This window comes from Saccoglossus kowalevskii, chromosome 11 (assembly GCF_978046115.1).
Source record: "Saccoglossus kowalevskii chromosome 11, keSacKowa6.1, whole genome shotgun sequence".
Classification (NCBI taxonomy): domain Eukaryota; kingdom Metazoa; phylum Hemichordata; class Enteropneusta; family Harrimaniidae; genus Saccoglossus; species Saccoglossus kowalevskii.
The window spans coordinates 24864586-24936674 of NC_140651.1; the positions used below are offsets into that span (position 1 = coordinate 24864586).

Consider the following 72089-nt stretch of genomic DNA (forward strand, 5'->3'; position numbering starts at 1 on the left):
CACCCAGAAACGCTATTGTGTTTATCAACATATGTTGTAGATATATAACATACAAGAGAACTGGTGATGGTTGTAGAACCATAACTGCCTCAGCTGAAAGATTGTTATGTAATACAGGGGAATGTGAAGGGAAATGTATTATAATGTTACCTCTGTGTAATTTACAATATATCTGCATTAACATTCACTGTGAAGGACAATATGGGAGTTGACTTAAATGACTGGTAGAAGCAAGGCTGGTCAAATTTTGCGAAATAGTAGTTAGAATTTCCAGATACGCAATCGACACATTGTGGGATATCAAAATATGGATGATAAACAGCAAGTGATATTTCCAGAGATTTCGTTGGTTGGAATTGAAGCAAAGGAGTGGCCTATTAATCCATGAAACATACTCACACATATCCGTACATATCATCCTGTCTTATTGTGTGTGGGCAAAGCTGCCATGCACACAATCGGAAAAATATGTTATTACTGTAAATAATTATAAACAATAAAAACTAAAATTTTGAAAAACTATGAACAATTAATAAGGAAAATATGTGATTTGCTGTACAGTTTCCAGAAAATTATTACAATTCCCAGAAGTACATACGAATCGTCAAAACGTACAGTTTGGTGACAGTTGGGAATGATACCAAGATTTAAGAATTCCATGAGAATATCGCAACGTTCTTTTAACACATGAAACAGATGTGCATTAGTCGAATTTTGTATAGTTTCAATAGACATACAAGCACCTGTATATATTTTGACAATAAACCCCACATTCACATTGTGCAAATACAAACAATACATTAAACCTTCGTGATAATAACAAGTAAGTGTTTTATAAACCCGAATGAAAAGTCCGGAGTCACGGCGAATACTTCTAGCGAGTCACCCCTCTAAAAACGTCATTACTGTGCCAGTGACATTGAAATTTGCTCTTCCATAAAGCAGCAGTTTCCATCTTTTTAAAATAATCAAAATCACCTTGTTACCCTGTCGAAGCATATCCATTGTTTAACAACGATTGTCCCAAGGGATTTTTCGTCTTCTCAATTTCCCAAGATAAACGTCCCAAGGTTGTTTAGTTTACTAGAAGGACATGTCTTTTGCAGCATTTCTTGTATTAATTTCCATTGCACAAAAAAGTAGCAAATACTGTTACTGAAGCACAGAATTTGCATGATTTTTTCTCCCCGGCCATTCATTCAAACTGCAAACGAAGTAGTTTACCTCATCCATAGTTGTTGACACTTTGCAAACGCCGTGATGGATGTACATGTATTGTGACGTATTTTGACCCCGGATTCTGACCTTGCATTCTGGCTACATTTACTGCCCTTTCATACCTCTTCAGTTTCCTTTCATTATTTCATCCAGATTCCACCATATTTAATATTTAAAACCAACCTTCATTTCACAGTCACTCTAGTTTTTACTTTTCTAAAATTATTTTACTGATCTAAAGACTTTCCACTCCCATCATGCAATCCCCCATAGTAGTTCCGGAAACACAGAGGCGATCGCCAGCATATCTACAAATAACCTTGCTCTCAGGAGCTGAGGAATGACATGCCACCGAGGAACGCTATCGTGTTTATCAACATATGTTGTAGATATATAATATACAAGAGAACTGGTGATGGTTGTAGAACCATAACTGCCTCAGCTGAAAGATTGTTATGTAATACAGGGGAATGTGAAATAAAATGTATTATAATGTTACCTCTGTGTAATTTACAATATATCTGCATTAACATTCACTGTGAAGGACAATATGGGAGTTGACTTAAATGACTGGTAGAAGCAAGGCTGGTCAAATTTTGCGAAATAGTAGTTAGAATTTCCAGATACGCAATCGACACATTGTGGGATATCAAAATATGGATGATAAACAGCAAGTGATATTTCCAGAGGTTTAGTTGGAATTGAAGCAAAGGAGTGGCCTATTAATCCATGAAACATACTCAAACATATCCGTACATATCATCCTGTCTTATTGTGTGTGGGCAAAGCTGCCATGCACACAATCGGAAAAATATGTTATTACTGTAAATAATTATAAACAATAAAACTGAAATTTTGAAAAACTATGAACAATTAATAAGGAAAATATGTGATTTGCTGTACAGTTTCCAGAAAATTATTACAATTCCCAGAAGTACATACGAGTCGTCAAAACGTACAGTTTGGTGACAGTTGGGAATGATACCAAGATTTAAGAATTCCATAAGAATATCGCAACGTTCTTTTAACACATGAAACAGATGTGCATTGGTCGAATTTTGTATAGTTTCAATAGACATACAAGCACCTGTATATATTTTGACAATAAACCCCACATTCACATTGTACAAATACAAACAATACATTAAACCTTCGTGATAATAACAAGTAAGTGTTTTATAAACCCGAATGAAAAGTCCGGAGTCACGGCGAATACTTCTAGCGAGTCACCCCTCTAAAAACGTCATTACTGTGCCAGTGACATTGAAATTTGCTCTTCCATAAAGTAGCAGTTTCCATCTTTTTAACATAATCAAAATCACCTTGTTACCCTGGCGAAGCATATCCATTGTTTAACAACGATTGTCCCAAGGGATTTTTCGTCTTCTCAATTTCCCAAGATAAACGTCCCAAGGTTGTTTAGTTTACTAGAAGGACATGTCTTTTGGCAGCATTTCTTGTATTAATTTCCATTGCACAAAAAAGTAGCAAATACTGTTACTGAAGCACAGAATTTGCATGAATTTTTCTCCCCGGCCATTCACTCAAACTGCAAACGAAGTAGTTTACCTCATCCACAGTTGTTGACACTTTGCAACCGCCTTGATGGATGTATTGTGACGTATTTTGACCCCGGATTATGACCTTATATTCTGGCTAAATTTACTGCCCTTTCATAACCAGTTCAATTTCCTTTCATTATTACATTCACATTTCATGATATTTAATATTTAAAACTTTAGTTTTCACTTTTCTAAAATTATTTTACAGATCAAAAGACTTTTCACTCCCATCATGCAATCTCCCATGGTACTTCCGCAGACACAGTGACGATCGACAACATAACTACAAATAACCTCGCTCTCAGGAGCTGATGAATTACAATAACAGCCTCTAAGGCATGTCAACAAGAACAATCCATTGTCGATAACTTATTGCGCGACATGCCGATATCTGCCGTCGAGTGTAAACTGTACACTCCATAAATACCACTGTTATCCTATTGTGACTCAGTCGCAGGTATATCATTCATTCACTGTGCTATCAGAAACACAAAGAGATGGGATCATGTAACTTGTATTACTGTTGTTTGATTACGTGTTTTTTTGAATACTGTAAAATACTTTATTTTCGCTTGGAATTTATTTTCGCTGAAGGAATGATTCAGTGAAAATAAAATCCAGCGAATATACCTTTGTTTCCTATATTTTTCATTCAACACAGTCAAAAATCAGTGAAAATAAATTCCATACAAAACACCCAAAAATCTTTTTCAGCGAAAATTAATTCAAGCTAAAATTAAGTATTTTACAGTATATTGCATTATAATTTATCATAAACAGAATAGGCTCGCAGCTGAATATTCGTTAGATGATGTTGTCTAAATAAATACGCATGTGTGTATACTGTTTTGATAAGTGGAATAACAATCGCTGCGCATGCGTTAATGTTATATGCAGAACGGATGCTACTACTACCCGGTAGGTAAATGCGTACCAAAGTAATATGATTTCTCATTGGCTTCGTTTACATTGAACTGAATAATTTTAGTGGAGTTTGTACGTGCTACAATAATACAGACCGAGGTCAAATTCAGTTGCCTGGGCATTTGTTTATTGTGGCTGTGGCTACGCTAGTGAGTTCCAGCAATCACGTACACAGCGTAATAACAAAAAGAAACAAAAAAAACTCCTAGTTAAAGTGGGGGAGTCGTCACCTGCGCATGCGTCAGATGGCCGTAGCGTGTCATTGTTTACAAACAAGCGTCTACCCATGAGCCTTTGCGATTTAGCATGTATTGTTATCATCGCTTGGGACTCAATTCCCGCGCGTGCGCAGATGACGACCCTCCCGCTTTAAATAAGAAACTGACAACAGTAATTCCCATTGCGTTTATTTCACAATACCTTTCGTGGAAAATGTAATATTCCTGCATATTAGGCCGCGTTTATTTTTATTGATGTGTTTTTCCCGATTGGTTGTTTGTTCATTTCGGAGACGGAACATATGGAACTTCGCGTATACCCCGTGGCAAAAGCCAGAACAGGAAACAGGGACAGTACACCACAATAAGTATATACCCACGTACGACGCAGATTTTCGTCTCCATGAAAGCCAAAACCACCGAAATAAATGGCAACGTTTTGGTGCTTTTTGATATGTTTGTATACTGATTTACAGCATTAATTAACCTTCAAAGTGAATAAATTACATAATAATCAATCACTATTGATGTAAATTATGGCACATAATTTACATTAATATTTAATTGAATTGGCGTCACACATAGAGTTATGAAGGTTATATTATTGTAATGGCTTCACTTTGAAGGTTAAATTATTGTAATGGCTTCACTTTGAAGGTTAAATTATTGTAATGGCTTCACTTTGACACGAACACACATATGTGTCCACCTCAAGGACTTTACAAAACCATCTGCTAGTCAGCGGTCAGCAGTAAATCCTAGTCATTGGTATTGTCATCTATGGGATTCTAGTGATCTGAGACAGCGATACACGGCTAGATACGCACATAAATGTTTCAGCTAAGGGCGCTACAGCAGAAACAAAAATAATGAGTCAAACATTTTAAATCATATTTTTTTACGGTACATGTATCTTGTATTTTGCTGCAATTCCCCCCCCCCCATCGTGTTTTGCTTGCGTGTTTGTAATATCATTTAGCTTTATTTAGCATTCTGTGTAGTTAATTAACTTTACTGTATTTTAGTGTTAAAGTGTAAATTGCAAGTGCCTGTATACAAATAAAATTTACAGAAAAAATATACATTATAAGCAGAGACGTTTTTTCCTTAAGTTTATATGACATTCGGAAAGAAATTACCTTCGAGATATTGCCGAAAACCGGCTCTTTGTGAGTATTTTCCGAAGAATTCCGAACGCGTTTCAAGACTAGGTCATCGAACTTTCAACGCGTCGTGACGTCACAAGGAGAAGTTCTCTAGTTGAAACATGGCGGAACATTCAGATGTAAGCAGCGCTGCTGCCGACATTTCAGATAATTCGTTAACTTTGTTTGATACGTCTACGATCATTAGGCCGTACATGTATGAGCCGCTGGCAGAAGTCAACGTTCGGGACGATCGTAGTGCCCAACACGTCGAAGAAACCTCGAGTACTCGACTCGATAATTTAGATTGGTACGTAACGAAACCGGTGAATTCCACCGCATGCTTTGATTTCTAGATTAATCAAAATTGATTATCAAGTTTTTATCGCAGATATGGCTTGGTGCCTTTTTTCTTAGATCGCCACAACTAGCTGACCACATAACGTTTTCATTTACGAAAATTAAACTGAACGTTGAGATGCCTTGTAGTGAAACCAAATGCTACGATCTCAGAGCTATGCTATTTTAGTATTTATCGCTTCTAAAACATTGTTCACTATTCATGTGCCTCGAAATCATGAATTTTATTTGAAATTGAATCGTTCATTTTGTCAACTGTTAAAAATCAACAAACGAACGAACTGTAATAAACATTGAATTAAGACAAAATGTGTTTTTATTTAGGTGTAAATGTGGTGGACGATGCCAAATATTGCCTACAGTAAGAGAATGTGTATGCTGTAGGGAGGTAACTGTTGTTGATGCCAAGTGTTTAGAAGCAGTGTTTGAATTCGGTTTAGAAGAAAGATTGCAATGCATCACGCAACATTCAGGCTTCCAATGTGTTAGTTTGAACAAATTTGTGCTACAAACTGCCTGGTTTCAATACAGGCAGCAATATGACACCCCATTTTATGGTCCTGACCATGAGAGATATCGACATACTGCCTATCGTCAGCTTGCAAGATGGTGTTGGGGTTTTTTAGGAAAAAGTGTCCGTGTAGTTCTTCCTGCTTGTGCTGTTAGTTGCATTCGTGCTCATTTTCCACCACCAGGTCCTGAAGAAAATGCAGTCTACATGGGTCATCAATATTAATCAAATTATAATAATGCATAATATATAATTGAATTAAAATTTAGATGATTTCTTGCAGTATTTGTTTTCTGTAGTCAATTATTCAATGAAAAGGTAACGAGCAAGTAGTAAACATTTGCAAGCAAAAGCCAGATCCAGATTAGAAATGATCTAGAACTAGTCTTAATCCTTCTATTAACTGAAATCGGCAAATACATCATTTTGCGATATTACAAAGAATTAGACAAACACAGAAATAAAACACATTACAACTAAAGACGCCATAAAGCTATAAGTATAGGATAAAATCAACTTCACTTGTCGACTACGGCGACGGACACAAAAATAGATACGGTCTAGATTATTATCAGCGGGCATACAACAACCGTCACGGTCGAAGTGCCGGCATCACGGCATATCGTCACCACTCCCAGTGCCTGAGGCAGTGCTGTGCTACGTACGAGGCTCAGATTAGCATAGAAATACACAAATGCATAAATGAGAAAATAATAAAATAAACTCACCCACTTGAAAACCCTAACGAAGTTTTCAAAGAGCTGTCCCGAAAACAATCCGTGGTAAAATGTTTGGCGCAAACCACCGCCGACTCGCCAGGGTCTACGCGGTCCCAGTCTGCTCTTTTTGTTCTCACAAATTTCACCCATTGCCGACGAAATCTTCCAAATTTTGGGAAATTATGAAGCGACACGCCATCCTTATGGGTGGCATTGCAGCCATATACGACGCACCTTTTTACCATAGTCTACCAATATTTTTGAAGGCTAGTTCTATGAAATTAAACCTAGCAGACAACATGCAACATTGAACACCGGGGAGTTCTCCTTATGACGTCATAATTCCGAAGTTTCCCGAAGCCATGTTTACAAATACGTGTTGACAAATTATGTCTTTATGAGACACATATTTGCGTAATGTAGGACCGTATATAAGGTGGAAAATAAAAATAAAATCATGGAATAATGTCTGGAGCCGATTTATTGTCAAATTAAAACATGCACATGTACTTGCAATTTACACTTTAAGTAGTTTATTTTATCTTATTCTATTTTATTTTATGTTACCTTTATTTTATTGTTATATGACAATAGAACAACTCACTGTAGTTTGTTTTAGTGTTGAATAAATAAATAAATAATCTTTTTTTCAACAAACTTCCGGCCACCATCAGTATTTCAATTGGTCGACCCCTAATATTATTTACGGGGCCCCAATTCCAGGGGCAGTTGAGAATTGACACTGAGCAAAGTTCGTGTAGTACCTGAAGGCCGATGCGGTGAGGCCCACTTTTTCCGTGACACGACAGCTGAAACAAGCCTGATGCCTACGCCGAAGGTAAGAACAATTTTTTTTTGGCCTGTGTATACATTCAAGATATGGAGCAGCATGACACAAATCAAGTTAAGCAGGCTTTACGTCCGCTGCTTAAAACTCGTTGGTATGCCCCTAATAGAGCTGATGGCCTGATCATTTAGTGACAACTACGCGATAGTGTTATGGTAGCGATGTGCCCACGTTCCGTCAGTTCCATAGCTAACTTCCACATTTAATGTCATACGTTATCTGTGTGAGTGTATAAAATTCTGTTACTAGTATACGTTTTTATTAGCGTATATGCTACATATGGTGATGTTTTTTTTAATTGCGGGTAAATCATCCAAACAATGGTTAGGTGAACATGTGTTATTTACATTCCATTATATGACTGTGTAAGGTCAGAGTTCAGGGTAGCTCACAATAATAAAGTTGATTACATTACATATTATGTTTGGTCACGAAGCATGTTGAGTGCGACACATTGGTCAGATTGCGTAATAAGACTGAACGATGTTACTGGTACAAATAATTCTACCGCCAATCAGTTGATCAGCATTTAGGATTAATGTTTCTTGGAAAAAACTGGCCACCAGTCAGTCAATTAAAACCCTGGAACTACATGGTTAAAATACAGTCCCTCAACACAGTTACACATCCCCCCACCAAGGAAACGTTATTGTTAAAAGACATGCAGTGAACGACTCGAAGGTTAGACTCAGTCTGCTGGCTGTCACCGGTGCCAACGTTCTGTTTCTTCTGATTACCCAGGACGTTCAGGGTAGTTTTGTATTTGTTGCAAATCGTGTTGTTGCTATGTACGAAAATTAAATGCGTTTTGGGGAAATTATTTTCAGCTCATACTGCTAGATTTGCATTTTTTGTCCAATTTTGATATAAAATTACCAGGTTTTCTCGATGATAGTCAAGTGGTCGTACTTTTATACTGTATTTACAAAACATCGCAATTTTATTGACGGTTTTCAACAAAACTAGTTTATCCTCAGCAATACGAGTTTTTTTTTTTCACTTTTGTACTAATGCTTGTCATACCATGCCAAGAAAACGTATTCAAATGCTTCGGGGAGTAGTTTTCAGACTGGTGGTTTACGGCAAGACGTCAAGAAAAAGGCAATAATGAAAACGTCATAAATACACACTAAATATTATTATGATGTTTAAAAGTATCGTCGCATAAGAAATGAAGAAACACATTGTTCTGATTCTTAAATTTCAGTTATTTCGACATTTACAGGCTGTTTACTGCTAATCTAGGGTAACTGTCTGGATTTTTGTTTTGCGAAAAATAGGTAGTTTTTTAGAAAACATTGTTAGCATGCATTTTCGAAATCGGCGCTTCAAAATTACAACTATAACGTGTTGTAATTTGAGTAAAGACATCACGCCATCTTTAGTAGATAAATAACACGGTTGTAAATAAGCGATGTGCCACCCGTAGTCTTTTACTAAAGCCATGGTTATTATTTATTAATATGCTGCACATTGATGGTGTCAGTAAAAATAATACCACATTTGTAGAAAATAATTCTCAGCGACAAGGAAAGAAAACAGTATGGGGTCGGTTTTTACGCCATAAAATTAGTCCGATGTCTACATTTCCAATTAATTTTACCCACTCTGACACTTTCTTGTCAATACAAAGTACGTCTTAATATATTCACTGCACCTAAGCATACGATTGTTTTAGCTTCAAGTTGGTTTGCATGCACCTCGTCCCTTATATCGGTTCTGTTTTATGATAATTTACCTATCATGACGAGGCTTTAAAGCGGGAAGGTCGTCACATGCGCACGCGCGGGAATTGAGTCCCAAGCGACGATAACAACACACGCTAAAACGCAATGTTTAAATGCATGATAACGTTTGAGTGGACAAGCATGACGTGGAACGTGAATGGCGACTAAATGTCCAGCACAGAACCACTTCTAGTCTGTACAAGTAACCTGTAGAATACTGTGTGGGTAATATTTTTTATATTGATTTTTGTTGCATTTGCAGCAAATAGTTACCAAACAATGAGAAATCTATAGGATTGAATATACCCCACAGCTGGCTTCACATGCATTGTTCATAGTTCATATGGTGCTTACACCAGGATTTAATTACAGCACCTAGGCGGTATGTGGTTACAGCTTAATGTTCGAGTAATCGCAAGCAATTGACATGACAATAGAAATTCATTAAAGACTGCCACTCCCATGCAATTAACAGCGAGTGAAATTCCTGGGATTGAAACATATATTTTGAAGTCACTGATGTAGGCAACGAATAACTGCAAGTTGACATAAAGACGAGGTAGTTTATTTAATCAGTGGTCAACTAGAGGCTGAAATTATAATTAATTTGTTTATTTCAATTTCTCCTGACGTCAAATAGAATACACTGGTGAAACACGGTAGTAACTGTGGGTGAAAGGATGTTTTGGGGTGTAGTTTACATTGTATATGGAGTGGTAGGGTCGGGTGTAATGTGTTCATTTCCAACTATTATGAAGTCACGTAGAATTTCACTTAATTTATTTTTGCTGACATGTTTTCAAGCATTACATGTGAATCTAATTTTCACTGCGCTGTGTCTCAATATAGTATGAGGGAAATGGCATATTCACTGGAATTTATTTCAGGGGAAAAATGTTTTCAGTGATAATGAAGTATTATGACAGATACCCTCCCCGTGGCTTTCATTGCGTATGGAAGTTATTTTCACGAGTGATGCGGTGTATCCTGCTGCCGGACTTTCACGAGCGAAGCCACGGGGAGGGTATGGGGTTCTGTTATTATACACATGTCCCATATTTGATTATTTCATATTAAAAAAAGAACGTGCAACAAACCGGGATAGAAATTTAGATCGGGGAACCCAATTGCCCATTAATATGCTCCAAGACAGTGCTGCGACCTAGCAACGCTTGTCAGTGTAGAACGCGTGTCGCTGTACGTGTGAAAATAAAATAATCAGACGTCTAATTTAAGTCATTGTCCGAATAAATAACTCGTCGATGTTTAAGCGCGGTGGTCGTAGCACAGCGCGTGTTCGAATTCCATGTAAATAAACAATGTATTTTACACGCGTTGTATACGTCGCTGTGAGTCCCATATCGAACAGGACGCGACACGACGACTGTCGCCCTTTAGTTGGGACCACGACAGAACCAGAACTTAAACTGGGCGACTACGATACACGGTTGATGTTGAAGTTAAAAGTTCCTCCACAGATCTGTGCATTGGCAAACATGCCGTGCAACTGCGGTACTCCACTGACGGAATGACTTTCGTTGAAATCGGTCGTCGCTGACTCGTGAGCTGCACACTACAACCTCGTTTGTGATGTTGCTTGCTTGTCGTGGATAGACTGAGTCTTGGTTACCGGTTAAATTTTGCTAATTTGGCGTTGGTAATCTTTATTTGGAACTGAGTAACGCCGCAACGTCGCCAGCAGAAACCTCATGGTATATCGATGTTGATGGTTGCGGCTCCATATTAATCGGAGATTTTACTGCGGGTCCAGGCAGCGGGTGGATCTTCCGAGAGCCCTTCAAGATTTATAAAACTCAGATTCCAGGTGGTCAACAAACATTAAGTTCTCCCAATCCTAGTATTCTATGTGATGTACATCTAACATGCCAAAAATGCTGGTGAACGATTTGAACCTGACAAAAATACTTGAAATAGATACCAGGAAGGGGAGGGGGGTAAAAGAAAAGTTATATAACATTTTATTATTCAATAATTTATTAAAATACACAAGTTTGTCCAACTCCCTGTGATACAACATCTCAGACATAGCTCATTGTACTCGGCTGGAGTGTGGGCAAAAAGTTACTATTTGAATTTTTGATATCTTTTTTCATTAATGAGAAAGTTGACCCCGAAGTTAGAGTAACTGTTCAGAAGGAATGGCTTTTTAACTCTTCTGTGATTTTTTTTTTGGCTTGGCTGATTTTGTCACGGTTCATACTTGACAGGCAGGTCGTACCATCACTAATTGGAAAAACAATCCTGACCCACCGCTACCATGGCAACAGCCAAAGTCTTGTAATAGCAGTGCCCAAATGATCATGCCTTTTATTTTGGCTACGTTGCGCACTGGTAAGAGATCACCGGCGCCGACATTGTTACCACTGTCAACGGAATCCCAACGCAGCTTTGAACTTTGAATAAAATGTAAATGCTGCTTCCAATCTAGAAAATACTATCGCAAAACGATTGGAAATTATACATTTAACGGCTGAATACGTCCTAACAATAAAATAAAGTGACTTCTAATGACTGCCATGTTATTTTGCAAACCTCGTATAAGGTGCCCGGTTTTAGTTATAAACAGACGTTAGCTTCACGTTCATGTCCCTTCCATGATAACAGCCGAAAACATATTGCTTGTTTTTTACCGGTTTTCATTGGCAACCGAAGTATTTTTATTTTGTAAACAAATTTTCGTCTGCTATTTTTATTCAGTTCAAATCGTTCAGCAACATTTTTGGCATATTAGGTGTACATCACATGGAATACTACGATTGAGAGAACTTGATGTATGTTGACTGATTTTTATCATAGTACGAAGTACCAGGAAGTTACTCAGTTCCAAATAAAGATTACCAACGTCAAATGAGCAACATTTGACTGGTAATCAAGATTCATGTAATCCATGGCTAACAAGCAACATCACAAGCGAAGTTGTAGCATGCAGTAAGTCATCCCGTCAGTGGAGTACCGCAGTAACACGGCATGTTTGCCATCAGCATTGTATTCAAACGAATCACGTGGTGTGCCGTTCTCGTTCAAACCCGGGATTCGATCAATAGGGGAGTCCCATTAAAAAAAACACATTGCAAATCATGCAAGTTCAACATTTTCAAACCAATATACTAAAACAGAAATGCTCAGAGATGTAAATGAAGGATAGATATTACTTTTCACTATACACATCTCTGTTGATACTATCCCTCACATATTCTACTCCCAATTACTCCTGCGTAAAATGGACTAGCCTCTTCATGTTGACATTCAGACTAAAATCACGTGACAGGCTGTTAATATCGGCTGTTGCATACTCTTTCGCCGGTCTGGAAAATGTGTTTAATTAACTCACATTCAAGCAACAATGCAGATTTCCCAGTGGGAGTGAGACTATTCAAACTCTGCCACTAAAAAATAGGGGTGTTTTCAGCAAAAAACGAATAACCCTGGAATACATACAATATACTGAATTTCGGAACAAATCGTGCATTACTTACAGCAGCAGAATACCACAGAAATATCAGACGAAACATGAAAACACTATATATTGTATTTCAGCCTGAACCCTCTATATTGCAATTCAAGGAATTAACCCCATATGTGCATCCATTTCCCACCTTGGTATCACCCACCCCTGAAAACAAACTCTTAATACCACGCTGAAGCGTTTGGTAATGAAGGGATATAGGCTGGAATCTACCACACGTCTAGCCTGTATTCGGGGGGGGGGGGGCAGGTATCTGATGTAAAACATAGATAAGGGTGGAGGCAATCAGCGATCCAGTGGTCACACATTTTTTAAACTAATACAGTCTCTCGTTTATTTTTTGATATTTTTCCAATAAAATTAAATATTATGAGAGCGTATCAATGACGAAAGCCGGTTGCCGCGAAATAAACAATATTTTGTTAAATATTTGTCGGTAACCTAGCTTTTGTCATATTTTATTTTAAGAAACACCAACATATGAACAAGATACTGTATATATGCATATACTCCCAAACTGTTGCATTTATTTTGTAGTTTGTTCTATCTACATTCACTTTCAGATTCAAGGGCGCAAACGTCAAACCATTTTGAAAATTAAGAGCGAATAACCAATAATGAACTTAAGGTAGCGAGACTATTATTTGCATACTTGTTTTCATCTTCTAATTGTGACTACTAGTAAATGACTACAAATAGACCCGGGAAAGTATATATTTTTAGAATCGCCAGATTTCAAGCTTTTCACAAGTGTATTTTGCATGCCCGTATCTGCATTCTACGACGCGTTACTCAATCAAAGGTGAAAAATTACTTTTTCTGTAAAAAAAAAATAATTACGCATTTACGCTGGCGATAAGAAGTATTTTTTTCACTTTTCCTAGTTGTTCAATAGTCTGGTAAATTGAATGTGTCTAGTCAGTTTTATTCAAGCAACGCGTTTTAAAAAAATAGTGTGCTGAATTTCAATTACTGTTTTAGTCACATTGCCCCCAACTCAAACCACAACTCGTTGGTAAATAATCGATGAAATAGTTTGTCGGGACACATTCAAGTTCCTCTCATTGTCACCTTAAAGCTGTGAAAATTTGGTGTTAATCCGACGACAATAAGTATACGTTATTTTTTGTTAAAGACCTTGTATTTTGAAAAACATAAACTCCTAGAAAACGTCAATGAAGTAACAGCAAATATTTTCAAGCTTGTTTATCGGCACAATCAATTTGTTTTCCCATCAAGGTCTGTTTTACCATGTGTAGGGGCATCCAAGTGTGTAAGGCTATTAAAAACCAAAAAAATAAAGGAATGGGATAGCTATAATTGAATAAATTCGGCATATGAAAACACCAAAATCAATGATTTTTTTTCAGTGGCTGTGTGACCTTGTGTCTGACACATTCATATGCAAATGACTAATCTGTGAAACAAACAGGTGCGGAGACAAACCACTGGAATGTTTGGAAACACTCATTGTGTGTCAGATAGCTACTGATAACACATCCTAACATTGCTTTGTCTTGAGTTTATCTTTGAAACTTATAGGCACACAGATTAAACCTGTATTGTTGATTTTGGAAAACACTACTGAGGCTGCCTTGCTTCCCTTCAGAAAATATACATTTTAACCAACTTACATGACATTCTATGTTATGTTGACTTTATCATATGAAAGTTTATAGTGCATTTCATCAATTAATAAATAAATGTGAAAATCGTAATTTTCAACACAAATAATAGTCTCGCTACCTTAAATGCAATTTTAAATGCATTTTTCAAAGTAAAGTTAAATTGCAGATGTAAATCTATTATAAAGTTTTGAAATATAAATTCATTTCAAAAATAGTGTTTTTAAAAGAAAATTTATTTCGTTTTGTAATTTTCATTTTTGCTCGTGTTTTTAGGTTTTATATCGATTTTAATTATGAAATCGACAAAATAATTTTAGAATGCAAAAAAAAAAACTGCGTAAATTACGGAAAACCTGACACTTTTCAAAAAGCATGACTGTGTTTCCCTGGATTGCGTAAGCAACAGACGGTTAATTTAAATATGAATAGAACATGAATAAATTATAACTTTGCTACACAGTATCCCTGTGACCTTTACTGCGCAGCCTTATTTTGAATTGTCAGTGAAGGCCGAAGGGTCTAAATCAGCTGTTTCTTTTTAAAATGCAACTGTGAAGTAATGCCGATGTTGTACTGAAATCGCCGCGATGCCAGATTCGGTCGAAGTTGATCCGGAGATAACGTGATTGAGATTTCTGGGTCAACGGCGTCAACGTTGACACTCGAATTTTGATCAATTTCGACATTGACTACTTTAGTTTTGGGGACAGGACGCCAGACGTTCCATACTTCCTATCAGTGGTGAGTGTGTTTAATAGTGTAACATCTGACCACATGTGAGTGGTAGGCGAGTGTACCGACGACAAGCCCTGCGTACAGTGCTGTGTGTACAGGGACGCGTTCGGTTGATAGGGACATCTATCAACCGAACGCGTCCCCGTACACACAGCACTGTACGCAGGGCTAACCGACGACTAACTATAAAGTATACCAACTCGAATTAAGGTCATTGTTATTATCCAAGAAACGTTCCGAGTGCCTGTGCATCTGACACCAGCCGTGAAATACATAATCTCTTTCATGTCAACCTCTGCAGTAGCCCTGAGTAGTGACAGTCCTGTAGGTTCTTCCGGGACCGAATGATCAGCGGAAGAAGGCCAACCTACAGGACTGTACTCAGGACTACCTCTGCAGAATGTAGCACAGCCCTAACACAATGTAGTCTGTACCTTAAAGACCGATTAGTCAATCAAATACAAAAAATGGATTTCCCCGTGGTTAATAAATACGAAGCATAGTTCGATTATCCGTGGCCTTTGTACACCTTCAATAGCAGTGTAATCTTTGTCGGTGTTTTTATAATAAAAGAAACGCAATTTGTCGGTATGATTAAAAACATCGGCAGTTAACACCTTGGACAATAGATGTTAATCGGGTCGGTGTGATGTTTGCTGGCATGCATCCTGTGGGGTCATGTACTTGGCATACACAAAACACAGTCCCTCTATCACCGGTCTCGAAACGGCCGCTGTCCTATTGTCCTATTGCGCGTAGCGGGTAAATAAACCATTGACACCTATACGTAATCCGCAGTTGACGCAACTTGTCAGGGGTCATCTTCAAGTTGACCCGCATATCATTACCATTAATGATTTACCCGACATGCTTTGCGAAAAAAAATTGTGCGGTTGCGCAGAAGTTTTCAGAACCAGAATCAAAACATTGGAAGTCGATTTTTGAGCAGCATGTCGTGGAAGTACGGAAATGATTTTGTTGGCTTCGAGGACGAAGATATCGAATGGGATTTTGTGATGGGACAGGAAGACTTTTTCCCCTCTAATGCTGCCGATGTTCCAGACGATATGAAAGTACATGTACGCGAATCTGCTAAACGGAGAAATTTCGTCTACGTCTGCCCGACTTGCGACAAGCAGTACAAAAGTTTAAGTGGCTTCAAGGGGCACATGAAAAATGTTCATGATACAAACGTCAAAGGTATGTCCGTTACTATTGCTGTATGATCGAGGGGAATTAGTAAATGTTTGGTCTAAATGTTGTTCGAATTTTTTTTCATATTTTTAGCACAGTTACATCAGGCAGCTGGTTGCATCTCCAACGATTATTAGTTGTCTGAGATTGCATGTACTTCCGTTTCACGGCGCTCCTGTGACAATATCGCAATAAATTTGAGTACAATAATTATACGAAAAAGAGCCTATTGCTTTTTATTTGGGTCGGCAGACTCGCCGTGTATGAATCAAACTGAGCAGACACGATAACATGAAGTCCACATCACTACCAACTTGTCGCCTCTTGTGAAAGTGTGAATGAGTATTGTTGACCGAAAATCCTCACGATGTCTTGACGAATATGAAAATATGAATGATTTATTATGAATATATTTATTTATAAGTTTTAGTTTCTATCTATGGTAATCTGTATACTTCATGGTTATATTACATTGTTTTCAGTTCCTGAACACTAGCAAACTGGCAATATTCAATCTGTGAAAAGAAGGTCCAGTGAAGAACACAGCAGATCAGGTAGACATTTTTTTTATTACAGGTTTAATCTCCATAGAGCCACGTTATAATTTTTTTTAAGATAGGCTCAAAGAATTTTTTTGTGGGCCTGATTATTTTTTTAGATAAGCTTAATAAATATTTTTTTTCAACTCAAATGTACTGAATATGAATTATTACTAGCCATCTAGTATCCATGAAGAAAGAGCATTTTAATATCCTAAAATAAAAATATAGTAATTTAAAAAATGCAATTACCATGTGCAATAATTAAGTTTTTCCGTTTCAGGTTTTACCAGACCCAGCAGTGTATAACAAATTGTTGTTGCAAAGGCCTTACACCACAAGATGGTTTGGCATGCTTTTTTTAATATGTGGGTAGACAGAAAAACCACAGATGACATAATTAATGTATTTATGGATTTTCGGCCCAGTGACAGAGATATAGATGAACTGTTCAGAACATGCATTTTTAACTTTGCAGTGTTGGCAAGAACCCGAAGGGACATCATGGACTACCAGTCTGAAACAGTTAAAGCAGCAAGCACAAGTGAACTAAGTATTGAGGAAGAGCAGGCACTCAGATATTTTGCTGATTACATTCCCTACAACTTAAAGAAAATGGCAATGAAAGCACAAAAGCAAAATTAATTAAAATTTGTATTTATTTATAACTTATTTACATCTAACAATAAATACAAAAAACAGCAATATATTAGTATATCTTGTTTTTTTTACTATTTTACATTGTTTTCAAAAACAGAAATACTAATACTTCTGTTTGGGAAGAGAAGAGGAGGAGTATCATCTACTATATGCTGTAAGGGCCTTCTCTTGTGTCTCCCTGTATTGCCTGTGATGCACTGCATGTGATAAGATTTTTGAAGTCTGATGACATTCTCTTGATACCCAAAAGCCATAACTGTTGGGTGGTTATTTGCTCCTCCTCCTCTGTGCCGATGCTTACTGAAGTGGGCTTGTAGTGGGTCTCGACAGAACCTCTCACTCAATATAAAATCCACTCCATGGTTTAGTAGGTATTTAGATACTTCTACAAAAGAATGCACTGGGAAAAACAAAACAAAAATAACTCGTAAGATAAATTTTAAATTACTAGCATATTACCAATTTCTGGAAAACTTTACAGTGAATAACAATTTCACATAAAATAAAAATAAGTGCGACTCAACTCACCAGTCATTTTCAATTCATCAACCGTTTGTTTACTAAGACATAGCATTTTCAGCACTTTGAGAATATAATAACTTCCACATTTAATTCTTACCTGTTGCATTGTAGCATCATTAGCAATGGTAACATGCGATTGTGAAAAGTCATCACATTCACTGGACTTTTTTTTCAAATTGCTTGTAGTAACTCTTGGGCCTCCGAAAACTGTTCTTCTTACGAGGCATGGTTGTTAAGAGCTTGTATGGCTTCAACAGCTGCACGTTCTCGTCTGACAATATAAAAATAAAATAAAAATGTAAACAAAGATATTTCACCGAATATAACGAAACAGCAGATACCCAAATATACCTTAACCCCACAACTCATTTGTTAATCTTCATAACAACCAGTATTGGGTATTATTATCTACACCGGATTTGTATTATTCTCAAAAAAGGAACCGAAACGAGAAACTCTCGTTGATGTATTTACGCACAGTTCGGTATCTAAAATGGCGTCGAGTTGAACCACGAGTTTCGAAAAACACACACAGAAAATCTATTTTTCGGGACACAAAAAAATTGTTGGCAGCACAGAACATCTTTTACCGTCAATGGCACCTTCAACAGCACATAAAATAGTGAATTTAGTGATCATAACGTAAGAATATATGATTTAAAAAACACTACCCATTATCGCAACAATCGACTATTCTCAGGATGTTTGGTCGTATGTGAATAACCAAGATCACAGTTTTCAAGAATTCGACAAAAAATAATACGATATAAACACTCCCACTCGAAGCAAATACACTTCCACCCGCCAAAACGATGCGAGTTGAAAATTCTGCTAGCATATCAAGCGAGAAAAGGGAACCGAAAAACTACCGACATGTTTTGAGCGATGAACTTTTTGACAAAATGGAGGTCAGAAAATCGAGGTCAAATTTTCAAGATCGAAAAAACTACGAAATATTCGAAATGAAAGAATGGATAATAACTCACCTGTTAACTAATGGTATTTCGCTTCGGTAATAACAAAAAGTTGTTAAATATATGAAATTTTACAGCTAAGAGCAAGGAATAAAATACGGAGCCCTCGATCATACGTTGTCCAAAATGGAAAGCGACGCTATACTGTCACGTGACTATGCGACGCCAACAACCGCTACACGCACTCACTGGATGTTTATTGCTAATCCCCCCCTATAACAATAGGCGTTTCGAGACCGGTGATAGAGGGACTGTGCACAAAATAATAGCGCTCAAATGTTGCTCAATCTTTATTAAATAGAATAACAGACTAAATCAGACAGGTATGAACCGGACTTTGGTTTTACAATACAATGTACATTGGATGTTCATTTATTTAGCTCCATGATTGAACAATGTGCTTTGCGGTACGACGCAGGTTACTGTCAGAGTGGACTGCCGCTAAAGCTCGTCAAAAACACAACACAACTGAATCTTTATTAAACACAAACAAGAAAAACATTTTCAGTCCGATGCATTCACTCTGAAATCCCTTCAGTACTCTGTAAATAGAAAGACATGTTATTCAGTAACTGTCAATTAAGTTTTGGAAGACGGATAGAATACGAGAGAAGTCGGCCAATCGCCAAGTCGGCCAGTTACCAAGTCGGCCTATCAGAGATGTCGGCCGGGGGGAGAAGTCGGCCACTTCTACTCTACTAATAGGCAGGGAGACTATACAAATCTATGTTCGTAAGCTACAAAGCAAATTGCTGAGTTCATATAGGCTACCTACTATAATAGTACAACCACTGCATAACAATGACAATGATTTATCTAAAAGGAACAAATAATGTCGTGTTTAATCACAACTATACTCATTGTCTAAACTGTTAATATTTGAACTTGCCGAGGGTGTGAAAGTGTGAAGTTATGCAATGGAAGTGCTTGAACTTATAAGCGGTAAAACTGACTAACCACTTGCTGTAAAATATTGTTGTCATTTGATACCTCGTCAGTCCAAATTTCAGCACCATACATTATGATTGGGGCTTAGACATATTACGAAACGAACCAAATGAACCAAAAACGACCCAAACGACCAAAAAAAAAAAAAAACGAGCCAAAGCGACCACCACAAATCATCGAATAAAGACTGTCCAATGAATTACCGCGGTATTTTCGCGACAGCCATTTTAAGGAGCACATCGACCAATGAGAGCACTGTTATCATCTGGATTTTCCCTGTCAAGAATTACGGAATCATAAAATTACACAGAATAATTAATAATAAACAATAAATAAATAAATAACAAACAAGCAAATAAATAAATAAATAATTTTGATTGTGCTAATTTAAACTTCCCATTAGGTGTAATCATGCAACCCAAGTAGCAAAATTCTGTTACTGCTGTTATGTTTTTGTCATCTAGCGTGAATTAAAAATTTTTTTATCATTCTGTTACCAGTGTTACTTTTGTTTTGTTTATGTTCACAAGATTCCATTGGTTACAGTAATTTGACAAAAATATATACTGCACAAATGTGCCGCTTTCGAGATATCTTTTATCTAATTAATTTTACCAAGGGGTGAATTAAAATACGATACTTTATCTCCAGGATTTATATTGGTGTGAGACCTCTGAAATTTTGAGCAGGATTTAATTTGGCACACGCCATGACAGCTCAGTTTCTGCTGCTTGTTGAAAACAGTTTGGCTGTACAGTAACTCTAAAAGACATACCAAAAATTGGTTATGTCACACTAAAAAAAGAGAAAGTTGTTCAGAAAACACAACATTATTCATAACAACAAAAACAATGAACAGTTATTAATTAATATTTTAAAGGGTAGTGGTCATCATGCTACTGATGTGCGAGATATGGGTCCTTGTTTTATTTTTGTTATAGTCATTTTCAATGATGTTATCCTTGTATATCAAATGAACAGAAAATCTCAAACCATAGAAAAGTAAACAACATAATAAAAATAAAACATGTTTAACAGTTACTGGAACAACAAAAAACAGAAGACCTAAATCAAGGCTAGTTTTGCTAGATATTAAATTTATAGGTTTCATGATGGTGTGCCCTATGTTACGAAAGCAGAGGAACGTCCTCCTGTGGTGTAGTGGTACTGTCTATGGAATTGTTGATTGGTGGATTGAATTCAGTAGTTAACATGTCAATATTGTAGGAAGTCTCGAAATTCAGTCAAATATCCAAGGATATATTGACTACATTATTTTAACAATTTGCAATGGTGGAAATTAATTAAACAAGAGTTGTTTACTAGTACACCAAAATAAGTCGAAAATATTTGTCAAAACACATATTGGAAAGACTTTCCAATGTACTCCCACTTTTAATCCTAACTCTAACCAGACCTCTACCCTCTATTGTTCCCTTCAATTAATTGCACATGCCCCTCTTGAGGACACCTATAGTGACCTAGAGGGAATAACAGAATTGGGAGGGGTCGCTGTAGGGGTAAAGCTAGGGTAAGGGGACATTTGAAAGTCTTTTCATCTCAAACATTTGTTGATATATTTATTTCTCTCAATTTGCAATGGACCAAAATAAGTCTCAAATATTTCTTGAGACATTTATTCTCACAATTTAACAACTTGTAATGGTGAAAATTAATTAAACAAGACTTGTTTACTCCAAAATAAGTCTCAAATATTTCTTGAGACATTTATTCTCACAATTTAACAACTTGTAATGGTGAAAATTAATTAAACAAGACTTGTTTACTCCAAAATAAGTCTCAAATATTTCTTGAGACATTTATTTTCACAATGTAACATCATACAATGGTGGAAAGCATTAACCATTGTGCTATGCTACATAGCTTACACAATTGACAAAATGGTGGTAATTTTCGCACCTGAGATCTAGGCGCACATGTCCTTAGGGTTGGGTCAAGTATGGTTTTCTTTAAACATTCTATTTGAAATCATTCATTGCATGTGAGTGTGTTCTGTTACAAATTTTGACTCGATTAAACAGGGGTTATTCTAGAAAAAAAACTGCAAGAGGGAGCACTGCAATTCAGCGACGCCACCAAGTGGGGGAGATAGGGTTCTCCCTACCAGGGTGTGGAGTTTTTGATAATTCTAAGTTGAAATGGAGCATTCTATGGTTTCCTTGGGGCCAAAATTACTATCAGAAAGGTCACAGTTGAAGTCTGTGGCCACATGTGATCCCTGGTCAATCAGAATTTTATGGTTGCCAGAGGATCTGCTCCCTAGGGTAAGGGGGCACATGGCCATGGCATGAGGGCGCTGCGCCCCTGTTCCCTTGTTTAAAAAAATCCCTGATTAAATAAAATTACTGGACAATTTATGGTGTTTTCAATTTGTGAGAGGGAGTTGGAATTGTGGATGTTGAATTCATGTACTCGGTCGTCTCATGTACACAGTTTGTGTGATCTAGGTTTTATCATAAAGTGCCCACAATATCAATCAGTGGAGCAGTGTTTCCTTCAAACTTGGCACACAGGTTCCCCTATGTAACCCACATGACATTGTAATGTTTAGAAACTAACTGTCAAGGTCAAATTATACATACATATATGTATGTTCGCAATATATTATATAATTACTTGGGTAAGATGCCATTGTTTTTAAAACTTGTCAATCTTCAGGTCAAAGGTCAAGGTAATAGATTGTATAAGACATTGTGTCATCCCTGAGTTATAAGTGCTTTCTACTTATGTGTAGTTTTCAAAAGTTATACCAACCGATAATTGATTCTATAAACTCAATTTTAATTATGCTTTTTTTCTCAAAATATATTACTGTGACACACAACGAAATAATGTTTCATGATGCTATAATTGTGCTGACAAACCAATGTAGAATGTGATTTATCATCAACTTTGTCAGAAATGATGAGCAGGCTTCTATTTTAGAAATTGATGAATTTAAATGCTAAATAAAGCATTCCATATCATTTGTTTTCTTACAGGCTCTTCCTTGAAATATTTCTGCGTGGACTGGATGCGACAACTTTGTCTCAATAAAAAAGACAAGCAAAAATGCAGCATTATGATGATATCTTGAAATACCACTTGGGGGAATTTGGTGCATTCCAGAAACGCGCTTTTCTCTTACTCAGCCTGACTATCATCCCTATTGGCATGAGGGTAGCTTCGTTTGTTTTTATATTGGCGGAAACTGACCATTGGTGCAGAATTCCTGAATACGATGATCTTATCGAGCAATGTGAATACATTAATGCTACAACAGATTGTGACTTGTTTGTGAAAACAATTACAATTCCAAAAGAGCCTGTTAGCGATGTATGTGACACCACATGGAGATTAAGTAGTTGTCTTAGATATGATATTAACACAAGTGATGTCATTGATTTGATTGACACCTATGATAACCAAACGCTAGAGACACGAACATGTGACAGCGGAATGGAATTTGATACAACCCAGTATTCATCCACGGTGATACAAGAGGTAAGAATCTACTCTGCTTATCAAATTTGTTCACAGTGGCATTTCTATGCTATTACAAAGTTAAAATAGGCATATAGGATTAGTGTCCCGGAAGTACCTGGTAAGAATTGTTGAACATGGCTATTGCTATGGGTGATAATTATTTTATAAGTTATGCACAAGCGACAGCATTGAACAGCCCGCATATTAAATGTGATGGTTGTATGCTGCGCATGTGCGACATTTGTGTCGATAAACTTTGATTTTCTCACAATCTAATGCGCTCTTCTAATGGGACCACAAGTATGAGGTTTGACCTTGGGGGTTGACTTGCATTAATTACCACCAATGACTGGCTTAGTCTTTTCCACAAAACTAAATGAAACCCTAACCTTAAATTTGAACGATTTCAAACATCGCCATGTCACAGAAATAAATTTGTCGAGAATATTTAGTTTCATTTGTGCTGACATGACGTGACAGCCATTTTGGAATTGTTGAACACTGATGGCGCTATTCATTTTGTGTTTCACAGTGTGAAATTTTCTCAGATATCATTAGGCCAATGAAAAAAAATGTGGGTTAGGGTTTCGTTTCGTTTTGTGGAAAAGACTAAGCCCTGATGACTCAATATCTTTCAATCACCTGAAAAATACCTAATTTAAAGCTTGGTAACGTCTCAGTTTGTACTCGTTGATCTGCGCAGCATCCAAAGTCGCCATATTTGTTTATATGAGATCCGTATAGCTCACGCATGCGTGTCACGACTACCGCTCTTTAAGCAATCAGGTTCATGTGTGTGGAAATCATTTGTATGAAAATAACTAATGCCTTTGAATTGCATGATCTGATCAGATTTTCAGGATGAAAGGTCACAGCATGTGTGTTATGGGGAAATGGGACCACCTTTAAACTTACCAGTAAGACCTGGTTAGATTATCAGGTCAAAGGTCAAAATTTATACACAGATGTATGCAAGAAATTTTACGATTTAAAAATCAAACTTAAATGTCACAGGGTTACAAAACACGCTTTCAACCATAACTAAATTGATATACACAATATTATTATTTAAAAAACGACATGGCTTGGTATTTCCTCTTAGTGGTGACCAAGTGTTATTTTTCCCATGTTATTGTCTTGAGTTTAGATTCAGGTAGACTTGTTTTGAAATACTGAACATTTTTTGAATGTCAAATTTAGTTTGTTGTATTTGAATAGAGTAGAATTTCAAAGGTCAATAAGTTGGCATAATCCACCATTTTTAAAATGTTTTGAGTGCATGTAACTACATTGTACTATGTGCAAAAATAGAAAGTGTGCTGATATTGAATCCAAGGAATAATATGAAAAATGCACCCTGCTGTACTTGGATGGCAAATGTATGGTGACTTGATCAATCAGCTACAATGAGTTGTTTACATTTTCCATTACAGTTTGGCTTTGTCTGTGACTGGCATTATCTGGGTCCTCTTTCAACATCTCTATTCTTATTGGGTCCATTTCTAGGGAATTTAATCATCGGTCACATGGCAGACAGGTAAGTAGCAATGATTTTGAAATAAAAATGACATCATTCCATTATTTGAGTGATTATATATGAATATTTTATGCATATTTTCAAAAGCAGTTAGTAGCGATTCAATTAGTAGTAGAAAGTCTAAAAGAAGATGAAAATATTGATTCTGTAATATTGGTACTGGCATTCAAGATTTTTCAGCTGAAAAATCATCAAAATCAAGCATTTCTGTCATTCTGGAACCTCGTCTCGACTGTTTACAGATGAATTTTTTTCAGAGTTGGTACATAAATTTGACATTATAGAACCTTGATGCACGTGTTTTTGATTTTAGATCAGATTTAAAAAGGTGGACTGGCAGCCATTTTGTTTTAATGAAAACGGTTCTAGGGCCATATCTCTGACATTCTTTGACAAATCACGTTCAAATTTTATATATTCCTTATACATCATGCCATAGATATACAAATGTATCTACGATGGCCGACCTTTGGCCATTTTGTTTTAATTAGTGCTTTCAATAGCTCTCAGTATGGACAAGTACTCATTTGACAATCAGATACAAGATGACTGAATTTAAAACATTTTAATTTTAAAAATTTTAGTTAAATGTTCAATTAATCAGGCATCAGCTTCTGGATCTATATCTTTGACATGTTCCAGCTATTATTAGAAAACAAAACTGTATATTTTAAATTTGATAACTAACGAAGACTGTGCCATTTATGCCTTGTTTTTGTTAATGTCAAATCCCTTCTTAGTCTAGTATTATATGTTCAATAAAATGCAATCATGCCATACCTATGATGTGACCCACGCCTTGATTTAGATTATAATTGTGAAATAAAATTCACAGTTTTTTCTTTAACTTTACAGAATCGGCCGACTTCTAACCTTTATAATAAATATTGCTATCTTTGTGGTGTTTGGCTTGTTGCAAGCTGTGGTACGGAATGCAGTAATGTTTATGATATGTAATTTCATGATTGGTATACCTTATTTTGGTATATACAACCAAGCGCTTGTACTCCGTAAGTTATATATTTTCTTCTATACATGTATATCTTGTTCTTGATTCAACCATATCCTACTAGTAAATTACTCATTGTTATTAACTTGTCACTTTAATATTATCGATTGGGTGGGTTGAATTCATCCACTTTGTACATATAGAAGTAGTATTTTCTCAATTTTTCACAACAGTGGATATGATGTCACACTTTACCCATAATCCTTTGCTGAAGAATCAAGATGGCTGGCTGCATAATACTGATTAAATGTTGAATATCTAGATAATGAAACATGATATAAAACAAATTACATTTGTAGAGCTTTTCCTTTAGGGAGTATTATGTTGTTTGGCTAAATCATGCACAGCGATTGTATAAAGAATATTTATTTTGAGGTTAAAGACGATGAAACACTGAATTTACAGAAAAAGTATTTCAGCTGTGGCACCATCAGCCATGGTCGAAAATGTAGGACAGATACAAGAAATCACTCAGAAATTTAACGCACAACACTTAGGCACACTCACGATTTTGCGCCATTTTGAATCAAAGCTTGTAATAAGCTACAAGTATTTTCCACATCTCACAAGATCTCGCAAGACGTGGAAAATTGCAACTTATTGCAAGAGTTGAAATCCCACATAATCACCTATTTTAAACTGGATCTTAGTCATGCATGAACGGATTATGTCCAAACTGAGTTCATACATTGAGGAAAATGGGACCTTGATGCTTTTCATTTTATTCTTTGGTTTGTGTTTAAAATTACCAGCCGGTGGCCATTTGTTTTGAAGTTTGAGCTTCACACATACATCATATCACCCAAGCACACTTCTTTCAACATTAATTTCAAAATGGCTGATCATTTAAATGATTGCAGTTCCACTGAGCCATAGCTCATACATGTTCATACCAAAAACTTTACCTCACACATCATGTCATATATCGTATTCTAGAAGTGGATTTCAGTCATTAACTGACTGAATTTAAACTTGGTCAACACATTCATAATCCCGACTGGTCACTGTATTGTTTTATAGAAAATTAATTCTAAATTTCCTGTGCACATTATATTAATTCACACTAAATGTTATATGTCACTAAATGTAATACTGTTGAAAGCCAATATTCTATTGGCCATTTTTTTTTTACTGTTTATTTTTTATGAAAATAGGTAAAAAGACAAAACATAATGGGTGAAATATGACCGACTAGTGGCCATTTTTGTCTCGCATGTTTCTCAGGCATGCCTAGGCTGATTGACAGTGACTCAAAATCGGAAACTGAACGGGGACTATGTCATTGCCATTGGCTTGTTTGTTCTCAGTTGCAGAGATTGTTGGCCCTTCAAAACGAGGCACTGTCACCATGGCCTGTGTACTGTTTTATGCTTTTGGATACAGTGTACTACCGGCCATAGCTTACTATGTACGTGATTGGTCAGTTCTAGTTCTCATTATAAACCTCCATCCGATCATATTCTTCTCGTATTGGTGGTAAGTATAATATTCATAAACTTCAATAGTCTAAAGTCTTTTTGAAACATTAATTTAGAATAAATATCTGAAACCTGGTCCCTAAAACTACCAATTTATGGTTTTATGTACACACTTTGCTTTTAAAGTAGTTCGCTGCCATTAAAACATAGAAAAAAATGATCGCAGTAAATCAGTCAAAAATCATTGTGCATACATGCCAGTCATTTTTATTTGAACTTTTTTGAGAAACGAGGATTTGTTTTAAATGAAAACTGTACAAATCAATCTAAAAAGCTACCATTTTGTGATATTTATAACGATCACTGTAAACACATTATTCCATGGATAACTTATACTAATATTCAAAATTCCTCAATCTTTCGAACAGCGCTCCTAATATTACATATCATTTTATTTAGCATAGATCACCGAATAAAATTTTGAGATCTGATTGTAAACTACTAAAACCCACATTTTCGAGGTCATATTGTGGAAAAAATTATATTTCAGAATTTCGAACATTACAGTAACCCAGCTCCTCTTTCTGGTTTTTGAGGATTTCTGAAAATATTTGTACATTATACGTGTCCTGTATTAAATAACCTTTAACCTTTTCACCAACAGTTCATATTTTTTCATCACAAATTCACAAAAGTGACCGGTTCATAGATTAGGGCGAAAATAGCCAAATTTTTTGAGTAAAAACTGAAAATTGACTCAAATTTTGTACAGAAATATTGAAGAATTTAAAAAAAAAAGTGCAGACAAATTTTGATGAGAAAGTCTTATGGTGAAAAGGATATATAACATATATGTATTTAGATATGATATTGACAAAACAATGTATATATCAATATTGTTAAGGATACTCGCTGAATCGCCACGTTGGTTACTGTCAGTCGGCAAAGTGAAGAAAGCTAAGGAAGTCATGCAGCGAATGGCTAAGGTCAACAAGGTCTTGCTTCCAGATTATATCTTTGAATCTGAAATGTTTGAAACCTTGAACAGCAAGGATAGTGATTTGAAGGTGGGTGTAGTTTTCTGGAACCAGAACCATTCGTTAGTGCATAACTACATGTACATTACTAAAAGAGATATTACTATCAAATGTATGTTAGTATGTGGCAAAACAATTCATTCTAAAGCACGTTATTATGTATGTCACGTTGCTAATAACAGCTGCATACCAATTTTCTGTTCGGCTTGAAGCGGGAGGGTCGTCACCTGTGCACGTGCTGGAATTGAGTCCCAAGCGACGACAACAATTCATGCTAAAAACACAAAGCCTCATGGGTAGACGCTTGTTTGTAAATAATAACACGCAATGACCATCTGACGCATACGCAGGTGGCGACTCGCTTTAATAGCTTGTTACTGCATATGATTACTATGTACAATTAAAATATAGAAATAATTTATTGTTCATGATAATCATTGTTTCAGATGCCAATACCGGAAAATGGGACAACTGATACTTTTATCACTATTTTCCGTTATTCAAATACAAGAAAGAAAACGCTGATAATATATTACTGTTCGTAAGTTATTCTAATCTATGTTTTTGATTTAATTATAAAATAATAATTAACAGATTTATGAACGATTGTGTTATGTGTAAAATACATCTTTTAGTGAAATACAATGGGAAAAACAGAATCTTTTGCAAAAAGGTTGTTTTCTTGTTCTATGTTATTGACAATCTGAATAAATGCTGTTCGAATATTGGGACTATTCTCGCGAGAGGAGCTATGTCACAGAATGTTCTATGTTACAAAGAAGTGCACCACTGTACCATGTATTTCTATGGGCTCTGCACGAGCTGGTGTGGAACACCGATTGAAGAACCAGTTAAAAAAGCTACAGTCAAAAAAACAGCCCAATCTCAATTTTGAGGTAATCCAGAGCAACCACAATTATTTAATATGTTCCTCATGTAGGGTAGTCTTAATTTGTTTTAACCGTGATGGTTGTCGGGTGGTGAAAATATTAATATGAATATTTCATATGTGTCAATATATGTGTTCATATATGTATTGATGCATTTTTTTATATTTATTCGATTGTTCAAACTTAGAGCTTCAATAACCTTGCTGTATTATGGATTGACATTCAACGTTGGAAATCTGGGTGGTAATGATTACACCAATGCGCTCATAGCTGGCGCTGTCGAGATTCTAGCCTATTCCTCTTCAATGTATTTTGTGGAGACACAACTTGGCAGAAAAATCACCATAAGTGTTTTAACTGTTATAGCAATTATAGCAACGATATCGAGTGCATTTATACCGCAATGTAAGTATACTAGTACTTGATACACCACACAAGAATCAACATTACGAGGATACCTCAAAGTATGCACGAAGACAGTACAGCGGCAGTATTGACAGACGACATACTATCTGAGTGCATACTTTGAGGTATTCTCGTAATAACCTTATTATTATACATCTTTTGCTTCCAAAGATACATCATGGGAGTGACGAAATCCAAAAAATTTAGAGCACAATCAATGAACTTTTTTGTTTGGAGTCCGGTCAAACCCTGGTGGCAGCCATGTTTTGTTTTATAATTAGAGGACACTTTTGAGCGTAATCATTCCATATTAGGAATTCGCATTTCCTAATATGATAGGATGAAATACCCTGTAAAATACTGCAAAATTACGGCACGCTGTAACTTGTGGCGTTACAATGACAGATGTATAATAATATCTTTTACCACACCATTTAATTATGTTTAGCTTTATTGTCATCCAGCGAATGTAGTTATATTATTGATTGTCTTCCTCATCATCTGTTCTAAAAAATCTACTAAATATCTTCTAGTATCACACACGCTTTTCCGTTTCATGGAATGATTGTGTTTAGTCTTGAATCAGATTGGTTTCATACTTTGTACCCACTAGGTGGGGACACATTATGGGTAATGGTTGCTGTGTACATGATTGGAAAGTATGCAACAAGTGCAGCGTATGGAGTCACTCAGTTATACACAGGAGAAATTTTTCCAACAACACTAAGGTAGAGAAGAATCACGTTTACATTTTAAGGGAAATAAAAAATCATAATGTTACATAATTATAAGTGATTGAAGAGCCTATTCAGTATATAAGTAATAAATAATATCAAAATAAAAAAAAATAAATGTATATCTGGTTGATTGCAACAGGAAACTTGAGGAACATTATTGGATTTCTTTAAAGGAGCATGTATGTGGAGTGCAAAATGTGATTAGTTAACTTGACAGCGGTATCTTTTGATGGCACAATGCATACTGGGCTGATTTTAAATATGAACAACACACATGCTGTTTTGTTTTGTGATTTGATTGAAAATATTTAACTTGTTTACAATGTATTTGTGGATCATATATTTTTGTACAATATGAAAATTATCTAATTCTATTCACTTTGAGCCTGGATAAGGTGCCAATTGAAATAACCTTGTACATATATTGTTAACATGCTTAATACTTTGTACATGCTTAATATTTGTACATGTATTGTTAACATGCTTAATATTTGTACATGTATTGTTAACATACTTAATACTTTGTACATGTATTGTTAACATGCTTAATATGTGTATATGTATTGTTAACATACTTAATATTTGTACATGTATTGTTCACATGCTTAATATTTGTACATGTATTGTTCACATGCTTAATATTCGTATATGTATTGTTAACATACTTAATATTTGTACATGTATTGTTAACATACTTAATATTTGTACATGTATTGTTAACATGCTTAATATTTGTACATGTATTGTTAACATGCTTAATATTTGTACATGTATTGTTAACATGCTTAATATTTGTACATGTATTGTTAACATGCTTAATATTTGTACATGTAATGTTCACATGCTTAATATTTGTACATGTATTGTTAACATGCTTAATATTTGTACATGTATTGTTAACATGCTTAATATTTGTACATGTAATGTTAACATACTTAATATTTGTACATGTAATGTTCACATGCTTAATATTTGTACATGTATTGTTAACATGCTTAATATTTGTACATGTATTGTTAACATGCTTAATATTTGTACATGTATTGTTAACATGCTTAATACTTTGTACATGTATTGTTAACATGCTTAATATTTGTACATGTATTGTTAACATGCTTAATACTTTGTACATGTATTGTTAACATGCTTAATATTTGTACATGTATTGTTAACATGCTTAATACTTTGTACATGTATTGTTAACATGCTTAATATTTGTACATGTATTGTTAACATGCTTAATATTTGTCATGTATTGTTAACATGCTTAATATTTGTACATGTATTGTTAACATACTTAATACTTTGTACATGTATTGTTAACATACTTAATACTTTGTATATGTATTGTTAACATGCTTAATACTTCCCCAGCATTTGAATATAATTATCTACATCTTTCATTGTTAATATATGAAAATTTACAATGTCTTGTTTTGACTTCTGAGACACGGGCTTTACTTTAAAGTACAAAAAGCATGCACAAATGCAAATCAGAATCTGATAAACTGTGCAGTTAATGAAATGTACCCTTGAATTAGCATTTGGTAAAAACATTGCCAAGTTTTTTTGTGTACATGTATTTTCTTTTTAGCGACAATGATTTGATCCCGACTAGTACCATTCAACTCAGTTACGTGAGAAAACCACTTTAGACCTCAATCTTTGATTTGGCATCGATTTGTATGAATGTTAAAACGCAAAATACTATATGATCACTAAGGTTGTTCTGTTCTGTGTCAGTAGCAGAAAATAATATTATGGCCAATTTCAGTTTGGGACCTATTTCTAAACATGGATTAATAAACAAGATATATATTTTAACTAAATTATTTTTTTTTAGTAATTGTCGGTGTTATGACAAATACACAAGACTATAATATGATAGTGATGATGGGTAATTGTAATTAATTATCGGAAAAAAATATTATTTGACACATTTTCTCTCCCAGAAAAAATCTTCCCGCTATAATATGTTCACCACCTTTGATAATGGCAGAATAAAGTGGTGTACTGGTTTAATGAATAATACTCTTGAGTCTTGTCTGTATAGAAAGTTATTTGCAAGGAAATGTTTTGAAGAAACATTAATCAATCAGAAAAAATCAATAGTGCGAAATAAAGTTAATGACCTTATTGAAGTATCACGTAGGAGTTATTTCGCTGATAATGTCGCAGATTGTAATGGTGACCAAAGGAAACTGTTTTCCATCGTAAATGGTCTTCTAGGCTCGACAAATAATTTGAATGCGTTGCCGATTCACGATAACAAAATAAATTTAGCGAATCGTTTTAGCATGTTTTTCGTGGATAAGATTAAGAAAATCAATCAAGGACTAAATCTAAATTTATTGAATGGAAACCGTTTTAACGAACTGCACAAGTTCTCTGGTGATGAAATGGAATGTTTTGAACCAGCCACGGAGGATGAAATAATTAAAATTATAAAAAACAATCGGCGTCGGCTTCGTGTGATTTGGACTGTTTACCCACTAATATATTAAAAGATGAAAAGATCCTGGTTTCACCTATAACAGATATCATAAATGAATCACTTCGCACTGGAAGTGTTCCTGAGAAAATGAAATGTGCGCTGATTAAACCTCTGCTCAAGAAAGCATCGTTGGATTCAAACATGCTGAAAAATTATCGACCGATTTCTAATTTGTCTTTTATATCTAAAGTCCTTGAACGTGTCGTTGCATTCAGAGTGAAGCAACATTTAGATAATTATTCGTTGTATGAAGAGTTTCAATCAGCGTATCGGACCACACATAGCACTGAAACGGCTCTTTTGCGGGTCGCTAACAGTATTGATAATTCTAAGTATTCAGTTGCTCTCGTACTTTTGGATCTTTCAGCCGCTTTTGATACTGTGAATCACAGGATTCTCATCGATAGGTTGAGATCAAATTTTGGTTTAAATGGTCTCATCATTAAATGGTTTGAGTCGTATTTGAGTAACCGCATTCAAAAAGTGAAAATGTATTTTCTGATATGACGTCTATATTAGAAACCGGTGTTTTCCACAGGGCTCCGTTTTAGGGCCATTATTGTTCCATTGGGCGAGTTATTGCGACGTCACGGCGTAAAATATCATTTTTACGCTGATGACACACAGATTTATTTATCGGTTTCTGAAGATGATCAAATTCGCGCCCGGGTGATACTTCAGACATGTATTCAAGATGTTAGCGATTGGATGTCTTGTAATTTCCTAATTTTGAATGTGACGAAAACTGATTTTGTGTCCATGTCGTCTCGCAGATTCTCACAAGACTCGTGTCCTTTGTCTAGTATCGCAATTGGTGAAGAATTGGTTAGTGCTTGTCAAGTGCTAGAAACTTGTTTGATTCGCAGCTATCTATGGAAACACATTTCTACTATTTGTAGATCTAGATATTCCCATCTAAGAAATATTAATCGTATTCGTAAATCATTATCCCAATCTGATACTGAAAAGTTGGTACATGCTTCCATATCTTCTCGCTTAGACAGCTGTAAGTCATTATTGTCTGGTCTCCCTGTAACTAAGATAAAATCTCTTATTCGTGTACAAAATGCAGCAGCACGCCTTGTCACTCGTGCTCGAAAATATGACCACATTACAGACATTTTTATTAAACTTCATTGGTTACCAGTTGTACAAAGAATCAATTTCAAATTATTTTTACTAGTGTATAAATCTTTGTATGGTTTTACCCCAAATTATCTATGTGAATTAATCGAATTTTATGTACTGAGTCGTAGTTTAAGATCTGAATCGAAGTTTCTTATTAAAACTTGCAGATGACTAGTAAAAAGTCCAAGGTGTTATACAAAGACCATGCTCTTGAAAATTTAGGTCCTAAACTTTTTAATGAATTACCTCTGTCTGTTCGTTCTAGTCCTTCAGTAGACATTTTTAAATCCAGACTGAAAATGCACTTATTTAAATGTGCTTTTAATATTTGATTGATTGTTTATTGTATCAGCGCCTTTGATCTTTATATGTTGGAATTATTGCGCTTAATTAAATAAATTTATTATTATTATTATACTGTTACTGGAATTAGCATATCCCGGATATAATATTATTCAAATGATGCAATGTCAAGTCAAATCAGAACATAAAATATAGTCAATAAGCGATGTGTTGAGGATAGCTGAAAGACATCAAACTAAATCAATGATTGTCGACAGGAAAATTTTGCATCTACCTGATAGATATTGACTACTGCAAAATGACTAATTTTCACTGGTTTAAAATTTTACTGATTTATGGTAGCATTTCAGACATATCAATGGGTTTTAAATTCACGGGTTTGTCATTTAGATAATGTGTTCTATGCTCAATTTTACATATTCACTGGGTTTTAATTTAGCACATTTTGCAGTCAGCGAAATAAGCAAAATTAAAACCCAGTGAATAATTAATCCTTTTATTTATTTTATTTTATCTCACCACTTCAAATGTTGTATTTCAATGCAGGGCGATTGGTGTAATGTCAGCAGTGTCCTTGTCTATTCTGGCTAGTGCACTTGCTCCATATCTTCTAACACTTCGAAAAATTTGGAATCCATTACCACAACTAGTGTTTGGTGGCTTATCAATCATATCAGCGTGTCTGGTGTTGATTCTACCTGAAACACGAGGGCGGAGACTTCCTGCCAACATCCAGGAGGCAGAGATATTCGGAAAGTAAGGAAATTAATCTCTTTAGTTCAAATCAAACTGCATATGATATGTTATGGCATATATCACATTGGTGTTCCTTGTTGTCACAGTTAAATATTGTTGACAATAATAATATTACATCTATATTGATTTTTGTTCACACAGAAAACAGCAAGAACCTGGCTACGAAATTATTAACGTTCAAGACAAAAACTGTGTCGAGCTAAGTGAGGTCTGAAAAGCTTACAATATGAAGAAAGTGTATTGTTCATAACCTTGTTTATGGCTTTATGAGTAGTATTTATTTTGTTTATGCTACTCACATCATTACATCATTTGAGTATTCGCTAATATTAAGTATTAGTATAAACAGCATTGGCTCATTTCAATGTTTCATTTTCTTACATACAAATTTTGGAAAACTTTAAATCTAAGAAGACATTTTAAGAACCACATCTTCATTCACCCACTGAAATGCGACTAGTCTCATGTTTAGGACAGGTCTATGACATGGCTTGTGACTGGGGCGAGATGTTTGAAAAACTTGTGACTACCCTGGTAGTATATTTTCGGATGATTGATGCAGAATTTTTAGAGATGTGAATGTGCAGTACTATTAAAAGACACGTGTTTTTAACTTGGTACATATCTACATCTAATCAAGAGGTTTTATATATGTTTTAACTATTTGTTTTACTTTCAATTTGCTGAGAGATTTTTAGTCCCCATTTCAGGGGAGTATTATAGTTTCTTATTTCCAGTTTCCGTCCGTGACATCTCTAACAGTTGATGAACAAGTCTCTGATTTCCATCATAAATTACCTCTCCCAACAACACTGAGAGAACAACTGAACATGTTCAGAATAAATAATTAGGTTAGATGGTAATGCTAAGGTTTTCATTGATGTTATGACCTTGATCTGATTCAGTGACAGAAATGGACTACAGTCTGGTTTTTGTTTGTTTTTTATATGAAAACAAAATCTTGAAAAAAAGTGATCAGAAATGTTGTTGTATATTATATCTTTAAACTGTAAAAATTGCATTCAATTATTAAGAGCCATCACTGAAATACCTTGTCACAAAGTTGATGATCAGTGAAAACACTTTGCAGTTACTGTTTATAAATGGCCAGACACACTGACACATGTGGTCTGGAATTCTTGAAATTCTTATTGTGAAGCCTGGAAATTAATGGTAAACTTATCCAAGACTAAGGTTATTATATGCATTGTATTGTATCATTTTTAATTTTTTAACAATTGTTCTGTAATGAAGTTATTTGTAACTTATTACAAATATCTAGTAATAAGTTTTGTATTTTTTTAAAGAGGCTAAATAATATGACAACAAATAAAAGTTGATAAATGAGAAGTTATGAAACAATAAGGCTTAAAAACACTCTGTGAGTTTTGTTGGCGTTAATTGCAATACACAAAATAGTTCAGTTCCTACTCACTTCTATCTTGCAATGAAATGTATGAAGTAGTAATATAATGTACGAACAATGTTTGTGTGTTTAGAGTCAATGTAATTACATGTTCGTGGTTGAGTATGCTGTGGATGTGTACATGTGATGGAATGTTTTTCTTACTCTAAATCAAGTAGAGTTAACCCCGATTATTGTGTTCAGTCTGCTTTATGAATATAGTAGTTCATCTTTACTACTCTCATGAACATGCAGTGAAAATGAATGGTAAGAATACTATTTTTAGTATAATAAAATCTAATAACACAACTTTAGTAGCTAGTGTCAGACTGGCACTATGGCAATGACAGTTTAATCTGGTCAGCAACGGTATAAAGTATGCAAATTGACTGATCAGTTTTCACAATATATGTCGCCAGAACGCTCATTTGCATATTCTATTTTGTATTTTAAACTCGGACCATCCCATGTATGTGTAGCGGGATGTGAATTGAACGCTTGCTAATGTTTGTGGTTACTACTGAATTATCATGGATGTACAACTCGAACTCTTCAGATAATTGGCGATAATAAGGGTAATCATGTGATCCTATATTTAATGTATTTGTTAAAATCTACCTTGTCAATTGTGTTTTAGTTTTGCGCACGAGCATTACAAAAAAAAATAATATTAGTGAGTTAAAAAAATCACCAGAATTTCAAATCTATAGAGACATATTTGCCACTTTTTTTTACTGCATTGTGGACCAGTTTTATAAGCGGGATAGTCGATCTTTCACTTCGAACATAGCAGTCACTGAAGTAAACAGTCGGTTGAGAATCACTTTTGCTTTTTTAAAAAATCAAAGTATAATTATACTCAGAATTTCGATTCTGCCAGTTTCAAATGTTTTAGAGACTGTTCTTAAAATGACCTGATGTCCCGGATGAAAATAAGATGTAACGTCGATTGCACTGGTCTGGCAATTTGTAATCACAAACTGTGTGAACTCAAGGAAGCAAATGTGATATATTTATCTGGTGCCGAAATAAGTAGGTATGAAGTACAAGTGACGTAACGGGCCGGTAAAATATGTAATTCGGTCACACTCTAAGATCTCCAACAGAAATGCTACTTCTTTGTAAGAGAACTCTCTCAAATGAATAACCAAGACTAGCTGATTTATGAGATTACTGTAAAACATGTATTTTTTAGCAAGCATGCTAATTCAAGATGTAGCTAATTTAGCATAAAGTATATTATCACAATGAGATAGTTGACACTTAAATTAAGATTCTGTTAATTCGTGCCAAATCCGTTAAAATTGAATGCAGCTATTTCAACATGTTCTACAGTATTTCTTTTTAGTTTGTCATGTACTGTTTCAACATTGTTTATTTCTCATTTGTTGATGGGTTGATGGACGACAATGTGGTTAAAATAAAACACCAGATTTGAGAGCAAGCATTCCTGCGTAGACAATCGAAAAAAAAACTACGTAGATGGGATGGTCAGAAATGGCACCAACATAGTCGCCAAGCGATCTGCTTTTTAAAAATATAAGTTGTGACAAGAAAACAGAGAAGGGCACATTATCTTGAATGCACTGCATGCGACAATTTTTTAAATCATATCAGAGTCGTGACAGGGGTTACCTAAATATTATTCGACCATACGAAAAGAGCAACGAATGTGTAGTGCGAGATTTAATTTTATACGTAGCCAATCGGATAACAATTCCACGTGAGTATTTTCTTTTGTGTCCATTTGCATAAACTTCAACAACTTACATGATAGTTTAGAAATAATAGCTAAATTAAGTATTATTTTTTCATGTAACCAATGCGATATTGGGCTTATATATACTTCTGTTAGAGATGGTCTTCATATAGCGAATGTGTTGTATCAATTTGCCATTTTTACAAACAAGTTATTTTTATTATATTGCACCGACTTTATTTAAAGGTAATTCTGAGACACACAAGTAACTTTAAGAGCACTAAAACCATTTTCAAATGTTATACAGCATCTGAAACTTTGTATTGCAACTTTGTTAAATGATTTGGACCCTTTATAAAACACCATTCATCGTTTATAGATACAATATAGCAGTGACCAACATAGGAAATTCAGTTAATTTTTTAAAAAGCGTGTGTTCCCAAAAGTTATATCGAAAAGACATATTATACAACCTCATACATTAATTATTTATAATAACAGTGAAGCACTCCATAATTTGACCCCAACAAATGTACAACATATTAACAGTACTGTCTTATCTCTCTTAACAGCCATGAAAAGAACACAATATAAAAATGAAAGTTAAATTAAAATTATTTGAGTATGACATTTTCAGTATAATTTGTTTTACCTTGTATTTCTATTTCTATTTGTATTTTTGAACACAGATGTAATGATTTCAATAACATTAGTACTTTTGATTTTGCTACAATATATACATTGCTATACCACACAATAAATGTAAATCCAGACTAGCTTTATTGGTAAAGCAGACCTATAATAAAAATGGTACACGAAGACGTACATTCATAACTCATCATTCTCAATATTTTAGCAAAAACATGTATGCAAAATAGACGATTGGCATTACAATGGACACAACTCGCAGACTTATTCGTATTGGGATGAATTTATGCGATCTCTCAATAAGTCGAAAAATAAGCTTGCTAAGAGCTTCAACAACATGTACAGATACATTGACGACCTATTTATTTTAAATAACGATCTTTTGAGTTATTTTCACTTTGTTTCTGAAGAACTACCATAACCATGAGGAACACAAAAGAAAAACTGGAGTCATAACTTAATCTGTTTCTCCAGATTACATTTGATGCCTTTACACACTGAGCAATAAATTATCAATTTCCTGTATCTTTCTAGTAACATTCCCTCAAATCCAGCTTATGGTGTATACATGTCTCAACTTTTAAGATACTGAGGAGCATGTTGGTCACATGACGATTTACGACTCTCCTTATATACATATCCCTTTTCAAGATTTGAAATTGACAAATCATGATAAATGTGTCAAAAACTCAAACAATTCCGTAGAAAGGGTATTATGACTGTTGTAACGAACGTAACTTTTGCTTGTTAAAATATACATTAACTTATATCTACATATATTTGCTGCTTTCCATATTCAACAATGCCCTATCATCGCTTGTTAAATCAAATTTAAATAAAGGTTTTGAGTAATTTAAATATGAAGCAATCCCCTGATTCGACCATAATCTCTAGCACTATTAATTTTAATCATGCGTACAACATCCAGAAGCAGTTTTAGATGATATATTTGTACCTATGCTTGAAAAGTTTTGATATGCCAATTTTAACTTTGTGACAGTAAAACGGGTTCTAGGCTATATCAGTTCTGATATATGATAACAAATCCAGTATTTGCAATGATAAAAAGTTTGACCTGCCATTGTTTACTGTAGGTAGTTTCATTTTATTTTAAGAGACAAAACATGTCACAGTCATTTGGCTAAAAAAGTACGCATAATATTACATAGTAGTAGTAGTAACAGGGAATTGCAATACGGGTATGTGCCGCCCGACTGGGGTGTCATTTCACGTTATTTTGTTTAGAAGTGGGTAGCCATTTATCAATGGTTTGGTTTAGAATTGTGTAGCATTTATTTACTTTTTCACAGATCCTTATATCCAAAGCCAAATACTGGAAAAGGCTGAATAAAATGCATCGCCCGGATGCGCTCACTGGTTGCGAAAGTTGTGAGCTGGGTGTTTTTTTTTTCCCTGAAAACACTTGTGTTTAGAAGTGGGTATATAAATAGAAAAAAAATGGTTTAGAAGTGAGTATGGTTTTCGAGAGATGGGCTTCACACCCTTACCCATTTAATGTGGAAGTAGCCCCCCCCCCCGGGCTTGCGACTCGAAATTGTTCCCGTTGTCCGACTCGTTGTAGCCGTTGTACCACTTATTGTACGATCCAGATCTCGGTCGGGAAAAAAACCGTGCTGCTCCGCTCTGCTATTTTGAGCGACTGACGCGATGAAAAATAATTGCGCGACAGGCAGTACGAGTGTTGTGCGACTTTGCACGCACTCGTAAGACCCCGAACGAGTGTTGCACGAGTATTTTCATGTCGTACGATGATGCGTCCTGTCGTACGAGTCCGTTGCACCACCCTAAGACCTGTCTTGCCCCCCTTGCAACGTTGTACGATTTTTTTTCACCCCCAATATGAGCTCGAGAACTCCTGAGCTTTCATCCCAAATGTCTGGACCATCCATACTGTAAACATGGCTGCTGCTCGACCAATAGCTCCTGGGAGGCTCTTGCATTTGCTAAGTCTGAGAAGGCAAATCCAAAACGTTCAAGATAGACATTTCATATTGATGGCCTTACTCATCCGTAGACGTCAAAGACATGCAAGGCAAAGAAGAAGGTGGTGGGTCAAACCCTGGATTGAGAGACGTGTGCTGTTTGGATAGTATGATAATCTGATGCCGATACTTGTATTTTGGTTGTGTCTTGATCACTGTAGCAGCGTCTCGTCAGGCATCAGCGGTTGTAATGAAGAAAGTCGCATCGCGTGTCGTATAGGCCAACACCTCGCGCGACAGGTGGTGCGGTGTGTCGCACAATGGGTCGTAGCCTTGTACGATCGGTTGTAGTAGTCGTACAACGGGTCGCTAGGTCGCGCGACATATGGCGCTACAAAACGCATATGTCGTGCGACTTGGTCGCATCATCGTTCAACCGTTGCAGCCGTTGTACGACTGTTGCACCCGGAAACATGAAAATAATCGCACGATTACGTCTCACGACTGTTGTATCCTGGTGCAGTAGTCGTTCACATCTCGTACGATTTTATATATTGCTTGCGACTCAAAGACAACACTTCTACAACAGGACGGAAAAAATATTTTCGAAAAAAAAAATTATCGCACGAGTGAGGCGCCAATTGTGAAAGGGGCTTTAAATCTGAAATCTGCGAATAGATGGATGGATCTGAACTCTGTCCTTTTGGGTATAAATCATCTTGAATTTTCAAGGTGAATGTTCCGGCGAAGCACTCCACTATGTTGTGGAGGGAGGAATGTTCGAACGGAGCATCACCGTGCAGGCGGACGATGGTATAACACATCTCGAGTAATTTCCCCATAACCTAGTATTTTACTGATAACTAAAAACTTTCATTTACCCATGTTTAGGATCTAACAATTTGTCATAAATGTGCCTGCTCAAGAGAATGCATACATAAACTTTTAACAACTTCTTTGATTACTATGTTGATTCAGGTCTTTTTATATTAATAGCAACAAAACAATTATCACGTTGTACAAATAACTTTCTTAACGCCATATGGCTTATTATTTAAAATATATCTATTTTACATACAGCAACATGTGTTAATAATTCCATGACAATTTGTAAATAAAGGAGCCAGTATCGATATGGGTCAGATCATAACCTTCAATGGAGTAGCAGCAATAATTGTTTGAATTCTTAGTGCAGTGATATTACTAAATTTCAATTGACAATGTTTTATAGATGTAAGCTTCATAGAAGGTAAATATATACAAACAGTCCTATTTTAAATATTGTGACGATATTAGTGATGATATATGATTCATGTATTCTTAAGCTTGTGAAGTTTTCTAATTAATTTATGAAACTGATTTCTGACAATTATATTTCACAATATCTACTGCAAATATTTGAAAATCATTTAACACCACAACCGTAAATAGTCGGAAACGAAACATATAATCATGTGTTTTTTTTGTAAAACACCAGATTGTTAAATCCTAAATTCCCGTAGTTAGTTTAATATATACTAGAAAACAAAACAAAAACCTAATGCCAGCATACACAATGCAAGTCATTATCAGTGAGGCTACAACCTCAGTGACTCGTATGCTGCGTATATTTGGTGGTTCTGTAGCTCGATCATTGCAAACATTGAACATTTCTAAAAAATAAATTTAATATATGCATTGATATCATGTTCCCAAGCTGTGAATATTTTGGAAATCATGCCGCACACAACAAAACGATTTACTTGAAAACTTTGACCCCAAGAATTAACTATACACGAAAATGTCAGAAGGTACACAAGCCTCTAGATTGAATTTTATATTTTAGTAAGCTGACATTGCATACAGAATGATGATGTACATCCTCAACAAATAAATTTTATGTTTAACCTACCTTAAGTTTGTGAACACTTTTATTATATCTATTTTGAAGTTCTTGCAATCAGGCCATTGAACGAGGAACAGAATAGTAATACAAAGATTGATCGTGCTGTCGAATGCAGTTACATGCAGTGCAACATATTACTTTCAGATTCGAATTCAATAGACCCTATGAAAGCATCCATTTGTTAATATCATGTGTAGTGAAATTTCACAAGTATATAACATGTATGATTAATGATTTGTTGACAAGATTCAACACTTTTTTATTGAAAGAACATCCATGATTATATCTTAGCTTAATAATCTTTGTGACACATATAATGTTACTGATTTCGTTGGTGTGTTTATTATAACAGCTCTGCTTTGTCTTTTATATTTTGAAAAGTTTCATTGATTCCAGCTGCAGAATTGACATTGAAGAGAAAATGTTGAAGATGTACATCTGATTTGGATGCACGTCTAGACAGATGGAAGGCAATTTAGGCCGCGTCTGTAACAAGGAGTGGAGCTACAGTATGGCAGCCGTGTTTGGGCAGGGGTTATATGAACTGTTCATAGTTGCGTATCCCGTTTCCCATGTATGAGGTTTTGACAGTGTCATTGCTCTTTGTAAGACTTTCTAATGTCATACATAATCTAATGAGTAATACTACTAATATACTACTGTACTTACTACTAGTAATATGTATTGTATTGCCAGTGACTACATTTTACATCGAATAGAGTAAACGGTGTTTACTGTAGCTGTTTCCCCTAACATCATCTTTCACTAAACTTAGATAACGGACAGATAAAACATTAGAAAAAGACTTTCAGTTTTTCGACCTTGTGAAACAATTTAGGAATACAGGTGAAATGTGGGCTTTTGTTTGATCTGTCCACCATTACGGAAATAAAATAGTAAAAATAAGAATTAGGATGTAATCCGACAGAGATAATTGGCAGATTTGCTATTAGTCAGATAACAATGCGAAACAAAGCACACAGTGCCTAATTACAATTATAATTACATTTAATATTGAGTTTTATTTATGGTCTAGAACATTGCATTGGCGTATTTGATTGCTTCGTATGTTTGTTTCTCCATTCCTGTAGGCGATTTCCAACATTTCTTCCCACAAATTTAGTTTCTGTAAAAACATTAACACACATAAACATACACCCTCTCACAATAATCAGTAGAATTATATCAGGTTGTACTGCATGGATGACATATCTTTGGCATTGCTAATCAAAATCGTCCCACCATACACCCAGTATGCAACGGTCCCAGATGCGTTCATTGGGTTGTCTTTGTACAGTTTCGAATAATACATCGTATTTAATTTGTACCTAAAAATATACAAGATAAATATTCAGTGTTTTTTTTCCCTTTTTGTTACATTTCCAATCCTTTCATTATTATCTCTGCTACTTGGTACAGTACATTTATTAAGTATTGGGGTCCAGACTGGAAGACACATATATTATGCTAGTTCACGGGGTTATGTCGTAACACATGAATCACGAATCATTGTGTTCACAATGAAATGATGCAAAGTCATTCTCATTCTTTTACGGAATAAACATAATTATCAAGTCGAATAGTAGTGTGTGCAGTTATCGAAAAACACAGATGTATTTGTAAAATACTCACGTGTTATTATTAACAATCTCTATGATTTATTGGTAAAGACTTTCCTCAGTCATGTCCTTGTAAAAAACTGTCTTTCCCATGCCTTTTTTCTGTATTCTAGCAGCGTTATCAAAATGATCTGTACCTAATGGTATATTCACCATGGGAACGCCATGATAAATAGCTTCATATATACTGTTGGTACCTGCGTGGTTTATGAATACCACTGTCTTTGAATGACTTATATAAATAAAACAAACAATTATATGCCGATGTATTTTCTAGCACTCAGATGTAGAAGATTATTAGTCTTCATTATATTGGGATTTCAATAAAGTGATTATTATATAGTATATACTTCATGACTAGTTTTCTCCTGAATGTGATGTGATGTGCTCTAGGTTTGAAATACAATTATCTTTGCCATAATACTATTACAAGTTTTATTAAGTTTATCTGTATCAATTTTGTTGGCAACATATTAGTATTTTCATACATAAACACGCAAATGGGCCGTCAATATATACGATTTATTTGCATATATATTTTGATTAGTTTATTCATTTGTACAGCTACATTATGCTGTTATGGTATGGTACCTTAACAAAATGTCAAATTATCTTACCGAGTAAGTTATTCTGAGGTAACCATTTCATTATCTTGGTATTGTTCCGTATATTAGATGGAATACGTCCTGGTAATCTCTATATTACTTTCAAAGGTCACCTTGAAAGTGCTCCAGATAATAGATGAGGTAGTTTACCCAAATAGTCTCCTGTTAATTTTGCGTACCAGGTTCCCATCGCCACGATAGCTACCCCATTCTTCAAGTTAAAAATAAACTGTTCGAGTTCCTGAAATAATACAATTAGTCACAATGGTAGTAACTAGCAACTCGGGATATATAGTATAAAAGTGTTGTTACAATAGGTGAAATGTAAAGAACCAACAAAAATGAACATCTGTATTCGTTTTCCATATAGTATGAGTGGCCTTCGCGGCCAGATTATATTTCTGTAATGAAAACATGTCGTACATTTATTTTTTTTGTCTTTAGGTTCACGGAAGAGCTTCTTGCTGAATAAAAATGCAAGTTTCACCGAGTGCACAGGAACGGAAAAATAAACTGTGTACCAAAGTGAATATGCTATGTATTATATTCAGTTCAGAATATAGAATTCAAGCTAGATTATAACTCTGGGCCGCTACGTCACAATAATCTAATATTTCGAGAAATTGTACAGAATGACAACGAAACTTGGAAGAAGTGGGAGCCATTTTTGCGCTACTGTAGATTATTTATTATTATTTTTTTACTTATACAATTTCGGGGTCAAGTTTTTTTTTCCAGTTATTCACTCAAAGTACAATTATGTGAAAGTGTGCAATCGTAACCTCCAGGGAATCTTTAATTTCTTATAGTCTTTTACTCTTTTTATTTTGGATTTGTGCGTCAATGCTTCCAAGTGTTTGGGCCATACTGAAAAACAGTAGTCCCAAAACAGGTTATCTGTCGTCAAATCAGTCCCCTCTTGACCGTAAACAGACTGTGATTGCTTATTGCCAATTCAACACTTCCTGAGTACATAGAAATAATACCTTTAATATACTTTGTGAGTCTAAATGCATATGCTAATGATGTTAGAAACATATTTATTTTCAGAACAACGTAGAACTCCATCTTCTCGTCAAGGCAACTATTGAAAAATATGAAATGGCTCGTACCATATAAAGAACATCAAATAACGCCCCCAACGACTGTGCTATTGCTATTTCCTAAATTGGTCAAATTGGATATATGTTGGAGATTATTATATGACATATATGTCTGTGGCCAGTTCGAGAATAAGACTCTTTTCGTCTGGAACCTAACATTTAGGCGTGTTTGACTAATTTCTAATTTGAAGTTAAAATATTGAATTAATTGTTTTAAAAAACAACATCCACCCGAGCCAAAGCGTACTGTGATATGATCTTACGTGGATGCTTACTTATAAAAACACAGTGTATATTTTGGCTGTCTGATATGTAATATCTACGAGATAGAAACGTACAAACGTTCTAACATAGATAAAAAGGTCGCCATTCACAAAAATATAACCACCAGACAAACTATTGCAACGTGGATAAAATGTTGGCATTTTAATTCATGGATAGGCGTAATTCAGTGAAATTACTTAGGCCATACTAAAACAGGCTTTTTGCCAATTCCACACTTCCTGAGTACATAGAAATAATTACAATATACTTTGTAAGTCTAAATGCATATGCTGATGATATTAACAACATTTATTTTTAGAACAACGTATACGTATATTGTTCTGTTTCTTTCTCTTACTCTTCTGCCTCCATATATCTCTCCGTTTTCCTATCCCCTTAACTGTATAATCTACATCACTTGTAACTTACCTGCTCCAGTGGCATCGCCGGTTTGACTGTAAGTGAAAAGGGACGCGAAAAATCAAGGATAAGACCTTTATTCCATAAAATAAGTTCGGCATCTTGTATTTCATAATAATTGTTGTCTGCTATAACTCCATGTTTTAGATTCAGTGCATGGACATTCCATATAAACATATACCGATAAAACAAAGCACCAACAATACCCAGAAGAGTATTTTGAACTCTCTCGATGAAACTCATTGGTATGGTCATACCTGTAGTCATGCCAGGGATATATGAAAGTTGGAAAAGAACGTAGCGTCGGACATCAAGTCCCGTGTTAGATAAACTAGTTCCAGCATCTTCGCAATCATAGAACCACATAATGTCTTCCAAGACTACTAAATCAAAACGTTAAGACTCCAAGTGTTTCATAAAACTAGTGCGTTCTTCTAACATGCTGTCACAAAGATCGGTTAGCAACTGGCCGTATGCCAGGCTGGCTGACATGTTCATTGGGTCCAACAGCCCAGTTGTTAACATGGTTTGGAGGTTTGCTTCAAAATATTTTCGTGTCATGCTGACATTCACCATGATAGTCTGTGATGTATGTTCTGGTCCCATGCTGCATGGATGAGCGGATGACAGCAAATAGCGGACATAATGACCATGTGGAGTTAGCACGTCCCCCTTTTCCAGCATGATAACGTGAAGATTGTACCCCATACCCGGTATGAAAAAGATACGACCACATGTAACGTCATTTAGGAAAAATGAAGAAGATAATAGTAATGTTGTGAAGAACAACATGTCGGCACATTGTGCACAATAGGTTTTTTTTAAAATAATATGGTTTGTCGGGGCTCATCATTATTTATGCACAAGTATGGCAATGTATTCATTTTTTGACTCCGTGCATTCAATTAGTACTGCAATGTAACATTATACCGCGATATGTAATGCATACAAATTACTTTGCAATTAAATCAAGAGTAAGACGCAACTGAAACGGAAAAGTGTAATCGAATCAAACACCCCTGCAAAAAATGGTACGTCCGAACAGGATTAATATTATAAATAGGCATGTCACAAAAATAGTCCACAATATCATGGAACGTAGCCATCTATTGTTTACTTTTAGTGCTAGCTGGGCATTTGATTGTCTAGGCATCTTGTGATCTAACTGCTGTGTGAATTATTCATGTTTGCAATAGTAATAGCAATGGCAGATGGAAGTCGACAATAGGGTTAACATACCAGAACGTCGTGGAAATGACTGAGAAAGTTCCCTAAATGTTCGTGAATTATTAAAACCATTTTGATTTCCTTCATACATAAAAATATGTTGGTATTTAAAGTACTTTTTAACGTGTTTTATCTATTTTAAGCGTAAGTTGTTGTTTTTTCTGGCGGGTGCGTCATTATACGCATGTGACTATTTTCCTGTGTGTTAGACATACATTCAACATATTTACATTGTCGTCTGTAAAAATATTTTTAAAGAACTGAGACTGTAAAGTTGACTGGATACTAAGCAACGCTTAGTCACGAGTTCCACTCTGGTGGCGCTACAACAGAAACGGACAGACGTGTGCGCAAAAGGTAAGAAATAATTTCATTCCCGTGATTGCAATTTTCACTCTCCACTATTTCCGACGATCAGAAAACTCATTGATGAGAGAAATCATGACAGATGGATCAAGCGTTCTGAGTCTTTTATTATAATAACAACACCTCCTTGGTGTAACTTATACAGTTGATGTCAAGGTCATTTTTATGACAAAGGGTAATATGTATGGTAGCGATGTATCCGCGTGCCACCTCTAACGCCCAGGACTAAACCTTGTGAAACAGACTTATTATTTTTACGTTAGCAGTCTGTATGTGTATATGTGCTTGTGTGTGTGCGTACAATTATAAAAATACAGTGTTGTTCCAAATAGATGTCCGCTACACAGATACTGTTTACATTCCATTAGGGTGTCCAAAGGAAGTGTCAAAGTCCAAAGATAAAATCGTCACGTGATGTATACAATGGCAACATAGACCATCCGATTGGTTACACTTTGTGTGTTCATGAATATCCCTAATGGTAATCTGAATTATTGTTTCTTTTTTCAAATGAATAAATATAAAAAAAATAATACATACAATCATATCATACAATCATGTCATGTAGTCTTAAACTAGATATATGGTTTTGTAGCAAAACGCGCTTTATTTAATTTTCAATATTTGAATTTGCAGTTTGTACATACAAAAGCTACATATCGGAAACATTTACCTAGGCAACAAATATTTTAATTTAAATGAAAAAAATTGGTACCCAAGTAGGTATCAGTAGGATGTTATACTGTGTAATTAAAAACTAAATGTACTTTAATTTCAAAATTATATTTATATTGGATGAAATCATGCGAAGATTGCAATATTTTACTGCGGGCGCAAATATTCGTACATGGAGTTAGCAAACTATCTGTTATGAAAACAATTTGATATATTTTGTGACAATCTGACTTCCCCTGGCGCAATTTGATTTCGGACTAATTATTTTTTGTTTTTGTCTAGGTAGTACTATGGTTAAGTTGTTGTTTGCAATGGCTGTAATTCAGTGTGATTATTTGTATTAATAATCTGGTAGTAATTTAAACAAAATTTTAGATCAGTTCAGCTCAGTTTATTTAATCTCGGTTATACCTTGAGTAGATTATAGTGTAACATATACATATAACATATACCTCTGTTAAAAAGACATTCTTGGCACAAGATTTGCCCTAATTGGCGAATAACAAAGTAGTATCTATGCTCAACTCAACCAGTAAACTGAGCAGTGTGGTAGATTAACAGTGTATATTATTAACAGTTTTGGTGATATATACTAGTACCACGTTAAACACAAAGACTGTTCAGTAAATAAACACGTAGTAATTTATTGCATTTCGCATTCGTTAGAGTCATTAAACCAACTCGTGTTCAACAAATATTTTTTTTAAAAACATTCAACGAGCTAAACAATACCCATCAATTAGATTTTTAGATCCGCGGAAAGCGATTTGTCGTGATGAATATTTGAATATACTCGTATCATATTCATCCTATTTTATCACATTGTCCCGATTCACAACTACAGACCAATTTTAATTCTGCCAGTGGCATTATTTACTTGAAAGATATGTACTTACTGTGTTACCTATACGCAAACATCCGTCCAGTACAATTGCAAATGCATTTCACAAATATAGTACATGTCACTTGAGACTCATAGTAAACAGGTCGCGTTGTGACGACAACGGCGCTTCATTCCATTCCACTACTCTCAAAATAGCAATGTCTGAATAATCTTCTCAAATTACGTTACTGTAACATATAATATAATATTGTCCCATATTATGAGGTTATTACGAGGATACCGAAAAGTATACACGATGACAGTACAGCGGGAGTATCGACGTCCGCTATGCGACGGCGTACTGTCTGAGTTGCACATAACAACCAAATAAACAGTGGTCGATGCGACGGCGTACTGTTGCGCATAACAGCCAAATAAACATTTCGTGAATTAGATAAACCAACTTGTTAGAGTTGATTGCTAAATAATACGATCTATCTCATCTGTTATATATAGGTTATTCTCCGAAATATTTTCGCTCTGACCGGATGAGACATTTCTGTCTTCATAGAAAGAAAAGCAAATATGCAGCACTATGATGACCTATTGAAATACCACTTGGGTGAGTTTGGTGCATTCCAGAAACGCACGTTTTTCTTACTCAGCCTGACTATCATTCCAATTGGCATGAAGGTAGCTTCTTTTGTTTTTATATTGGCGGAAACTGACCATTGGTGTAGGATTCCTGAATACGATGATCTTATCGAGCAATGTGAATACATTAACGCTACAACAGATTGTGACTTCTTTGTGAAAAGTATGACAATTCCGAAGGAGCATGTTAACGGTGCCTGTGACACCACATGGAGATTCAGCAGTTGTCTTAGATATGATATCAACACAAGTGATGTCATTGATTTGATTGACGCCTATGATAACCAAACGCTAGAGACACGGACATGTGGCAGCGGAATGGAATTTGATACAACCCAGTATTCATCCACGGTGATACAAGAGGCAAGAATCAATTTTCTTCTATTTTGTGTGAATTGTTTCTATATTGTATATTCCTTCTCTGTGATTTTGTTGAAACCAAAGTTTCTTCAAAACATTTGAAGATCGGATCATCCATACAACTATACCGTACAATGACCGTGCTTTATTGGAGTGCGGTGATAGTTTAAGTTAATGCCATATATTTGCAATATTATATGCATGTATGCGACTTCTATGTGCAGAATTGACAGATCACTTGACGAATATGATGACTGACTGACATAAAATATAAATCTCGTTTCCCGTTACAGTTTGGCTTCGTTTGTGACTGGTATTATCTGGGCCCTATTTCAACATCTCTATTTTTATTGGGTCCATTTCTTGGCACTGTATTCATCGGTTACATGGCAGACAAGTAAGTAATGTAAAATAAAAGCGGCATTTTTTGACCATCCGAGTTATTATTTTAAAAGCCACATACTTCAGAGAAAGTTTAAAAAGACTTGCACATAAATTAAAGAGAGGTGGTCGTCGCGCCACACATGCGCGAGATATGGGTCTCATATAAACAAAGATGGCGTCTTAGACTGCTGCGTAGACGAACGCGTACAAACTGAGACGTTACCAAGCTTTAACTATGTAATTTCTTTGGTAATTCGAAGATATAAAAAAGTGACAGGTGATAGTTAGTTCTCGCTAAAAACTCGTACTTGTAATTTCCATTAGAATCGTGCATTGGATTGTGGGAAAATCAATATATCAACACATAATTGCAAATGTGCGGCGCGACGACCACCTCCATTTAATTTCTCCATACATATGACAAGCAGAGTTTGTGTATATAGCCAATGAGTTGCATTCGCACAATTTAAAAAATGAAAAGTGTGGACTTCTCATTCTTTCAAATCAACTAGTACACAGACTCATCACAGAGTTGAAGGTTCCATAACTGTAGCCAATTCAGTCACACCCGGACTGTCTTGGAAAATGTACTCTCTCTATGTGTGTCATTCACTAACATGTCAATCACAGGTCACAGGCTTACTGGTTTTTGTATCATATGTAGTGATATCTCTCAAAAAATGTTATTTACAATATAAGGGAATACAGGTCTCTTCTTTAATTATGCAGGATCGGCCGACTTCCAACCTTAATGGTAAACATAACTATTTTTGTGGTGTTTGGCACGCTGCAAGCTGTAGTACGAAACGTGGTAATGTTTATGATATGTAATTTCATGATTGGTATACCATATTTTGGTATATACTACCAATCGCTTTTATTGGGTAAGTTATATATCTCTTGTTATATTTATTTTGATGAACATCTTTCACTGATTCAATCATGGCTTACGTTTAGCAATTACTGTATCTGTACTTAAACATGTATACATGTATGTCGTATTGTAATAATCATTGCCAAGCATTTCCATGGCTACAAAATTATATAGCAGAATTATATTTGTTATCGTTGTACAAGGAACATACTTTGAGAATGTCGCTCCTTTGGGGCATGTGGTGGTCCTTATATGGCAGTGATGTAAATCATTACAGCGATAAATTCTTCAAAGTTTATTTTGGTTCTGATCTCGTATGCAAATATGCAAGTCAGCAAAAACTAAGCACTTACATCTTAAAGGGCGGTAGTCGTCGCGCCACGCATGCGCGAGATATATTGGTCTCATATAAACAAAGATTGCGACTTTGATTGTTGTGCAGATCAACGAGTACAAACTGAGACGTTATCAAGCTTTAATTAGGTATTTTTTAGGTAATTGGAAGGTATGGAAGGAGTCACCGACGGTAATTAGTGCAAGTCGCGCCCAGGTAAAACCTCATACCTGTGATTTTCATCAGAAGAACGCATAAGATTGTGGGAAAATCAATGTTTATCAACACAAATGTCGAACATGCGCAGCGCGACGACTGCCGCGCTTTAAACACTGTTATATCGCACTTATTATAAAACATTTAACTGACAGCAGCAATGACAGGCGGTTAAAACATGTTAATGATTAATAGAGACACACTCATTTGTAAACAAAACTTGTTTTAATGCAAATAATTAATCAGCTCGTAATTTATGCAAATCATATTTTTACATATCCTCACTAATATATCTATCTATAGCTTTTTATTTTGAAAATACGAAATTAAGTCTTGAATAAGTTTATTCTCTCCAGAAATTTGACCACAACTCTATCTGGCAATAATGAATGATTATATAATAATGTATATCATAATAACCGATCCAGATCTTTTAAAATCTAACCGCTTGTACAGTGAGTTAGCTATCCTTGTTAGTTAGTAGGGGGAACATTTTTGTTTTTCTGCAACTATGTCAAGAGAATATTTCCATAAATGTTTGTGATATAAATGAAAAATCATTCCCAAAAAATGCTGTTGCCATGGATGCCAGTAGCACATTTCTACCAAATGTAATAGATTGGTCCATAATAAGAGTAACCCCTTCTAAACAGTGTCATTGAAATCCACTCAAGCGATTTTGATACATTCTCAAAATTGTTGTTAATAGCCCCGTCACACCATAAAGTTTTGGTCAGCGTTCTCTGAACGTTCCAATCGTCCGATTTCCGAGCGTTCTGGAACGAGGTAGACACATCCAGCGTTCGATTAACGAGTGCCCCTAACGCATGACTAGCGTGTTCCTAACGCACGAGGAGCGTGTAATGAGCGACCAAGTAAGATACCCCTGGAAATCATTGACGTGTGCTAACGTGTCACTAGCGCGCGACGAACGACTTTTAAACGTTAAGTGAGCGTGTTGAGCGTGTATCTAACGTTAGGTCGTTAATTTGACGTTAGTCGCACGCTTTATGTGCGCTAGGGGTACGTTCAGCGGTCGTTGACAGGTCGCTAGTGAGTTGTTCACTGCAAAGCGAGCGATTGGTAACAACTAAGTAACGCTAGAGCAACGACTGACTAACGATTGTCGAACGCGTCGAACGTTAGCAAAACGATCGAAGAACGTTATTTAACGTTTAACAGCGTTTACAAATAAACGTTGAAGAACGCTGGTCTCAAATGAGAACTTTTGTGCATGTTCAAAACAGCGTTCTCCGCCGATCCCCGACGATCAGCAACGATTACCGACGTTCACTAGCGTTCTCACGGTGCTCTTCTGGCGCTGTCCTAGCGACTTTGGGCGACTACCAACGTTTCCTCAAACGCCAGAGAACGCTAGCCAGAACGTCATGGTGTGACGGGGTCTTAAGCACTAAGGCGGCATATGCTGCTTTCCTCCAAATAACATGTATAAAATATAATTCAGGCAAGAAACGCCAGCTGAAATTACTACAAAATGGACAGATTTGTCATGATTTCTTCCTTAAATATTCTCAGAAAAGCAGTTAGTTTTGAAGTGTCTAATCGAGAGTTGCCCAGATCCGTAGGTCTTCTGTACTTGTCAATAAACAAAGCTTTACACATGAGTCTAACATCTGACTTAATTGAAGTACGCCCTCACACATCGCGTTCAGGTAAAATGCCGTGAAAACAAAACACCGGTTAACAACTACCACCATATACGAACGCTGGTAGGCTACCAGATGCACATATGTACCGAAATCTAGCAGGTTGTTCCCCGTAGTCAGAGCAATCCCTCCTGTTGTTTCCATAATACCTGGGTTCACGTCTCTGCTAACGTTTAATGAATTGGTATTTGCATCAATGGCTACCTCCGCTGAAAAGTTTATAAAAATTCGTCCATAACTTGTTGACTTACGGGAGAAAAATCATTCCCGAAATTACAGTTTCCATGGCAACTGGACGAACATGAATAAGGAGGATCTTCTGTTGGTCATTGTACTCATGGAACGTTATTAGAGAAATGAGAGGAGAGATAACAAGTTTTATTCAAGAGTTTTATCTTTTGTTTTCTTTCTTTCAAACCTTTTGGTTGACGCATTATCGCTATTTTTCTTTTCAATCCATCAACATCACCTATTTGACAAAGCAAATATTTCGACCACAACTTGCTACGTATGAGAGAAAAAAAGATCCATGCGCAAAATGGTTCACACTATGTCATAGTTTTGGATGATTGACATTGTCAATGACCTAAGTACCAACCTGTTAGTTGTTTTCTAGCGTCGGTAGTTTGAACAATTGTTTCAGTTGTCCCTGGAGTATTTGAGTGGTCCAAGTGGGTTTTTTTCAATAAGCTCAGTCTGCACTAATTAGTTATGCTATTATGTTTCCAACATTTTCATAACTAACTGACATATAACTGAAAATGTTATATGTGTATTAAATATTATGCGGGGATCCTGATAGTATCACGGAAACAATTTTTTGGGCATAATTTCTAAAATTGATACTGCGAATATTTATTTTGTTTTTCTATTTAGATGTATCGTTTTAATTTTGACATGACATGAGAAACAAATATTTGTCAATACATTGTGTATAGTCAAGTATCACTTTCTGTGATCTGGCCATATTGTGTGATTTATATTAACATTAAATATACAGGCTGTTATGCGACCTTTTTGCAAGAAATCTGTAGAGATATATTGGGAAAACGTAGTAATCATACGTTACTGTTCGTTATCCTGCACGCCATGATATTTTTGTGTGCAGTTGATATTAATTTATCTTCATAATACTCCGACCGTCTCTGAGATAACCTGAATGCGGTTGACGTAATCGAACTACGAGTTTGTTTACTAAGTATATAAATATAAACAATCATGGAAAACGATACTATACTCTAACCTCTCGTACTTTCATGTTGTGCATGATTTAATCACATATATGCCTGTTTTCATTGAGAAACACAATCACACTTTCTCATAACTTTAATTAGGTCTATAATATCTGACTGAATTCCCATCAATATCTACCTGTCATTACATAATGCTATCTTAATTCTTATCCTGACTTTCACAATTATCCTATCATGTCCTGACAATAAAGGTGTCAATCTATTTCAAATAAAACATGTACAATTTTATAGTTTTGTAATGGTTTTATTGATCTTCATTATCCATTGCCGTCCCCCCTTGCCGTGTAAGTAAAAAAGTGGGTATTCTGTGTGCATGCACTTTAGGTTCATTTGGTACAATAATTATGTTCTAGGGTAAGACAATTTGCTAAAAAAAAACCACGAGAACTTCGAATTGTTCAACAAAGTAACTTTTTATTCCTATGTTATTCTTAACTATTGACATTTCGATTTGTAGATGTATCACATGTAGTAACTTAGCAACCATAATACTTCAGTAGATTTCAAATCTCTGGGTTCCTCTGGATTCAAGTTTGAACTTGTGCTCTGGCCCTATCACATTTTTTGGCTTATACATCTTTCTATCTATGTATGACTACAACGCCTGTTTTATTTATGTCAATTTCCATCCCTATCGCTTCTAGTCTAAAGTCTATTTGCTTGTATATTTTGGGAGTGGTGGGGAAGGTTTCATCATATTTTTGGCGATGTACACACACAATTTTGGCAGTTTTTTGCACAGTCTGCTATGGGTGTAACAAACACGATCTCATTCATGCGAGTAGTGTTTTTCTAGACCATGTTGTCTTTGTGTTTGAGTTGGATGTTTATTCCTAAGCCCTCTTCTAGTCCATTGTGAAATTGCTTGAAGTGTATTTTTTATTGGAAACTTCAGAGAATTCATGAATTGTGGTGAGATAGCATATACTGCATGGGAAATTGCTGCAATTAACTTGCATCCTATAAATTTGTCTTGTATATGTAACTAGTCTTACCATTCTATTTGTTTCGTGGACTTAATATAACACTCTTATTCCCATAGTAATTCACCTGGCTTTATATAATCCTCATACAATAAACACATATGACATTATATTGGTCAGTTCATTCGTAGGGTAGACGTCTCGTAACTTTGTTGGTTAACCTGTTGGTTACGCGCTATAGCGTAATATCCTGCAAATCCCAACAAATAATGAAGTTGGTGTATTTTCCATTCCGGGTATTGAGCAGTTTCTCAGTGCTACCAAAAAACCACGAAGAAATAACATGTCCAAATAACTTCACACAGTCATTGCTTAATTGCCACTTTGTATGCTTAATATTTTAAGGTTGGCATCACCCACACGAAAGTGATGTACTTCAAACCCGTTTTTAGAATAGTAGTTTTGCTGTTGAGATGGCAACCAATAAAAATGTTAACCAGAACAACAGACTTGCCTGCAAGCTACGCTTACTAGCAAGCCCAGTTACACTAATTTGGTTCGATATATCTACATTGCTCGCACAGCAAACGGTGTTTATAACATCACCAGTCGTACAAGTCATACACACAACCACAACTCGTATATGTGATGACGTAAATACAAACACTTATTCGTTATTCTCAGTTTCGGAAACCGTTGGCCCATCAAAACGAGGTACTGTCACTATGGCGTTTATGGTATTTTACAGTTTGGGATATTGTATACTACCTATCATAGCTTACTATGTTCGTGATTGGTCAGTTCTGGTTCTCATTATCAACCTCCACCCTATCGTATACCTCTCCTATTGGTGGTAAGTATCACGTCCACAAAATTGTTTTTCCAACTTATATTATTTCAAATCTCCAGCTTAAATTGTATTTCAAAGTACTGGTCCTAAATTACCGTTCTATATGCACACTTTGTTTGTACGTATGAATAGCATGTCATGGCTCTATGTTCATACTCATCGTAATGAAGTGATACTAATGTATTAATACCACAATCTGCAACCTAACATATAATTAGATGTATCAATATTCTTAAGGATACTCGCTGAATCGCCACGCTGGTTACTCTCGGTCGGCAAAGTGAAGAAAGCTAAGAAAGTCATGCAGCGAATGGCTAATGTCAACAAGGTCGTGCTTCCCGATAATATCTTCGAGACTGGAATATTTGAAAGCTTGAACAGCAAGGACAGTGATTTGAAGGTAAGTCGTTGACATGTGCATATTTCGTAGTCCGAACTAGAATAAAATATCAACGCCATGATGCACGGGTAACATAAATACCAACCTACTTAAACCAAAAGAAGATCTCAAATCTTTCGCATGGCACTAATATCATGTGTATAAGCCTACTTGATGTGACACGAGATCACACATTTTAATTCATTTTGGCTTAACTCGTAACTGAACATAATAAGGAATAGGGAAATTATTTTTGTTCCAGAATCCATCGCCAGAGAGTGGTACAACTGATACTTTTTTCAGACTTTTCTATTATCCGAATACTAGGAAGAAAACACTGATAATCTTTTATTGTTTGTAAGTTGTTCTCTAAAATAATATTCGTCTATTAATAAAAACAAATGTTTTCTTTAAGATTTGACAATACATTGAGGGCATCTTTGCTAGAGAACGCGTCTTATACCAATGTCGTCTAATCACCTTCATTACAATTTTTTTTACGATTTGACTTATCATAGCTTTTTGTCTATCTCTGCTTTTTTGTGTTTACATCGTGGGTCGTGGGAAACATCAATGTTGATGAGAAAACTGTTGTACAGCACATCTTTTGGTTAATACTGAATGGAATATTTATTTTTAGTCAACATAAAATTATGTCGAGAAACTATGTTGGTAATACTAACTGCAGTATAGATGCAGTAGCAATGGAATTTGGATTTGATTGAATAACAATAATTGGTCAAAAGTGAAGTACGTGAGACCTTATCTCGAAAGCAACAATCAAATAGATGTTAGGCCATATCATTAATGTGAGGACAGATGTGCTGTGTGAATAATTATCATCTATGTTGTGACATTTATTATTTATATATTCGATCGCACTTAGATCTTCAATAACCTTGCTGTATTACGGATTGACATTCAACGTTAGAAACCTAGGTGGTAATGATTACACCAATGCGCTCATAGCTGGCGCTGTCGAGATTCTAGCATATTCCACTTCGATGTATTATGTGGAGACACGACTTGGCAGAAAACTCACTCTATGCATTTCAACAGTGATAGCAACTATAGGGACTGTATCAAGTGCATTTATACCTCAATGTAAGTTAACTTTATATATACCTACAACGCAGATATACCAAATTTGTTTTTTTGGTTTTGCTTTGTTCATATAATCATCGTATCGTCCGTCGCCCATTCTTCAAATTGTCCCATTCTAGTTCGAGAACTGTAACTTTGTCAACGTCATTTGTACATGTTTTTGAGATCCTGGACCGAATTGAAACGTTTTTATGAAATATGTTGGATTGTATTTATAATTGTATCCACCAGGTGGGAACACATTATGGGTAATGGTTGCTGTGTACATGATTGGAAAGTATGCAACCACCACAGCATATGGAGTCACTCAGTTATACAGTGGAGAGATTTTCCCAACAACAGTAAGGTAACAAATAATCCGGGTTTGCCTACTAAGTGAAAGAGATGACAGACACAAATCCTGATTAAGCTGTGCACACAGCTTTAAAACAATCGTAAAATTCAATATTGATATTCCTTTTGTTTTACAACTGTCCAATTCACTAGGAAGGAAAAATGCCTAGCTAGAGTAATAAGGACGAGGAAATATAGGGATTAAATGGCCTGTGTTTAAAGGGATACATCGACTAGTTAAAATGTACATGACCGACCTCAGAAAGCACAATCAAGACATGTATTCACGATAGCTGAAAAAACAAGTAAATCAAGGCTTGTTGATATGTGTATTGATGACCATACGTCATGTTCCTCGTGCTTTCATTCATTGCTTAATGCCACCAGGATAGCGGAAATAAAACAAAATGAGACAAAAGACATTTTACCTTCAATCTCTAAACAACTATTGATTTTTGATTAATAGGTGGGTATGTCAGTTCATTATTCAGGGTTATGATAGTGTGTGATTAAACACAGTGGAAAGTTGTGCATGTTAATGCTTACATGCGCAATAGTGCAACAATTTGAATTCGGATCGAACTGCCTTAATATATTAACTATAACATAAAGTCTATTTCTTAACTTCATTTGTTATATTCTGATTCAGGGCGATTGGTGTAATGTCTTCAGTGTCATTGTCCATTCTTGTCAGTGCCCTTGCTCCGCAACTGCTAGTACTACGAAAGGTTTGGAATCCATTACCACAACTATTGTTTGGTGGTTTGTCAATCATATCGGCGTGTCTGGTGTTGTTTCTACCTGAAACACGAGGGCGGAGACTTCCTGCCAACATCCAGGAAGCAGAGATACTTGGAAAGTAAGGGAATTATTTGAGTTCGAATCACGCTACTTACAACATTTTATGTTGCACATCAAATTCTTGATTTATGGCACACTAAATACTAAAAATAACTGTACATGTATTATTATTATACATCTGTCACCGTAACGCCATAAGTTACAGCGTGTCGTAATTGTGCGGTATCGCACTGGGTATTTTCATCCTACAATATTAGGAAATGCGATATCAAAATATGGAACGATTACGCGTGTAAGCGTTCTCTAATAATACAAAACATGGCTATCACAGGGTTTTACCGGACCCCACACAAAGAAGTTCGCTAAATCTGTTCTAAACGTTTTAGATTTCGGCATTCCCATGATGTATTCCTGGGAGGAATAGATGTATAATAATAAGGTTATTACGAGGATGCTGAATGCATTGGTCGGTTGTTACACCCGCTGTATTGCCTTCGTAATATACAACCTCATAATATGCGTCTCTATATCAATATTTTATTCTGGCAGAAAACAAGAACCTACTGAAGAAATGGATACTGACCTAAACGTACAGGACAACTACATTGAGTTAAAGGCGAAATGATGATGCTCTGTCAACACTGTTCTCAAGTATCTGTTTCTATCAGTGATATTATATGACCTTCATCGCATTAAAGTATGATTGATTTTCAATGTGACGTTTGAATAATTAAGTGTGCTTGGTTGTGACAATAGTCCATAATATCAGTTCACCGACCAGTGATTAAGTGAAACAAATAATTCATTTCACTGAGTTGGGAAAAATTACCGGATTGAACCTTATACCAAAACCTGTTATACAGAATAAAAATAGCTCTTCTTGGACATCAAATCTGATCCGAGGCCGTGGGCAAGAACACTTTATTGCGGAGGTTAACTTTATATCCAAAAGAATTCGAGTGCTATAGGGACTGCACGCAATATGCATGTTTTTTCACACAGTGTTGTAAAATCATATATGATTAAAAACCAACATTATTGGACATATATTTTAAGGGCATATTATATATATTCAAATGCCAAACATATATCTGTATTATGAACTATGCAAAGCTGAAATTCAAAAACTAGTAGCTATTACATCTATCAGTGGCTTGCCTGTTACTTCGGCATATCTAGATTGTTCACAGAAATGTAAGACATTGTACTTTTATTTAGCAACCTGTATCATTACTGTAGGTTGATTTAGTAATAAAGCTGTACTATCTGCGATAAACTGGTGTAGGATCTCTTTGAGTCGAGTTGTCTAGTAGAAACAGTGTAAGCGATTTAAGTTTACATGAGTCAATGTCAATGTCATGGAAGAAAAGAAAGGCGTCCATCTGCAGGACTAGTTTGGCCAAATATTACAGACGATATATATATGTACAACCAATGGGAAATACAATTCTAAAGTCAATTGAGAAAAATGGCGAGTACAGACCTATGCAAATCAGGTTAGAAATCCACAACACAAGTGAATTTGAAAACAAAATCTAGTATACACTTAGAAAGTCATTTCAATAATTACGTAGAAGTTAACAATCTCAATTTCAACAATTGATACTAAAAGCGACATTGACATAATACAACAAGTCATTGAAAATGACACAATCCCCGTTAAGTTCTCTCTGTGCTCGTCATATTAAAGCGGAGGGGTTGTCGCGAGCGTGTCTTTGAAACTTGAGTTCCAAGTGGCGTATACAACAGATTGTTTATTTACATCAAAACACGTGTTTTGTGTCATAGTAATATGGTAAAAATAAAAACAGCCGTTATTCAGCCATCTTTGATCTGATTATGAAACACACTGATATGTATGATGTATGTGCCAAATACGAATGAAAATGGTACATAAATTGTGGAAATATAGTAGTAAGGCCAAAAAGTCAGATGGCTGTCAATCGGCCATCCTTGACCAGATTTTGAAACAAATTGTCATGGACATGCATCCTAACATGTATAAAGTACATGTATGTGCCAAATTTGAATGAAAACTGACCTCAGACTAGTAAAGAACTGACCGACCACATCCAGGATACCGCATAAAAAAACAAAAACAAGATGCCTGCCAGTCGACCATCTTTGATCCAATTGCGAAATAAATCGTCATGGACATGTATAATAACATGTATAATCTATGTACCAAGTTTGAATGACAGCTGACAAAGCATGTCCAAAATACAACATTTTCAAAAAACAAGATGGCTGCCAGTCGGCCATTTTGAATCGAATCGCTAAACCACTGCATGTGCATATGTCCCACATAAGGTACTAGGCATATGCAAAGAATGAACGGAATCGGTCCACAGGATTCTGAAATATGACGTTGGATATACTGACACACGGACAGACGGACACACGGACGGACAGACTCAGGAATTCACGGACGGTCGGGGACATGTATCCTAACATGTATGATCTATGTACTAAATTTGAATGAAAACTGACAAAGCATGTCCAAAATACAATATTTTCAAAAAACAAGATGGCTGCCAGTCGGCCATCTTTGATCCAATTGTGAAATAAATCATCATGGACATGTATCCTAACATGTATAATCTATGTACCAAGTTTGAATGAAAACTGACAAAGCATGTCCAAAATACAACATTTTCAAAAAACAAGATGGCTGCCAGTCGGCCATTTTGAATCGAATCGCTAAACCACTGCATGTGCATATGTCCCATATAAAGTACTAGGGACATGCAAAGAATGAACGGAATCGGTCCAAGGGATTCTGAGATATGACTCCGGACGGACGCACGGACGCACGGCCACACGGACGCACGGATGGACGGAGACCGAATTATAGTCCGAACGGGGACTAATTATTCCAACCCGGAATGCAGACACATCATGGAAAAATGAATAATTGCTACCAGAAAGCAAACGAAGCTGTAACAAACCTGTCGCCGACATCAGATATATCAGCGCGGACTTTAATAGTAGCCAACAAGAATTGTTGGATCACCTCACATACTATACAAGTATAATAAAAACGTATGGAAACCTAAGCTAATAATTCTAAACAATGAACTAAAGAACAGAAAACGAAATATAGTGGACTGGTCTGTCCTACAAGGTCGACTAATGATACACCAAATCAAAGATCATAACACACACAAGGGTTCAGATGAAAAGAGAAGGAGATTATAACAATATATTACTGCGGTGTTTGAAATCAATGCTCGTACCATTTATGGTATACAATTTTGCGACAGTCTCATATTTGTTGAGGCATTTTACGATCAATATTTGTTCACAAATTTGGTACTGGGAAAGAGGGATCATGATCTGATTTTCAAATAAAATGAGCTATAAGTCATGTATGTATTGCTCAATGCGTGCACGCAGTACACAATGTTGTCAATTCAATATGTGTAGTGATTGTTCTTATAAAATGCGCACACCATAATTGTGGCGAGTGACATACAAAATTAGAATGAGGACCACGATTTTATTTGATCTTATTTGTATGTTACTAAGAACATCAATGTAGAATTTGGCATTGTTATCAAGAAACATTACATATATTAGACAATAAATCCAGTTTCTAACCAATAATTGTGCGAGCATGTGTGTCATCATTGTTATTTACAGGTCTGGTGGCAGGTATGGAATAATGTGAGTGCAAGGTATTTTAGATACAAGGAGGAAATCAAGCGGAAGTTGGATGATATGATGTAATAGTGTGTACTTAAACAGTTTCCAAAACAAAGGTGGCAAAAGAGTCAACACTGAGCGAGGATGGGATAAATGGGGGTTAACCTTAGTGGCCGTCTTTTTTTTAAACTGAATGTGAGCCCAGGAAGAGCGATTATGTATACACATATGAATATTTACTACTTCTTAAATTTAAACCGTTCAAGTGGCAACATACACACATATGTCACGCCACTCTACTTATTAGATTTTGTTATTTGTTGTGCTACATAGAATATTTTAAAGAAATTATGTCAGACGATGGACGGAGATAATGAAACAACCTCTAAATAGTTCTGAAAAAAATGTTTCACAGGTTTGAATGATACGGGAAATAGTAAAAGCTTTCCTAACTATAAGTACTTTCATCAGAAGCATGTAGTTGAATAACTGAATGAAAAAAATAAGGATAGTAATTAGCATGATATTGAGAGTCGAGTTACGTAACAATTCTAGAGGAGAAAAAAAAATGAATAAGTGTCTGAATTATAATGAGTTATTGCACAAAGCATGAAAAACATATATTGGGACCATGTTTGACAGTATTCGTCCAGACACCACTTCACAACCTGGCTCCCTAGTCTGACACCTTATAGAAGAATGCATCTTATATAAGTTAAGGGTAAGTTGCACTCTCACGTTCACCACAAAAAAAGGAACATCTACTTCCAACTTGAAATACACGTGTAATGGTCGTTATACCATATGTGCATTCGCTGAACAAACAAACCACGGCCATGATATCCGCATACAACAGCTATTGATGGCAAATACAAGTTTATATAAATAACGGAATATATAAATGATATTTTATGCTGTAAACATCGTGGTTGTCGACAACCAACACTAAAGGCAATCTGTCTCCTTGCAATTATATACACATCGCACTGTCATGTTCATACGGTACATAAAACCAGTGACATGTAAGGGAATTCACAGGTGGGCGTTCCACCCATAACAAATATATTCTAATCTTCGAATATTCGAATGAATGCCTTACACATAACAGGTGGTATGTGGTCATTGTTATACACTGCCAAATGAGAAAATCGTGTGTTTCAACTAGCTTTGGAAGTCGTAGCTTTGTGTTAACCATTTGTGTAATAAAAATTTATATTGCTTATACATGGCCACAAATCAACTTACAACTCCGTACAATAATTAGTATAATTATACCAGAAAAATAGCAAAAAGCAGGATTACATCAATCAGGTAGTACTGTATGGATGACTTATTTTTGGCATTGCTGTTCAAATGCTTCCTGTCATAGTTGAGAACATGGTTTACCCAGTATGCAACGGTTTCTGATGCGTTCAGTGGCTTGTCTTTGTACAGTTTTGAAAAATACATCGCAAGGACAACCAACGATAATCATATAATACAACACAAAACAAAATCAATTTCAAATATTAGTATTTTAAGATCAAATCTAGTCATTAATTTATTATCATAATTGTTTTAATCAATGCGATACTTGAAAGTAAATAAATTGTATTTACAAGTTGAAAAACAGGGTTCAAACTCGTAACCATGGCAATAGCCTCACAAATGCAGGCAGACGCGCTCCCAGCACGCCACACTCACTGCTCCGAAATACGCAGTTCAAAACGACGTACAGTGTAGCAAACAGATCCCTCACAGCCACAGGTCAAACCCCAAGTAAATATTACACGGGGAAACGAAAATATCTCCTCATACCAGTAAAATGAATTGAACTAAATTTACTAAATTCTGCCTAATGCTTCTATAATCTTCTTTGATGAGAGAAATGATCGCATGGAACCTATAATATAATACAATCCTTAAATGAAACCTATAATATGTTAATTTTCATGTTGTATTTATGTACATGTATTAATAGGACTCATAAAGGCTCGTTTTAATTATACACAAATTCAACACAGGTGTGTGGTAGCTGGAAACAAACATTGAAGCTCCTGCAATAGAATAATATCTGTTTTTAATTTAGTATAACCAATGAAATATTATTAGTTTAACCAGAAACATTCTGTCATTCGCTGTTTTGTCACTTTGTCAAAGACTGTCACAATTTGGTGGATTATAATCAACTTCAATTCAAGTTTGTCTTTGTTAACAGCAATATTGTGATCAAGATTATATTTATGCATATCTTAGTTCAGAAAAGTTGGAAAATGAGGTTTTGGATTTCTAATTTATTATGGCCAGAAGCAGTAATCGGTTTATTAGCATTACACTTGAATAGATATATACCACCTATTTATTTAAGGCGCTTGTTTATAAAGTTGAATGTCCGATACAAAATTTCAAATATATTGTGCAGATATATATATATATATATGAGCGGATGACAGCAAATAGCAAACATAATGACCATGTCGAGTTAGCACGTCCCCCATTTGCATCATGATAGCGTGATGACTGTACCCCATACCTGGTATGAAAAGCATACGCCAACATGTAAAGTCGTTTAGAGAAAATGAAGAAAACAAGAGTAATGTTGTGTCCAAGAACAGCATGTCAGCATACTGTGCACAATACATACACGTTTTTGAAATAATAGGATATGCCTGTAGTGGCTGTTTATTTATAAAACACACTTACGATAATATATGTATTTTTGGCTCTGAATGTATTGTGATTCTGATAGGATTATAGCTGCATTAACTGTTCTATTTCAATGTATGCGAATTACTGATAAAATAAACACAGAAATTTGTACACAAAAAAATTGGTTATGTCTTGTCTAGAATGTTGTTTTCGGAGCTGCTTTCAAGGTTTTGAAAGAACTTTAGCCATCCGAAATAGAACGTGCCAGAATGGATATTAAGTAATATACTCTGATTTGATGTTTCGGGTATGTTTTATGTGAAGCAAAAATGTACGGCAAAGCCGCAACTGAAACGTTGCAGAATAACTTACGCTTCAAAATTTCTCATTGAACAACTTAGAGCACTTGAAACAAAAGACGGGATAATTTAATTCGAGTAGCAATTATCTAAGAGGATGGATTTTACTTTATTCAACTATGAACTTAATTTCGGTTTCAAACAAATCACGAATGCCCATTGATTTTAATGTCTTCTACTCAAAGGCTATCTTCAAATTTGATAAATATCAAAATACCATACTCCGACTGTATTGTACATGTAGACCCCTCATTAATATCGATCTTATAGTAAGATATTATAAAAGAATGTGCGAGAAATTTTAAGATTAAAAAAATCAAATGTGGAATTCTGATGTGGATGTTGTCTAATATTGACCTTAACCTTGAACGGTGAATTATGATTCAAATTGAAGGTAGTAATATCCCGGCTCACGAGGTCATAGTCGAAGTGTGAGCATCGTGTTCACATCGTCTGTTTAAGATATCCGCTTCTCTCAGTTAATGAACAGTAGGTTGACGTAAAATTACTGCGGTAAGCTAATTAACTGTTATTGCCATATTATTGCAACACTTATATTAAGGAAATGGATCGACCTCGACGGAAAAGAAAAAATAGACCGATAGACACAGATTTAATCTCCAGCTACTTCCAAGATGGCCGACCCGGCGAACCGACAGGTGGCACAATTACGCACGACACTTTAAAGCTATTGATGAAGGAATGTTTGCAAGGCTTGGAAACCAAAATTAACGTCGTCTATTTTGCAAGAGCAAAAAAAGATTTCTGAATGGGTTACTGCCGTTGAAGTTAAATGTACAGATTTGGTAAAGTCTGTTGAATTTACGTGTGAAGAAGTGGTTGACTTGAAAGCGTCAAACGAAATATTACAAACGAAATTCAGTGAGCTACAAACTGAACTAGAGTTAACAAAGTTACGTACAAGTTCAATTGAAAACTTTAGTATACATTCAGAGCGCTGCTCACGTAGCTATAATCTACGATTTGGTGGTATTACAGAACGGGATACGGAAAATTGTGCATCTCTCGTCCAAGACGTTTTATCTGACAAGTTTAATATGCCAAAAGTTTTAATAGATAATGCTCACCGAGTACCAGTCGATGTTAAAAGAAAATCAACCACAACACCACGTCATATACTTGTGAAATTTCCAATAAGACTAAGATTCGGATATATTTGTAGTTGTCGACCTATGTAAGGCAGATTATATAACAAAAAAAGGATTGAAAAAGGTCATGGATAGTGCCTTTAGAGCCGGAAAGAAAGTTTGTTTTTCAAATGGTATACTATTCATAAATAATTTTCTATATAAAAAATAATCTAAGTCGTATGCTATAGCCAGCAAGATAACAACACTAGCCTTTCTTTATTTTCTTTTTTCTTGCATAGGAAATTGCGGCAACTCTGACAGCTTTTCATTAAATGCTATATCTGACTATGTAAAATTCTCCAAATATATTAAGTACCTCTTTGCAGTTTGGCATGGTTACACTGGGAACAAGGTAACACACAAACAGTTCAGTTCCTTTACAGCTTTTCACAAGTAAACTGTATGCTAAAATTATGTATTCTCTCGACTTTAGTTTAAAAAGTAAATGTAGTTTGACTAGTAGAAAAGTGATTTGAAGATGTCAAATTAGCAGAGAAGATGTCTAGCTAGATCGTTCGTATGATATGCATCTTGGATGCACACATTTGTTAAAACTATACAGAGATTTATTTTTAAAATCTTCTCACAAATTATATCGTTTTCTTATTTGTTTTTTGTTTATACCCTATCTTCCCATTGACGGGGAAGTATAGTAGTAAACAATCTATGTATCTGCCCTGATGTTTGTAAGCGGAAAAAAAGTTTCCGTTATTTGTTATGTAAAGAGTTGATGTTTATCTCTAAAACTTTTTAGAGATAAACCTTTTGTATGACCTCTTGCCATCTCTATCTTGCCTTTTTTGTTTTTTGCTTGTTCTGTTTTGATTTTTTTTGTTAGTTGCTACCGTTGTAGTTAGCAGCTTGCTCCCATTATCCATGTCATTCTTCCTTTGTATTATTTTGGTTGGTGCCTTCTCTTTTCTTTTATTTTACTTTGCCCCAGTAATGAAAATGAAACGTAATAGAATGATTGTACCACAGAAATTGAAAATGTTATATATAAATTAATGCGTCCCTTAAAATGTTATCACTCAATGTGAGAGGCCTGGGAAATTGTCAGAAAAGACTGGGTATGTTCAATTGGTTAAAAAATACTAACTCTAATATTATTTTTCTACAGGAGACCCATACCTTGGAGAGGGATGAAACAGTGTTGAGCTGCAGGGAAATGGATGGTCACTTCATATTCTCTCATGGAAGCTCGTTAAGTAGAGGAACAGCCATTATTATTCGAAACATCAAATATAAAATCAATTCCGTAACAAGTGATGCCACGGGTAGAGTCATTATTATCTCTATTGATCTTTCCGACAAACCATACCTACTTATAAACTCATATGCACCCAATAACGAGGCCGAGCATACTCTCTTTCCGGAATCTATCATTACACTTCTTGACTATATCTCCATTGAATCAGATAAGGAAATAATTTGGGGAGGGGATCATAATTTTACAATGAATATACATTTAGATAGAATGGGGGAAACCCTTCACCCTGGCGAAACTTGTGTGAAAAACTTAAGGATTTATGTACAAAATTTGATTTAGTTGACATTTGGCGTTTACGAAATCCAAACACCAAACGTTTTACATGGAGATGCCTGAGACGTATTGACTATTTTCTTATTAGTAATTCAACCCAACTAGCAGTGAAGACTGCCGATATAATTCCTTGTGTACATTCAGACCATTCGGCCATTATAGTTACCATTGGCGATGAACGTTATAAATTAGGGAACTCCTATTGGAAGTTCAACAATAGCCTATTAGATGATCCTAACTATATAACTGTAGTTACAAATAACATTCCAGTTTGGATTGGATTGCAGAATTAGGCCAAATGGAGGACAATGCACTATTATGGGAGTTCCTGAAGTATAAAATTAAACAATGTACAATAAAGTATAGCAAAACTATATCTCGTGCTCGAAAAGAAAAAAGAAAAATCTAGAAAAAAAGATTCTTGAACTTGATATAATACTTGCAAATAATCCTATAAATGTTTTGATAAAAGAGGAACTAGAGCTGGTAAAAAACGAACTCCAAGTTGAATATAATCACATCACAGAAGGTGCGATAATCTGATCAAAAGCTAGCTGGTATGAGCAAGGAGAAAAAAATACAAAATGTTTTCTTGGTCTGGAACGGCGTAATGCTAAAAACTAAACTACTATGCTGAATTATATCGAAGTAGAAAGACTGGCAGTAATTCCATAGATAATCCTTTCAAACCATCTGTTACACTCAGTGATACATAGAAAGAGTTGTGTGAAGGCCTCATCACCAAACATGAAGCTCTTGAAGCACTAAACTGTTTTCCAAAAAACAAATCTCCTGAGAATGATGGACTAAGTCCGGAATTCTATTGCAAGTTTTGGCCCTTGATTGGAGACATGGTTGTAAATTCCTTAAATATGGCTTTCATGAATGGCGTTTTTTCAAAAAGTCAAAGACAGGGGATTATCACACTTATCGAAAAAAAGGATAAAGGCAAACGATTTATTCGTAACTGGCGCCCCATTACACTACTTAACACAGACTATAAAATTGCATCAAAATGTATTTCACGTAGGCTGGACAAAGTTCTCGCAAAACTTATTCATGAAACCCAAACAGCATTTATAAAAGGTAGGAATATAGGGGAATATTTGCGCCTCATTAAAGGCATTATGCAATACACAAAAGATAATAATCAACCAGGCGCACTAATGGCTATAGACTTCCAAAAAGCATTTGATAGTTTAGAATGGGACTTCATATACCACGCCCTTAAAACTTTCAATTTTGGCCCATCCCTTCAAAAATGAATACAAACCTGTCATTCTAATCCATTGAGCTGTGTCATGAATCAAGGCCTTAGTACTGGATATTTTGACATCAACACGGGTGTGAGACGGAGTGACCCCGTCTCACCGGCTCTCTTCATCTTGTCCCTAGAGCTGCTTTTAACCCAGTTGCGGTATAATGACTCTATCCGTGTCTGGCTGTGAAATCAAATATTCAGCTTTCGCTGATGACCTTACATGTTTTTTATCAGATCTTGAATCATTTGAAAATACGTTTGCACTGCTCGGCACTTTTCATTCCTTCTACAGGTAAACTATGACAACACAGAAGCCATGTGGCTTGGTAGTTGGAGGTCTCGTGTTGATAAACCTTTTGGGGTCACCTGGCCAATGACTCCTGTTAAGATTGTCGGGATATACTTTTCTTACAATTCTTCAAAACAAAATATTGAGGGCCCTTTTGATTCGTTAAATAAATGTTTGCAGATATGGTCGACTCGTAATCTTACACTAATTGGTAAAGTTCAAATCATTAAATCTCTAGTTATCCCGAATTTTTTATATTTATTTAACTTAATTGTCATTAAAATGGAAGATATATGTAAACTGAACAATCGCCCACACAAATTTATTTGGAAAGGTCCTGACAGAGTGGCCAGGAATACTTTGATTGGAGACTATGGCCAGGGCGGCTTGAATATGCTCGATATATTCGCTCTATATCACTCACTTCGAATTAAATGGATACAATCATTTCTAAATGAAAACAAGACTCATCCTTGGAAAAATATTCTAGCACACTCTGATCTTTAATTGTAATTATAAAAGGAAATATTTACCCATAATGCTGCCTCCTTTCTATGAAAGTTTACTCTACAGTTGGAGGAAAATTCATTGTCACGAGGTTGAGCACACACTAGCAAATATCATAATTTGGAACAACCAACAAATTCTAATAAATAACAAAAGTTTATGTTACCCTGATTTTATCTCAAAAGGTATTGTGTACCTGTGTGGTTTATAAGATTCCACTGGTCAGTTTAAACACTGGGAAGCATTGAGAGTCATTGGTCTGACGCAGAACCACTTTTTGCTATGGCGGGGAATAATCTCAGCTATATCAAGAGAGTGGAAAGCTTGTGTGTCATATATTATTAGACCACAATTACCTATATATATAACCATTAATGATAAATTTATGTATCTGAAGGATTTAAAATGCAAGCTAATACGGAAAATTTTGTCTAGCTTTTATCTAATCCCACCTAAGAGTACTCTTTTCTTTTACCATTTGCTGTCACCATGGAAACAAAACTTCAAGAGTTTCAGTGGAAGATAACACATAATGTCCTATATACAAACTCCATGCTACATCACATGAGACCTCCTCTTACAGCTTCTGGTCTTTGTACGTTTTGTAATAGTTTTGAAGAAACACTCCTACACTTGTTTGTCAATTGTGAATATGTTAAAAGCCTTTGGACTACATTGTGTGATCAATATGGAACAAATTTAAGAACCCCAGGTGCTCTCACATGTAAACAAAAATTATTAGGTGATACTCTGTTTTCTAAGCTATTGAATCAT

The 72089-nt window shown here is 35.5% G+C and overlaps 5 protein-coding genes across 6 annotated transcripts; 4 read left to right on the forward strand and 1 right to left on the reverse strand.

Annotated features, from left to right (window-relative positions):
• The first annotated feature begins 5189 nt into the window (after nt 1–5189).
• On the forward strand, nt 5190–6163 carry LOC146736561 (uncharacterized). Its single transcript, XM_085505302.1, has 2 exons — nt 5190–5377; nt 5752–6163. The coding sequence occupies exons 1-2, from the start codon at nt 5190–5192 to the stop codon at nt 6161–6163; spliced, it is 600 nt and encodes a 199-aa protein (XP_085361428.1).
• Nucleotides 6164–14842: 8679 nt separating this feature from the next.
• On the forward strand, nt 14843–25324 carry LOC146736562 (solute carrier family 22 member 4-like). Its single transcript, XM_085505303.1, has 4 exons — nt 14843–15087; nt 22921–23422; nt 24838–24941; nt 25255–25324. Exons 2-4 carry the CDS (start codon nt 22991–22993, stop codon nt 25322–25324), a joined length of 606 nt encoding a protein of 201 aa, XP_085361429.1. The 5' UTR covers nt 14843–15087; nt 22921–22990.
• LOC146736563 (uncharacterized) lies at nt 17456–19171 on the reverse strand. 2 transcript variants are annotated; one of them, XR_014930852.1, is made up of 3 exons: nt 18983–19171; nt 18094–18267; nt 17456–17874 (listed from the first exon to the last, which is right to left on the reverse strand). XR_014930852.1 is itself a non-coding variant. In XM_085505052.1 (2 exons), exons 1-2 carry the CDS (start codon nt 18007–18009, stop codon nt 17546–17548), a joined length of 336 nt encoding a protein of 111 aa, XP_085361178.1. In that variant the 5' UTR covers nt 18010–18042; the 3' UTR covers nt 17456–17545. The 2 variants fall into 2 exon arrangements, 1 of the variants encoding a protein (XP_085361178.1); XM_085505052.1 differs by lacking the exons at nt 18094–18267; nt 18983–19171 and adding an exon at nt 18003–18042.
• Nucleotides 25325–28249: 2925 nt separating the features above from the next.
• LOC100371854 (organic cation transporter protein-like) lies at nt 28250–35757 on the forward strand. The gene is made up of 6 exons (XM_006811440.3): nt 28250–28435; nt 28852–28946; nt 29483–29700; nt 30314–30428; nt 34909–35118; nt 35260–35757. Exons 1-6 carry the CDS (start codon nt 28250–28252, stop codon nt 35330–35332), a joined length of 897 nt encoding a protein of 298 aa, XP_006811503.2. The 3' UTR covers nt 35333–35757.
• A 14628-nt stretch (nt 35758–50385) lies between these two features.
• LOC102804946 (organic cation transporter protein-like) lies at nt 50386–60557 on the forward strand. Its single transcript, XM_085505304.1, has 10 exons — nt 50386–50817; nt 51108–51211; nt 54159–54295; nt 57150–57318; nt 57553–57715; nt 57957–58051; nt 58581–58798; nt 59030–59144; nt 59781–59990; nt 60482–60557. The coding sequence occupies exons 1-10, from the start codon at nt 50386–50388 to the stop codon at nt 60555–60557; spliced, it is 1719 nt and encodes a 572-aa protein (XP_085361430.1).
• The last annotated feature ends 11532 nt before the right edge of the window (nt 60558–72089 follow it).

Bases quoted from the DNA above. Each gene is read 5' to 3' on its own strand.
- LOC146736561 (XM_085505302.1), top strand. From the start codon at position 5,190: ATGGCGGAACATTCAGATGTAAGCAGCGCTGCTGCCGACATTTCAGAT. The intron at 5,378-5,751 runs GTACGTAACGAA...GTTTTTATTTAG, and splicing joins CGACTCGATAATTTAGATTG to GTGTAAATGTGGTGGACGAT.
- LOC146736562 (XM_085505303.1), top strand. From the start codon at position 22,991: ATGCAGCATTATGATGATATCTTGAAATACCACTTGGGGGAATTTGGT. The intron at 23,423-24,837 runs GTAAGAATCTAC...TTTCCATTACAG, and splicing joins CATCCACGGTGATACAAGAG to TTTGGCTTTGTCTGTGACTG. The intron at 24,942-25,254 runs GTAAGTAGCAAT...TTTTGATTTTAG, and splicing joins ATCGGTCACATGGCAGACAG to ATCAGATTTAAAAAGGTGGA.
- LOC100371854 (XM_006811440.3), top strand. From the start codon at position 28,250: ATGTATATATCAATATTGTTAAGGATACTCGCTGAATCGCCACGTTGG. The intron at 28,947-29,482 runs GTAAGTTATTCT...GTTCAAACTTAG, and splicing joins CTGATAATATATTACTGTTC to AGCTTCAATAACCTTGCTGT. The intron at 29,701-30,313 runs GTAAGTATACTA...TGTACCCACTAG, and splicing joins GAGTGCATTTATACCGCAAT to GTGGGGACACATTATGGGTA.
- LOC102804946 (XM_085505304.1), top strand. From the start codon at position 50,386: ATGCAGCACTATGATGACCTATTGAAATACCACTTGGGTGAGTTTGGT. The intron at 50,818-51,107 runs GCAAGAATCAAT...TTCCCGTTACAG, and splicing joins CATCCACGGTGATACAAGAG to TTTGGCTTCGTTTGTGACTG. The intron at 59,991-60,481 runs GTAAGGGAATTA...TTATTCTGGCAG, and splicing joins GAAGCAGAGATACTTGGAAA to AAAACAAGAACCTACTGAAG.